General features: G+C 27.3%; 3 protein-coding genes across 7 annotated transcripts; 1 reads left to right on the forward strand and 2 right to left on the reverse strand.

The window, feature by feature from the left end:
• Positions 1 to 12,238: 12,238 nt before the first annotated feature.
• Positions 12,239 to 19,864, forward strand: LOC113558617 (protein ERGIC-53). The gene is made up of 11 exons (XM_026964112.2): positions 12,239 to 12,827; positions 13,540 to 13,596; positions 14,880 to 14,977; positions 15,049 to 15,221; positions 15,282 to 15,381; positions 16,342 to 16,465; positions 16,554 to 16,710; positions 16,889 to 17,139; positions 17,203 to 17,299; positions 17,692 to 17,958; positions 19,376 to 19,864. The coding sequence occupies exons 1-11, from the start codon at positions 12,650 to 12,652 to the stop codon at positions 19,410 to 19,412; spliced, it is 1,539 nt and encodes a 512-aa protein (XP_026819913.1). The 5' UTR covers positions 12,239 to 12,649; the 3' UTR covers positions 19,413 to 19,864.
• Positions 19,865 to 19,989: 125 nt separating this feature from the next.
• On the reverse strand, positions 19,990 to 30,556 carry LOC113556662. 2 transcript variants are annotated; one of them, XM_026961749.2, is made up of 4 exons: positions 30,235 to 30,556; positions 27,825 to 27,992; positions 26,306 to 26,542; positions 19,990 to 20,464 (listed from the first exon to the last, which is right to left on the reverse strand). In XM_026961749.2, the coding sequence occupies exons 2-4, from the start codon at positions 27,969 to 27,971 to the stop codon at positions 20,339 to 20,341; spliced, it is 510 nt and encodes a 169-aa protein (XP_026817550.1). In that variant the 5' UTR covers positions 27,972 to 27,992; positions 30,235 to 30,556; the 3' UTR covers positions 19,990 to 20,338. The 2 variants fall into 2 exon arrangements, with proteins under 2 accessions (XP_026817550.1, XP_026817549.1); XM_026961748.1 differs by lacking the exon at positions 30,235 to 30,556 and adding an exon at positions 28,102 to 28,291.
• A 15,190-nt stretch (positions 30,557 to 45,746) lies between these two features.
• LOC113556706 (molybdate-anion transporter-like) lies at positions 45,747 to 55,551 on the reverse strand. 4 transcript variants are annotated; one of them, XM_026961815.2, is made up of 2 exons: positions 55,435 to 55,551; positions 45,747 to 47,292 (listed from the first exon to the last, which is right to left on the reverse strand). In XM_026961815.2, exon 2 carries the CDS (start codon positions 47,266 to 47,268, stop codon positions 45,847 to 45,849), a length of 1,422 nt encoding a protein of 473 aa, XP_026817616.1. In that variant the 5' UTR covers positions 47,269 to 47,292; positions 55,435 to 55,551; the 3' UTR covers positions 45,747 to 45,846. The 4 variants fall into 4 exon arrangements, with proteins under 4 accessions (XP_026817616.1, XP_026817614.1, XP_026817615.1 ...); XM_026961813.2 differs by lacking the exon at positions 55,435 to 55,551 and adding an exon at positions 47,564 to 48,053; XM_026961814.2 differs by lacking the exon at positions 55,435 to 55,551 and adding an exon at positions 47,536 to 48,053.
• Positions 55,552 to 60,948: the final 5,397 nt, after the last annotated feature.

Raw genomic sequence — 60,948 nt, forward strand, 5'->3', positions numbered from 1 at the left:
AAAACTTGTATTATTTCAAAACTAATAACTTTAATATATATATTTTTTAATTTTTTAATTTTTTTATAATTTTTGACAAAGATGTAAATCATAAACTATGAATGACGAATACTATAAACTATAATAATTGTTCTATGCTATAATGTAACTAAACTTATTCATTTAAATATTTAATAAATAATAATGTTGTATCATTATTGACAATAACAAAATTGAATTTATTATCATTTATCGTAATCAATATTACCCTGCAACCACTGTCTAACCACCGTGGTAACAATAGATCTCTACGAATACAGAATACTCTGTGTACAAGGTATAGAGATGACATACCATTTCTTTATTATTTATGCACGAAGTACGGACAATAATGATTGCTTCGCTGGTTACTGATTTGGAATGTTTGTATTATAATACATTAATACACAATAGACTAGTATCATAACGGTAAGAGGAAAGTAGATGATGACTTGCAATTTTGAAAATGTCTCTTTACCTTTCATGAAATCGTATACTTGGTGTAATAGGCTACACCACCTGCAAACAACATGATTGCTACTAATTCTCCTAATTGTTTATCCTGATAACATTTTTATCAAAAACAAAATTCATCCTTAACAAATAATTCTTCCGATTTCTCACTAATCGCTTATTAACCTAATATTGTAATATTTATTATTCAAAATCATCATTTTCCCAGAGATATTACTCCCTGCAATTATTATTAAGTTCTTTATTCCCAAACCACAAATATACTAATGAATAGGATAATATAAAAAAAAAATTATATTAAATTTATTAAGTATACAGAGTCATTCTTTTAACATTATACACTCATTATTTCGTCAAGTATTGACTTTTTTTCATTTTTTTTTTTCAGAATATTTTGTGTCATGCTTTTCTCAAACTGTATGAAATTGTTATTTTTTTCACCCTTTTATATAGTAAAACCACTAACAAATTTTGATTTTCAAAAGGTAACCTTTTTTAAAAATGTCATAAGATAATATAGGCTTTTTTTTATGAATTTTAACGTTAAAATTATTATTTTTCATTTAATCGTTAATGATTTATAGCTGTTCAAAGTTGGGCGATTTGATTGTTTTAGGTATTCATCCTACAGATTATTACAGCTGTGAGGTGTTATAACTACAGGTACAAAGTTCATCACTGCGTCAATAGTCGATAACGAGTTTATTATATATGAAAATATTTCCTTTTATTATATATCACCCATGTGACTACAGGTCTTCAGAAACAAGAAGTATTATAAAAACCAAAAAGCGCCCAACATTAAAAAGCTATATCTCGCTAGCTAAAAAAAAAACCGAAAAATAATAATTTGAAAGATAAAATTTATACAAAAACAGCCCTATTAATTTAGTACATTTAAATGTAGGTTACCATTTGAAAACCAAAAGTTGATAGTGGTTTCATTATTAAATAAAAGGGTGAAAAAAATAAAAATTTCATACAATTGAGAAAAGCATGATACAAAATATTTTGAAATAAAAAAATAAAATAAATTCAATACTTGACGAAATAATGAGTTTATAATGATAAAAGAATCACTGTATATTACATGTATATAATTTTTTATATACAGGGTGATTCTTTTCATCATTAAACGATTAAACAGACTTAGTATTTCATTTTTTTTTTAAATTATTAGTTTCATATTTTTCTAAAATTATATAACATTTTTGGTTTTTTTCACCCTTATATTAGTTATATATTACTTATATTTAATAGTGAAAACACTATCAACTTTAGATTTTCAAATGTAACCTATATTTAAAATGTCATAAAGTAGTAAAGCTATTTTTTTATGAATTTTAACATTGAAATTATTATTTTTCATTTAACCGTTAGTGATTTACTCCTCAAAGTTGGGTGGTTTGAGGTTTTCAGGTATTTGTTCTACAGGTTATTACGGCTATGAGGCATTGATTAGAACACAATTATTATTCGCTAATAGATTTGCTAACTAGTTGGACGGAGTCATTATAAGTATAAAGTTCATCGCAATCGCTGCGTCGATAGTCGATAACGAGTTTATTGCATATGATTATATGAAACAAGTAGTTTATTAATGTATTATAAAACTATTATAAAACTTTGAAAAGCTATATCGCACACCCAAAAGAAGAACGGCACAGCTCAAAATTTGAACAATTTGAGTTGAGTGCATATTCAAAAATTCGTATTTTACTGATCGAATTGCTAAAACGACCGAAGTCAAATTCGTAATAGTTTTTTTTTGAGACGTAGTTATAACATTTTACACTTTTATATGCAATAAATTATTTTTAGTTAAGGCCGGCTTAACTCAGATAAGCCGTTTTATCTATTGCACTTTGAAACCAATTATATATAGTTGGGTCGTTCTACGACATAAAATAATATTGTAGATTATTACATTATAAGCTTAGTCCACTCACAAGAATATTATTATTAGATTTAAAGTTGAAATTTGTTAAGTAAGTAGGAATACTATATTATTCTCAGTGATCGTCGTTCTGTCGAGCTATCCAATCGTTATTACGCGTGTTATACGTATCTGGCTGTTTATATTATAAGAGTTTTTTTTTAAATATAATGGAAAGTGCAAGTTCTGATGATTGTTTGGAGGATAGTGGCAGTGACTGGACCCCGTTAAATGAGATTGAATATAATTCAATATTAGATTTTGATAATGATGAAGAAAATGTACCACCAATTGAAAAAAAAATCAAGAATCGGATGTTAATATTGTTCCGGCCACTTCTTCAACATATTATCTCGTAAAAAAAAAAAAAAACGGAAAATAATAATTTGAAAGATAAAATTGATAAAAAATATAGCACTATACATTTAGTACATTTTAAATAAAGGTTGCTATTTAAAAATCAAAAGTTAAAAGTTAATAGTGGTTTCACTAGTAAAATGGTGAAAAAAATAAAAATTTCATACAGTTAAAGAAAAGCATGAAACAAAATATTTTGAAAAAAAGTCAATACATGACGAAATAATGACCTTAAATAAGTAAATAAATACCTTTTGTACAACTTGCACTCCGGAATTATTTTCTAGGATGTCGAATTAGTTGATTTTTTTAGGAGTAAATAAAATATAAGAGAATATATTGAAATAATATTTTAATATTCAAGATTTACTTGAATTTTTAAAGTGTACAATAATTGAGCTGAAACTGAGTGAGCGCCTGAGGGCGTTTTTGTGTGTCTTGTGGATTTTTATAGATTATTTATATTACGAGATGTACGTAATCAAGGCATAGGTTGTGCCACATCTTAAAGCATCTGAATGACTTTTCGGTTATTTTACTGTGATATAGTATTTAATTTATTTTCAAAAGTCTAAATATCATCTATTATCTAATATAATTGTATAATTAAATGTGATTTATAATATATTTTATGATATACACGATAATTCAAAATGTATACATTATGTCATTATATATGTATCATATATGTCATTACAGTATATTTAAAATATTTCTTTATTTTTGGACAAATTATTATTGAAAATTATTAAAAATATTACTCCCCCCAGTCAAAGAACTAAAGCCGCTCCTAGTTGGCAGTGTGACAAGTTAATGGCGCTATAGACCTATAAATTAGCTATAATAACACTAAATACTATGATATATATATATAGCGTAGTACCTATATAGTAGTAGTGGGAAATCAGAAATTTAACTATATAAAAAATGTAATGTGTATGATATTATAACCACCAAATAGATGGAATCTATGAACCTTATATTTAATAAGGTGTATTTATTATTATTTATTATTAAATACGCCTTGATTATATTGTTACTGACCCAGTAAATATAACCATTACCTATATATATATATATATATGTATATACACTTATAACCTAGGTACATAACGAAAAGTATTCAGTTAATCGTGTAATTACTAATTAATAATACAAATACTAAAGGCAGTGTAAAGAATATTGCTTATTGTATCATTTTAATAAATTATTATCCCTTACGTACCTACTTAATGATAGGAAAAACTGGACTTAGTAACCACAAAAAATAAGAATGAAAAACAGGAATTAATTTTTACGCAGCCAGTTTTCGACAAAATAAATTTTGTTTTTTTTCAGTGCAACTCCAAAACGAATAACCATAAGCACTTTTATTTCAATTTATATATTAAAAGAATATATTTTTGTCATCCCGGTAAAAATAGCAAAAGTGAAAAAATTATTTTAAATTTATATTTTCTATGACTAATATTATAGACTATAGAGTATTAATATAATTTGAAACATGAAATATTATTTCATTGAACATTTTGTTTTACTTTTATTTTAATAATACTTGGTGTAATATAAAGTAAAATGAGTTTTTATTGCTAAAAGTTCTTTTTATAGAGCTTTTCATTATTTTTCTTAATATGTTATGTGCTGTTATTTGACTATTTGAGTGAACAAAATGAACATTATATCTATATGAAATAATAGTTGAATAGTAAAGGTGCATAAAAAAATAAAAAACAAAATGAACATATTGTTTTTTTTTTTTTATTACCATAGCTAGTGGTAGTAGGTACCGTAAAATATAAATACCCATATAGGAACCTACTACCATTAAACGATTAAACATATTACAGACATTTCAAGTTAGGTTGAGCCGTATACATTTGAGAAAATTTCAAAAAACCAGTCAAATTTTCTGTTGTAAGGAGAAAAAAAAATATTAATTTCATTTGATGGATTATACCCTATTGGCTATTTCGTCAACAAATGTAATAATATTTCGATATGAGCCGGTAGAATAGTATTTGGTTACATCCGAAAATCACATAGGTACTTCTGACTTTCAACTCCAAAGCGGTCGATAGACAAAACCACATAATATATTTTTAATCTATATAGACCAGTTGAATTATGAACGTTAAACATTTATATTAAAAAGTTTGGTAGAAGCAATAAATTTGATTTAAATTATAATATTCTTGATACCAAAAGATTAAAATAATAACTTGTTTATAAAATGAACTTATTATTGTAACGTAAAAAAAAATCGTTAAATTCTTAAATTATTATTATTATGCGTAAACATTAGGGTTGGAATTTCAATGCACTTTTCATTTTTTTTCAGAGGTTGCTGTACTATGCTCACCTGGTCACAAATCCGTAACGTGTATTTTCGAATGAGAATAAGAAAATTTATTTTGCATATTTTTGCATTTTTTGACAATTTTTGATTTTAACATAATTTTCTTCATTTTTTTAGGGCATTATTGGAGTTTTTGGGTTCAAAGTTCTAACTTGAAATTTTGTTTTAAGATTTTTACATGCTAACGCGAGTTGTATATAAATTTATATATTTTTTCTTGTATAACAAACTCGTATCTCTATTGTAAAAAAACTTAGATAACGATTTTGCGATTGCCGGCATGGCAAAGTATAATTAGAATTACTATAATATATTAATCTGTTTAATAATTTGTTAGAGCAATAAAATCTATACTGATGTCTGACGATATATCGTTCATTACAAGTTATTTTTATTAATTAATTTATTCAAATATTATTTATAATTTATACTAAATTTATTTAAATATTTAAAAAAATTTACCTGCATTTTTTAGAGTTTTATAAAGCATTACATTCCCAGCTATAGACCCCTCGTAATCACCTACTTTACGGTGGTTTCTTTAATATTTTTTTATTTAAATAAATAAATAAATAATTGATGATATAATCTCAATTGTTTTTATTTTAATTTTATAAGAGCCACAGATTTTGTTTAGAATTTATCCATTTTTGAGTCCAACTAATTTATGAAAAGGCATAAGGACCAAATCAAAATAATATTGGATTTTCAATAAGGTAATATACACTTTGTGTGATCTATAAATGACGCTATTGTAAATAATATATTTTACATTTAAAAAAATATATCTCGAAGAAGTGGTGTATTTTGAATGATTTTCGGGGAGGGGGGTGTCTAAAATATGTCTTTCTGGTTATTAAAAGAGGTCTAGGTTTTTTTATGATTTTTAAATACTTAAAATATTATCTAATTATTATTTTAGAATAATTTATTAACTACCCATATAAAAAAGACCATAGTCCATAATAATTATTATATTATATAATATAATATGTATACATAGGATTCTATGAATGACATTCAAACTTGGTACCTACAAAAACCCTTAGGTAATAGGTATATGATATACCGTATATCTTTATCCCGTGAAACCATACAATTTTGATCGCGAATAATGTGATAATCTTATAAAAATATAAATAATATAATTGTTAATTTATATTAGAATTTCTATTTCGTATGCACGAGAACGTATGTCTAATTTTTAAAAAATGGTTTTGAATGTTTTTATAATTTATTTTATGAAATGCAAATTTTAAGCATCATAGATTCATAGATAATATTTTATAATCAATAAAGGCATTACCTATATCGAGTTTATTGAGCGAATATCACAATCCACAGTGTACAACGAAATATTTTATTGCATTTTCTATGCAAACATTTAACGTTATTAGTTACCACACATTTTTAACTTTTATCTATTATTAAAGTTATGATTGCCCATTTTAGTATACTGTATGAATCACGCTTTTGTAATTATTTTGATTACTACTTGGCCTATTGGGAATATTATAATAACGTTTTTAAAATAGTCAATTTTATTTTATTAATAGTGTAGTTATTATTCTAGAAAACTACGGGTTATCGTAATGGTAAATCCGGATAACACAATATTTTCTATGTAATGTTGTCTGCTAAATAATCTTCGAGTGCTTTGACTCGACTTTTTTCTCATTACCAATCTGTATTCTGTATAATAATGTGAAATTGTGAATATATTATTGTGAATTTTTTGCATATTCACTAGGCTTTTTATAATTTTATAAGTAGCATTTATAAAGTTATTAATTACATTTGTAGTCGAAGTATGTTTAGTTTGATTTGAAAAAATTGAAGAAAAAAATGGTAAGTAATTTAAGTTATTTTTTGTAGAATTTAAATTACCTACCTACCAATTAAGTATAACGTACGAAATCGTAAGAGTGAAAAAGGTATATATACGATTTTTTCTGAGATCGTCCCTGGCAGATGGCAGTGAACCAAAATTTGGCCATCGTTTTCCCAACAAGGAAAATTCACCAAAAAGGTTTAGTGCTTGGTTGGATTTTTGTAAAAGAAAATCATTTATACCTGGTCAAAACGCGAGAATCTGTAGTAAACATTTTTTATACATAGATTTTGACGAATCGTGTGTTTAAAGAAAAAAACGTAACCTAGTTCACGAGAACCTGTATATCGTGTGGGAGTAAGTTCTTCATAGTGTGTAGACCAGCGGTTCTCAAACTTTTTTTTTACATACCACCTAGGTATATTAACAATTAGTCGCGTACCTCTAATGACTAAAATTAGAACGGTCCAAAATCCAAATTGTACAGTTAAATACATTTTTTTTAAATAAAAAGGCAGTGAAATACTACAAGAATAATAATTTTTTTTTTATTAGTTTTTTAAAATAAGATATGAATTAAATAATTGAATGGGTTTATTATCAAAAAACGGACCTCCGCATACTACCACAGTACCACGTAGTCTTTCGCATACCACTAATAGTACGCGTACCACAGTTTGAGCCGCTGGTGTAGACGATATTTTGATACACTACGCGTGTAGTTCAATACCGTAAAAACAGAAATCAAACATTATGAAGAAAAAACTCCCAAGGTGGACGATTCTTCGAGAACATATTATAGATGATCACTGCTCACAAAGCATATCACCTACGTTATTATGAATGAATGTAAACAATTTTGTTGATAACTAGAAATGGAAATATGCAAACAGTTGAATTTAAAATGTAATAATAATAATAATCTGTAATCTCGATAATTTATTGAACTTTAAAATGTTTAAAACCGATATTGTCGTCAAAATTACAGCATCTTAACCATATCGTTGAATGAGCGTCATCTCGTGTTAGCTATTAAAGGGGTATTTAAATTGTTGCTTTGAATTTCTCATAACAGTTATAACTAAAACTTTATAAAAAGCAAAATTTTTAGTATTTTCATTTTTTTCACGTGCCATTGAAATTTCAAATTTAATTAACGTTTCACCTTTGACACTTGTGACGTATGTTCGTCACCCCTGACCTATACCTAGTATATACTGCTCATACCAGTCATGCCCAATCTCGTGTATTTAAACTGTTTTAAAGTCACAACGATTTTTGCATTAAACATTATTTTGTTCGTGAAATTCATATAATTTATGTGTAATGAAACCTTAAGTCACATATGTATTTGTATTTAGTTTGTTGCTAATGTATTGCTTTCACCGAATTTTGTTCAACTTCAGCCCTAAAACACGTAAATCGATTTAATATAAGGGTCAATCTGTGAGATTTTTTTTATGCACTAAGTATAGGATACAAAGATATAATTTTACGAGCAGAATGTTCAATATGTAAACAAACAGGCTCATGAACGGCTTTTAAACGACACTATCAACGCACATACTAATAATGAATAAAACGCGGAAATAAAAAAGTAGGAATAAAATAAAAATTCAATCAAAAATTGAAAAATCGAAAGATTACGATAAAAATATTGATAACCGGTCGCAACGGAACGTTAATTGAATGAAATTTTCCGATTGGATAGGCTTATGATACATCCATAGACATTATACAAATAGACTAGCCTTGTATAAAGTCTATGAATACATCTAAAGAAGATTTAAAACGGACTTTCTCCACCGGGAATTCTAGGACCTCTTTTGTTTTTATATTGTTATGGTATATGTATGTATTCAACTTGCCTATTTACATTTTTACGTGTTTATAATTTTATTAAATTCTACCTATTATTTATTTTTAATATTTTAATTATTTATAAATATAAGCATATTTAAATTTAAATTAATTTAAATTATTTTTAACTATTAATAACTTTTTCAAAAATTAAAATAATAAATGTAATATGGGTACTGATCTAAAATATAAAATGTTGGTATTATCATGATTTTAAAATTTTTTTACATAATTTATTACGAACACTACCCAGTTTTCCACATGAAGCTTTCATTGTGTACCTATATTGTCCGAGAGTTTTTCCCTACCTAATGTTTGGGTGATATTTGATATAATATGTGTGTTGATAACCATAAAATATAAATCACAATACACATTATATTATAATGCACGAATAAACATTACTTACATTATATCACATATTAATCAGTGGTATTACTAGTACCAAATTATATAACATTTTATTAGATAGTTGGATCTAAAATCTATTTTCAAGATAATTGCAATATTCATTTATTATTTTTACTTTTGTAGTTAATAACATGTAGCTGTTATAATCGTAATAAGTTTTACCACGCAAATTTAAAATATTTTACTTTGTATTATTTTTTTTATCCCGAAACATAATTTCTTCAACCTAACCTAACGCCTATGGTTGTGTTAAATAATAAAATAAAATGTAACAAATAGTAATATATAATTAAAGCAATCAAACTGTTTGTGTCAGTTACAAATACTAAGTACAATATTAGTACTATAGTAATAATATGTTTAACTCGAGTTTAAGTAGGCATGTGTATTGATTTTTTTTCTTTTTATATTGTTTAATGTTTATAATTGTATGAACATTTGTTAAATTATCATATATTATATAATATTATAATACATTTAATATAATTTTTAAAACACAGAAATAAAACATACAGTATAAAAGTATAATATATATTTGATTATTAGAGATAATCCGTTAAAGTGCTATACCAACATTTGTATTCTCTGTCTATCTCCTACACGATATAGGAACAAAGATACTCCGTATTTCCACGATTACGACTCTCTGGTTCAGTTTAGGGCATAAGCACCTATTATATATTTTATAAAGGAGGGTATTTCCTGTGCATTGACCGGATAGATTTTTAATATTAACATTTTTATAAATATGAGCACGTTTTAATTTAAAATAATTTCAATTATTTTAACCATTAATAATTTATTCAAAATTGTGAATATTAAAAATCTATCTGGCCAATGCACAGAAAATACTCTTATTTATAAAATACATAATAGATGCTTTTGCCTTAAACTGAACCAGAGAGTCGTAATCGTAGAAATACGGAATATCTTCCTATATTAGGTATGTGGGAGATAGACAGAGAAAACAAATGCTGGTGTAGCGGCCCTTTAATATAGTATTTGAAATACTGAGTACTTAAACGTATGTCATCATACACTATGTTGTCTCCATTTTGGGTTAATTAACACCTAACAGTCTAAACATGCCTATATTAACTTAATTAATAATTAATATAATAATTATTTGTCCAGCAATTCCAGTTTTGTGTTGTTAGCTTAACACATTCGTGATCAGTTACTGCTAGAACAGTAATTTCAATTTTTTTCAATTCTGATGTAATAGGTCACTACTAATATAACAGTAATTTACAAAACCAACAAATCGGACATTACTTAATAGTATTAGACGAGACTAGAGATGACTGACCCATTACGTATACGCCGGCCAAACGGTCGACCGCAAACGATTTCAAAGTCGATCGTGTTAGAATTTATTTTTAGGCTACGCACAAAGTTTGTTTCTTAATAATTATATATACTTAATAATAAAAAAAAAACCTTTTTTATGGAAACCGATCCTCAAAGGTGAAGTATATTTTTAGTAGATCGCGAACAAAAAGAGTTTGGCCGCCCCTGACGTATACTCATAAGTTTGGGCACGTAATAATATCACACAAATATTGTGTTTTTTTATTCCAAAAAAGTGATTTTCTGAGGTAGATACACGAATAACATAAAAAAGTAAGGTGTCCGTGAACGTGTTAATATTAGAGTAAATTAAAATTAAAGGTAGAAACATATTGTCTGTGCATAAAATATCAAGAATGGTCAACTCTTAAACACAGATAATGTGTTTGACTTTAAGTTTGACTTACAGGTCAATTCATTTTAATACTTGAGCTAACAACACAAAATTGGAACTCTCGAACCAGTTAATAATTAACTAAACCAATAATAAGGCAATAAATATTTAGTAATTCAAAAGAATTTGTTTTCTTTATTAAAAAACTTTATTTTATATTCTAAGCGAGTTGATTAATGTATTGATTTTGTAATGACGCGTGTATATGTTATTTTTGATTATTACACAATTGGTATGTTTGTACTATTATATGGTTGGCCTTGGCTTTCATGTCGATAACTTTAGATAGGTATTAAATGATCACAGGAAATTATAGAGTAACAACTAACAGCGATACAATGTAATAGTAAATTATTATTATTTATTTATCAGTAAAATATAAACCGCATCAACGTATTATAGTGTGTTAGTGTATAACAATGGCTTGTATGCCAAATACATCCATATACAATACACATAGGTGGGTTTACGGGTCTTGCCTGTCCTGCACATATTCTCGAATAGCAATCTCTAAAGCTTGAAAATATTCTCTAATATTACAACCCAAATACAGCGGAAAATGCAATATGCTAAAATAATCTTTTACATACCTACTATAAGCTAAAATACTGAAAGTGTTTCAAAAGCCAAAATATGCAAAAATGTTTTTATTTACGTATGATATTAATATATCTATATTGTTATAAATGCGTATTATATTCGCATAAGTATATAAAGATATTTATAAGCTATGCCATTATGGGCATTTTTATGGATATTTTGATAAAAAATATATCATGTACGTGTAGGTACCTATGCATATATATGACGTATAAAGCGATCTGAACGGAAATTTCTCGTTATATAACTTTTATGATATTTTGGACTGGACTCGCTCCCCCTCCCACCCATCAGGTTGGGATTTCGATTTTACGACAACGTCATATACATATTAGTTCGCACTTAAACTGTAATAAAAGTGTATTTCGTAATCGAATACGAAACATCCAAACATGAGACACAAGTAATGTAAGACCATAACATTTTGAACGTCTCGACGCATTGGCGCGCGCGAGCCGGACAGCAGACGTCGCCGCTCGACTGAGAGGATGGTGCCTCGTTGGAGGCGTCCGTGAATTCGGATCGAACACGTATTTCAAGTTATTATCAGCCAGCCATCGGTAAGGTGCGCGGAGCGCGACGACGACGACGACGTGCCGATGTGGCAGAAGCGGTCGTCGTTGTGATAACTTGTGTTTGATATCACGGGTACGTAGTACGTTTCCGCGACCGGCGCCGACCACTGGTCCCATTAATCGTTTACGTATTATCCGGTATTTAATAATATCGTAGCCGTTTTGAGATTATTCTCCACATTATTATGTCGTAATAATAATAATAATAATAGTAATAATAATAGTATCGTGAAACCGCCAACGTGTAACCGTTAGACCGCCGAAACCGGTAATAATAACAATAACAACGACGACGACGACGACGACGACGTTATTATGCCAACGACACAGTTTTTCCGATGACACCGTCGTTGTGATCGATCCGCGCGAACAAGAATTTCGAATCGCAAGTGTGAGCGGCACGCGTACAGATAATCATCAACAGCCGTCCGTAGTCCGGTCGTGAGCGCGTACCACAGGCTTGTCGTCCAGCCAGCTGTTCGAGAACATGTCGCAGTTTCGTCTGCCGTTGGTGGTGGTGTCCGCCGTATTGGTTTTGTTGTCGGGCCATGCCGACGTCGGCAGCTGCAACCAGGTCGTGTCCCGGTTCGAGTACAAGTACAGCTTCAAACCACCGTATTTGGCACAAAAGGACGGATCCGTGCCGTTCTGGGAGTACGGCGGAAGTAAGTGAAAACGTTTTACTATGTTTCCTTCCTCGTTTATGTTTAATATTTTTCTTTATCTGTACATATTATAGGTTTCTATATCGATTAATTGATTATTTCCCTCACTGAACGATTCACATAGGTACGTCCGATCACGCTATGTTTGGTAACGAATCCTAGAAACAGCTTTGTAAACTTTATGCCCTACCGATAGCCGGTAATAACTGTACAGTATGCTTGCACTCGAGGAACTATTGAAATTTGCTCGAAAATTAACGATTTGCACTTAAAATTTTTGCAGCGAAAAACATACCAAATAAAAAGCTTTTAAAGCTTACTCATTTTGAAGTGATTGTAAAAAATAACAATAATTTTAAAACACCATTTTTTTTTACAAAAAAGTACACTTAGTTCATACTTACTAATACATATTATTAATATGAGGTATCCTTTTAATAAATCTGATACACATTCAAACACTTATTAAAGGAAACATTCATAAATATAAAAATTATTGTCTCAACAAAAATATTATAAGTATCAAAAAGAGTGCTTTATTTCTAAACGCTTTATTTAAGATGAGAAAAGTTTGAATCGGTCTTAAATCACTCATAAATAGTCTATCCTTATGCATATTTGATGTAATATTTGTTAATAACTTATTATGAGTTAGAACGTTGCCTTACACTAAAAGTATTGTTAATTTTTTTGTTTTTGTTTTATATTATAGATGCTATTGCCAGTGCAGATAATGTCCGAATTGCTCCATCTTTAAAAAGTCAAAAAGGTTTGTTCTTATTTAATTTATTATGTTATTATATATTTTTATTTTCACAGTATAAAAGCACTTTCATACTCCAAAAAACCTTAAAATATGCATGCATTTATGCATCTAAAAGTTATCATAATATGATATATATATTTTTTTTTCTATTAGCTGTTAGTATAACTATTATAGCTCAACAATTATTCAAGATATATAAATATGATATATTATATGCTTTTAAAAATATTTTATTTTTCATTAAAAAACAAAATTTCAAATTTATTTATAATTAAATAAGACATTTTTAATTTAGTTTTCACAAAATAAAAACTGTATCTAGTGTAGAATATTATATAAACTGTATTAACAGAAGACAAAAACACATACAATACCCCAACAGAAGAATTGAAATCAACTAACCGTAGTATTCAGTGTATTTCTTGTCAACTGATTTTATATTTTTTTATAATACACAATTAATTAGAAAAACACTGTAGATAGATTATTTATTAATTTATATTAAATTATTTCTATTTTTTTTTAAATTTCATTATTGTATAAAATATTACTCTCTCTATTACAATTTTTTTTCTAAATAAAATATATATATATATTACTTAAAATATAAAACAAAATATGCTCTTATAAGGAAAACATAGCTGAATATGCAATTAAAAATTATAACTTTAAACTTATAGAACTATGAAACAAATTTCTGTATTACTTAGCTAGGTTTTGAACGATTATTGAAAAACATGTAAATTCCTATAAGTCCCTACGATATAATAATTATGATATACATTTTATTTGGTTCCATTAAATGTATAATATTATAATATTATTGTTTATAAAATATGCAATAGTATTTAATAAGTATTCATAACAGTAAGACAGTTTTATAGTATTTTTCATTAATAAATTATATTCAAGTCATAAACTAGGTATTATATTCCTAAGAAAACATTTTACATTTTATTATATTTATATAGTTTATCCTTGACAACAATGATGTTTTAAACAGTAATAAAGTTGTATAAACTATTTAAATGCATTTTATGATAAATAAGTAAGTTAAAAGTTATAGCAATCAGTTCTTTTTTTAATTAAAGTTTAATTTAATTTAATTTAATGTTTTCATCCTATAATTAATGACTAAAGCTGCTTTTTGAAGATATATTTTTTTTTATCTGAATACATAAATTATAAAATATTATAGATTTCTACAATTAAGTCTCTGACACACTTGTTTCATTAGTATCGCTTTGTATTACCTAGTAGATTTAAAAATGAAATTTTTTTTGTAGGTGCAATTTGGACAAAAAGTCAAACAAAATTTGATTGGTGGACAGTCGAAATTAATTTTAGAGTCAGTGGAAGAGGACGAATTGGTGCTGATGGCCTGGTACATATATTACTATATATTATTTTTACCGTAGCTTTTATTTTAATATTAAAACATGACATTTTAAACAGGCATTTTGGTACACAACTTCTAAAGGTGACTATAATGGTCCAGTATTTGGTAGCTCCGACAAATGGGTTGGATTAGGAGTATTTTTTGATTCTTTTGACAATGATGGAAAACACAACAATCCATATATTATGGGTGTAGTAAATGATGGAACACAAGTTTTTGATCATGCAAAGTAAATTAACCGATTAATTTACTAAATAAATTATTTATTTACTATGTTTTGTCTTTTCAGGGATGGTTCTACTCAACAATTATCTGGATGTTTGAGAGATTTTAGAAATAAACCTTTTGCAACAAGAGCCAAAATTGAATATTATATGAACACATTAACGGTATGTATTATTTGTCAAATACTTAAGAGAGCTTTGTCCCCATGTGTATTGACTGAGTCATTCTAACACATAAAGTCATAATGTGGCAAATTTTATGTTACAAAAAGACCATTGTAATCAATTATTTTTAATATTAGAGTGAATTGACTTTTTAAATACTTTAATAGCGAATATTCTTATCTTTAAATTTTAATAATAAATTTATTCATTATAATATTAGAAATAAAAGAATAAAATGGATTCTTCTGAATGTAAAATTAGCTATGCTACACATTAGAAAGATGGAGATAATACAAGTATGGAAAATGTCTTATTATTTTTAAGATGGAAAAATTTAAAAAAAAATTTTTCTATGCTTTGCCAAAATTTGTAAAAGGAAAAAGTCATTAAGAGGACGTCATACTCGCATGTGTTGTCTCCATTTTCACACATACGATATAGACAAAATGTGTTTACGCAGTCTGAGTAGAACTCTCTCAATTTTGGTACTAGAGTAAATATACCTATTATAAAATTAAAAGAAAACAATATTTTAGAGTGCAAGACACTGAGTTTTTTCCATTATTCCCCGTATAACGTTCACTATAATCGTTTATAAATAGCAAAAATTTCAAAATTTTAATTTTTTATCCCTTAAACACACGTTTCATAGTCAAAAAGAATTTTAGTTTTAGAATTTTGTTCATTACTTAAAAATACGAAATATTAATCTAACCCAATCTAGGTACCTTCTAATTAGAATAAAATACACAAATAAAAAATAAAATGAAAACAATACTTGAACTCAAATTTATATAACTGACTATAGTGTTATTATTACATAATACATATATATGTATATAAACTCAATATTAAATTAATTTACTAGTTTTCAGTTTATAAATAATTAATATGTTATATATTAATTTATATCTAAACATTAAAATAATTAATAATAAATGATTGTTTTTATTTGTTTAGATATTTTTCCATAGTGGCAATACTAATAATGAAAAGGACTTTGAAATTTGCTTTAGAAGTGAAAATGTTTTTCTACCTAAGAATGGTCATTTTGGTGTATCTGCTGCTACTGGTGGTCTTGCAGGTTGTGTAGTGATCTTTTTAGAGAAAATATTCTTTAATGTATTTAAATAAGCTAAAACATTGTTATTAAAAACAATTTTATATTTCAGATGATCACGATGTTCATCATTTTTTGACATATAGTATTTACCCACCGGGAACAACATTCAAATCAGCTGGTACATCTCAGCAGACATCAGATGAAGAAAATAAACTAACTAAAGAATATGCAGATTACCAACGGAAATTAGACCAAGAAAAAGAAGAGTAAGATAATTAATAAATCAAACCTTGATATCTTAATCATAGAAATTATCTATAAATAGTTATGTTTATAACATATTTTTCATCAAGTTGAAATTTTTATTTTAAACTACCTTGTGAAGACTGTATTTACATTAATAGTATGTTTTATTTTTATTTATTACTTTGTTGTATTATGTAGTTACCATAAGCAACATCCAGAAACTAAAACAAGAGAAGATAACGAGTTTGAAGATTGGTATGAAACAGATAGTCAAAGAGAATTAAATCAGATATTCTCTGGTCAAAGTCAGATTGTAGATTCTGTAAAAGTATTAAGCCAAAAACTTGATGAAGTAGTTGGTCGTCAGGAACGGACACTCAGTTTGCTATCTAATGTTCAATCTACTATGGCGGTTCTTGGATCATTGGGTGGTGCACAGGGACAACCTGGTAATAATTTTTTATAGCTATTTATAAAAATATATTGATATTTTCTATATACTTATAATATAGTACAAATTCCACAAGCAAATGCAGGAATGGGAAGACAAGAGGTTGATGTATTGATAAACAACCAAAATGGTATTATCAACTCTGTGAGAGAAGTCAGGTATTATTTTCAACTATTTGACAAATTTATATATTAGTTAAAACTATAATTACTTATTAAAACTTATTTTTTTTAATTATCAAGAAAAAAGAAAAAATGTTATTTTCTGATAATTTTAAGGTAGTTGGTGAATTGTTTTATCAGCTGCACGAGTTAGTTTAATAAACTGTGATAACAAATTTATTTATTTTAGCTAATACTCTCAGGACACACTTTAATCATACCTCAAAAATTAATTTTGTATTCTATATTGTGTGTATTTAATAGATCTATACTTTTTTTATGAATGTATTTTACAGTATTTTGATTATAAATTAGTGATATTTCAATATTTTCCATTCAAATTATTTTAGTTTTACATGCATAAAATACTTAATTTATACTTTTTATAGGAACTTAGTGACAGAAGTACATTTAAAGACTGAAAACATAATTAAAAACCAAGCTCACCAACCAACAGCTCAAGTTCAACCATTAGGTTATGACCAGGCATCAATTATACATGAAATCAGGGACTCATTGAATACAATCAAACGAGAATCTTCACAGAAGGCTGGGTATTCACAACAATTATCATGTCCTACATGTGCAACCAATACAATTGTTTTAGTTGCTGCAGTGGGTCAAACATTGTTATTTATTCTTTACGCTGTCTATAAGTAAGTTAAGACTATGTTAATAGATATTTTAAATCGGTGGTATGTCCCTTAGGAGATTTGAGGGATTAATCGTCATTTGAATTAATTAGTAACAGTTGTTCTCAAACTATGAGACATGCCTCCCTTAGGAGACACAAGCACTTAACTGGAGAAGTGCATGGTAAATATTGATAATGTATACACTATAACTATATTATAATTATAGTACTATACATTTATGAAAAAAGGTGGTTTCATTTATTTAAGGGAAGCGCAATTATAATTGTTGGTATTTGAAGATACATGATGAAGCAAGAGACTTAGGGAAAATTACCCATTTTATAAATATAACACTATATATTCTCAGTCCTATAACACTATAACAGACTTATGATTTTAGCGGAACTTGTACAAATGTACAATGTATTTCCTAAGGTCTTGTTAAATATTATATCACAAATTCACAAATAACATAAATCTTAATAAAGATTAAACACTATTTTATAGTAAAAAATATACAGTTTTGATAAATGATAAAATAAACAAGTTGATTACTTGATTTACTGCCAAAACTATTTGGTTTGGTGATGACAAATTACTTATAAATATATAAAATTGTAATATATATAAAAAAAAGATACGTAATAAATACATTGTTTTCTCGTTCCCTCATGGCAATTTTTGTTTACACTTGATGAATTGTTGATGACTCATTCTAATTTGTAACTCTAAATTAGTTTTTACCTTAGAAATGCAACATATTTTATAGCTTTAGCTTTTTTTATACCAAAAATGTTTGTCTCGGGTTAACACTGTCTGCAGCATGGGTTGAACTGAGCGATTCCCCTGTGCAGAAAATCTTTTGTATAATAGTATTAAGTAAAATAAAAATATAAAAATTCCCGGAATCTCAAACCACCGCGAATTAAACAATTACAACCGTTTATCTGTTTGGAAGCGCAATCACAAATAGCTTATATGCTGGTATTATCGGGAGAGATCAGAAAGTAATACGATTTGACGACGTCAGCAGTCAAAGTATTAAGTAAATAAAATATTGCATTCCTAATTTAAAGTTATAACTCAAAATTTAGAAAGAGATTAAAATTACTTTATACAAATTACAAATATCATTTGCTTTTAATTAAGTTTCTTGGTCTCTAAAATGTAAAAGTAGCCTCAGCTAAATGTCTGATTTTACAAATTCTTACACATTTTGCTGTTTTAATTGTGTCTAGAATTTTGATATATGACTACACAAATCCGAATTTGAACCATATAGTTGCACGAAAACATTTCTTTATATCATAAAATTGAACTATATTACCTTTTCTGAATACTGTTCATGTAGTTTTAGTGTTAATATAAAGAATTCAATATCTTGTGCAGTTGTGTATGTATTAGCTGGATAATTGTTTTTTTTTTTTTTTTGTTACAGGAACAGTAAAGAATCACAAGCTAAGAAATTCTATTGAACCTTGGAAATAAGAGCAGAACTAAATAAATTATACTATGTATATAATTAGGAGATTTCATTAATTATTACAATTGTGTTAAAATATAATTGATACCTCTTATGAATAAGATAATAGTATAAATGTATTTTTTTGGTACGGGTGATAAATCTGCACTATAAATCTACCAAAATAATTTTTTTTTACTGTGTAATTAATGACTTATTATTAAATTAAGATAATTTTTTTTAAGATTGTTTTATTTTTCTTTACAATAAAAAAGTGTTGTGATTTATAAAATTAAAATTATGAAATAAATTTAATTAATTATCCAATTCAAAATAATGTAACCAAAATTTGAATCCATGTTGATTTGTTACTTACCACAACATTAAATTTATTATGTTAATTTTGATATGTTTTTTTTTAAATAATTTTAAATGGAAAATAAAAATCAATAAACAAAATAATAATCGTTAATAATTTTTATTTTAATGCATTGTCAATTATTATTATGTTGTAGAATTGATTTATAGTTTATAGATAATAACCGTTTAGATTTAATTAGTAACTTATGATATTATATAAATACATAGGTAAATTGGTATTATTATAAAATAAAATGTTTTTAGTAAAAGTAAAAAAATTAAGAACACATGTAAGAAGGTCAACTTTAAAAATAAGACAGGCTTTAAAGGTTTGTTTTTTTTTTGGCGGCAAAATGTTCATAGCCTGGTTTAAAATGTTTATTAATACAATATAATAATAGTAGGCCCTGGGCAATGTAATCAAACATGTGTCATTACGCAAAACAATATAAATATATATATAATAATATTATGTATGGTATTATCATTGGGCTGTCATTAGTAGGTACACATAATAATTGCCATGACGACGAGGTATTTCATAAAAAAATAACAAATCTATTGTGTGAAAAATATGCATTAAATTAACGTGCAAGTGGACCCGTGCATGACTTCTGACAAGAACATTGGCGTGCCGGCCCCGAGACCACCGTCCGTCTTCTCCTGTTCGTTCTCTTGATCGTACTCACAATCGAAGTACCGACTCTGCAAACGACAAAAAAATACGGCTGTAATGAATAGGTAGTAATAGTTAAAAAAAAAAAAAAAAACACCCGAACAAGAGGCAAACACTATTGTTTTTGCAACAATACTACTGTCGTGTCAAGACGATTCAGCAGAGCACTGATTGATCGGTTCGTCTGAGGCGGACAGAGTTAATTTTTTAACAATATAACATGATACCCCATCATATTCTTCAAAAACGATTTATTTAAATTTGAGAGTTATGAATCTGAATTTTATATTTATTATTGTCGGCCGTCGCGGTTGATATTACTCGGTTGTCGTAACACTAGCCCTGGGCCCGTCGTTCTAATCACGACATAGATAAGATTAAAAAAAACTCTGCGTCGTATAGTCATAGACCTTAAGTACGGGTACCTTAGGTCTATGCGTATAGTAAAGTTCTATTGTGGAATTATGTAAACGATATGACCGGTAGGCGGCAGCACTATTTGGATTTAATTTCATCCATATCGTGAACGGGGTGACCTATAGATGTCGCTAACGATTTATTTATTTTATTGTCGGGCGCCGGGAACGTCATCGAAGTTCGTATTACGATTCCCGGCAAGTCGTGTCCAATTTATTAGTTAAGTAATGACTGTAATATATGTCGACGAGTCGACGTATTTATCGCCAACCAGTTAACAGTTTTCCGCACATCGGATCTTTATTTTCGTGTTCAATTTGTATAATTAAACAATTTTTAATATAGAAAATAGTTTATAGGTACCATAAAAATATTAATCGACGTTAATAAATAAGTAATAATTTACGTACGTGCTATTTTGGGACTTAGCCCCCCCCCCCAAAAAAAAACCACTCAAGACCCCCTCAAGAAATAATAATATAATATAAGTAAATAATACTTGAGCCCCTCTAAACATTTTTTCTACTTGCATCACTGATACAGCTATCATGACATTACGGTACCGTCCATATTTTTACATGATTAATTATTTATTAATTAATACATTGACACATTATAGAGTTAAATATAATAATTACACTAAGTTAGGTACAAATAAAATTAATAATCAGAACTTGTCAATCGGTTACAACGGCGCAGATAGAAATGTATAATATTATATAATACCAAAGTCAAATAAAATCGGTCATATTACTCATATTATTTAGTTTGAAAAAGTTTTTAACTTTAAGTTGCGTTTTCTAAACATTTTAGTACAGTTACATATTGACTATATAGTTCATTGATTTATTATCTATACAACTAGGGTGATTCTTTTGTCATAAAACACTCATTGTTTCAAAAAGTATTCATGTTTTTGAAAACATTTTTTTGCATAGTTACATGTTGTTAAAAAGACTACGTTTTCATTAAAAAATTATATTTTTTATCCTTATATTTTTTCCTTTTTTGAATGACAACATAGTTTTAATTTCATATTCCAAAGCAGAATAATTTTCTGAGTATTTTGATAGATAAAAATCGAATTTAGGGCGAGTAGTTTATGAGTTATACGTATTTAAAGTTTAGACAAGCGGAGTGGAGTGGTATGGGGTGACCTAGCAAAATGTTTCTCCGCTACTTCACTTGTCTAAACCTTAAATACGTATAACTCATAAACTACTCGCCCTTAATTCTTATGTATCAAAATACTCAAAAAATTATTCTGCTTTGGAATATGAAATTAAAACTATGTTGTCACTCAAAAAAAGAAAAATATATAAGGATAAAAAATATTTAAAAATATAATTTTTTAATGAAAACGTAGTCTTTTTAACAACATGAAACTATGTAAAAAAATGTTTTCAAAAACATGAATACTTTTTGAAATAATGAGTGTTTCATGATGAAAGAATCACCTCGTATATTTATACATATATATATACTTTTTTATAGGTAATGACTAGCACAGATAAAAAAAAAATATATTTGTATAACGTGCACGTGGTGATATGAAAACAATATGAAAATGGTGTTTTTGATCAATTAAATATAAATAAATACATCAAGACGTTCGCCAATTGTTGGAAACTTGAAAGTAGTAGTTTTCTGGAGTGACGAGACGGTTCCTCGGTCGGCCCCGTCGGTTACAATAAAGGTGTTATCGATGTGATCCACTGTGAGCGACGAGCTTGTTCGTCGAGCGTCGAGGCTGTAAACCGTCTCCACCGGCCTAACACGAGTGTGCTACATTTAATTTTGCAGGGCACACATCATGTTACGCCGAAAGAGATGGTTCGCTACATCTTTCGTCGATATAATATTGTATTTAGCAAGCACCAATATTGCAGCACTTTTATAGAAATTCTTACAATTATGTGTTGGGTAATCCGCATAAGCTTGGAGAAAGTTCAATTAATGATTTTCTTTTATTGAGTTATACTATAATAAATTCATAAATCTATTTAATGGACTTATATATACAAATTAAAATATATTTGTAACGGATAATGAATACAATATCAGAAAACAGTTTATAATAAATAAACACATTTAGTAATATTATAGGACCTGTAATATAGGTAGTCAAGTTTAACTTATTTTATTGTATATATAAACGAGCGAAAACGCTTTAGAACAATAATAGCTCAATAACTGATAATAATTGTAAGACAAAATATTTTGTAAATACTATTTGTACTATGAATAACTACTCATAAATTTAATAATAAATAACAAAATGTGATAGTATAATAATAAAAAATGTCATGAATAATTGACACAAACACTATTAAAGCAACATAAGCATTAAGTATGTTTGAAAATATGGCATGACATCGACACGATATTTGCGGGCTAATGCTCTACTGATTATGTGTAACTACATAGTTGTTATTATTATCTGATGACAATAAAAATAATATTTATTAGTTCTACCTACTACTTAGCTCATATTATGATGATAGATGTATACTTATTTTAATTAACATGTGTCTTACGGGGTACGAAGATATTAAATTAAATTTCTTGAAAAGCAATTTAAGTCGTTTCCCCCTTTAGCTATTTCTGTGTGTGTTCAGTTTAGGATTGGTAAAATATTTGCGTGCAAATAGTAATTTGAGATAACCGACCTTATATACTTAGTATTATATGCGAAATATTTATATATATTGTTTCACTGACACTCAGTTGTATAATATGCGAACAAAAATACAGAAAAGTCCGTGAGTATATAAATACGTTATTTATACAATAAACTCGGATCGGTTTTTTCCGGTAATTCGTCCGGTCCTAAACCTATTTTAAAGGGGATCATAAACACAAAATTTAAAAAATCCCGACGGATACTACCGAATATAGCTTAAGTAAGCGGGCCACAACAACTATTTAAAACTTGTTTATTTATTCATTTATTTTTTTTTCTTTTGAAAATCAGGCCTAACCCCTTAGGAAAATAAGCGAACCAAGAAGATTTAGTTTGCCTGGCGCTCCTCGCCAAAGCTGAGTACGGCCCAAACAATTAGTAATAACAATCACGCGCGACATTCGATAAGTAAAATTTTACAATACATGCGTATTATACAACAATGAATTGAGTAGAATATTATATCTTAGAGGATGCTTGGCCACTTGCCCACTCGCGTAAAGACCATTTTACGAATTGTTGTGATATACGAGTATGCAATATTGCATGAAAGCATTGATAATAGCTAGGTACTATAGCAAGTAGTTTATGCAATTTCCATTTTATTTTTATGTGATAGCGATATTACCGATATATTATCCATTTATCTCGAAGACTATTTTGCATGTATAAACAACAATGACGTACTGCAAAAATAAAATATACTGTTGTAAAATAAGAAAGCTAATAAAAAATGCATAAACCAATAAGTTTTTTCAAAGTTTTCAACTAAATAATCGGCTACGTTGCTCGCTCGAAGTACAGTCATGGTAATACCGATTGGTATAATATATATTTAATAATATATTAAAATAAAATATATAGATAGGTCGATAGGTCTACGTCCATATGTATTATATGTATATTCCGTTCTATATATATACATAAATATTCGAATTACTACTATTTTAAATAATTTCCGAAAAAAATATACAGATTACGTATTTGAATACTTTTGATGTATTTTTATTTTCAATGTATTAAAAAATTCAAAACCATAAAAATATGGTTTAAAATTTATGACAAAATAATTATTTCTAATCAATGTATGAATTATACATTAAACCAATTCTAATAAAATTCATAAAAAGACGCATTATTGGGAGGGGGACGGAATACTAATTGAATATTTATTAAATTCATAATATTATTATAAAAATGTTTTCAAAAGTTCCGTTTTATTACCTACTTGGTTTCAGTTTATTATAGTATGTTATAACTTGTAAATTGTAATATATATACCTGTTAATGTTGTGATATTAAACATTTTCCGTATCGCAATAGGATATAACGAAAAATTATATTATACAGTTAAACTATAAAAAAAATTGATGATGTGTTAACATATTAAAATCATGGCAAAGGTAAGAACAATATATAGAACCGTTTAATCGTTCCAAGCCCGGAAATATCAAAGCACTCAGAAAAATACTTAAATAAAACAATTTTAAACAATTTTACTAGCTAATAATTTTAGGCTGGATGAATTTGACTGGTGTTGGACGAAATAGGTTTTATCATTATTTATTTTTTTTTTAATTGGCAGGGTGACACTTAAAAACAATGCAATTCCCTTATTTATGACCAAAACAAATGATATCAAGTAAGTGGTTCAATGTAGGATGAAATTAACTGTATATATATTATGTTATACAGTATGATGGTTTATCAAAACTGTCAATAATAATAATAATAATAATATAACAAGAACAACAATCCTTTAATGGACTTTTATGTATACATTGCGTGTTCACACTTTGCAAAACCACACGTATATATCATAAAAATATTTTATATAGTTATAGCATTTTACCATTGAGTACCCATAGGAATTAAATTTTCCAAGTAAACCGTATCCACACAAGTTTCGGCACGGGTCGTAAAAATCCACGCGAATCGCATGTTAAATATTTGCATAAAAACATACTCAAAACTTGAAATTAATGGGGCTAGACTGTCCAGGGAAATGTACATAATATATAAGTATATGTGAGTATATATTCACTATAATATTATTTTTAGAAATAAAGTCAGATCATACATTTAATTCAGCGTTATATATTGTTCTAAGCTTTTGCTAACGGCTAGCTTTGTCTTAAAAATTATCCGAGAGGCTGGAAAATCAAGGAAAATTTTCCAAAAAATGTACGATATGGCCGCCAAAACTATTCTTTGCACCTCCAAATCTAATTATGTAAGTTTAGTTTACTGTGGAAAAATAAACAAGTCCATTTAAATTTAATTGTTATCCAAATAATAAATGATGAATATCGCTGATCATGATTATCTATTTGTATTAAAATAGTTCTAAACTTATAAAATCATAATTTTATAGGTATTAAAGAACAAGTTTTATGTTAAATATTTTTAGAAAGTTATTTTTTTTTTTTTTTAAATGACTTTAAGGCTATAGTATATTTTTATACATTGTATAAATAAAAAAATTTAGAATTAAGATGAATTTTTTTGTTAGTGCATGATCCACGAATATTTTTTTTAAATAAGTAGGTACCTAGCTTTATAAGGCATTTTTTCTAATACAATGTTTTTATATAACAAATTACTAAGGACTAGCCCAATATTTGACATAATTTAGCCTTCTATGTGTTTACCTACGTAGATATAAATATAATATATCTACGTTTGAAATTTCAACAAATCCAAACAAAATATATTACTTATTCAGTACTCATATTTATATTTTAATATTTTTCTGGAAATAGCATTTTACCTGGCATTCCAGACACCTGCAGTGGTCGCTCATCTTGCACGTTATTCCTAATTGGGCAGCAACTGCCTTATAAAACTCTTTGCTGCTCTTGTGAAATATTTCTTGTCTTACGGGCGAACCATTACTCTGACATTCTATCTCAGAGTTATATGTTTGCAAACCACTTCCTCCGGCGCAAATGTCGTCGTCCGCGATCATCTGCTGCAAATGGCCACCGTGATCGGAAGATTGTCCTGGCTAATACAATTAAATACAAATCCGATACGTGAGTTTATATAACTTACAAGTAGAACATTAGTGCATAACTGCTATATGTAAATTATAGGCGATATATTATGTAGGTACCTACTACCTATGTATATTTTTTATAAGTAGGTAGTTTTAATATTTTGTATAAATACGACACCGATGTAAGGATATAAAAATATTAAAAAAACACGTAATAGTTAAGTCTTTTTTAAATTTAAAAGTGTTCCTGACGATTATAATGATTACAATTTTATATTATAGGTAATTAAAGTGTTAAACAGTATATTATAAAATTATATTTTCATAACCGTAAATTCTTAAGTAATTTAGAACTCTGCCTGAAATTTTTTATCTAAATTAATACTTAATTTTGATTAGTTTTTATTATTTTATAAATTTATTATGTATCATTAAAAAAATAAAATACATTAATTTTTATCTATTTTATTGCTTTATATTGTGATTTGTGATATTGATAGTTGATACAATTATAGTAATATGTAAGTACAGAAAGAGAAGCCTGGTGGCGAAGTGTCAAAGTAAATAATATTATACACTACCTACCTTTAATAAATATAATCAATACTGGGTTCTATGAATCTATTTGTAAAATAATAACCAAATTTATAAGGCATTTTTTCATACATGCTATTTTATGATTTTATCATTTATGTATGTAAATATTAATTATTAAATCGTATACAAGAGCATGTTAATTCATAAATCAAAATTATATCAGATATGATTACATTCAAATCAAGTTAAAGTTTTACTAATTATCAAAAAACTCTAAAACAATTTATATTTTGAAAAATAGACCTGTAAGAAATATTTATATTAATACCACGTTTTATACCATTTATTTATATATGTTATTATGTCGTACCTAGGCACCTTATAGCTATATCACGTTTCGTAAAATAATTTAAAAAATGAAATAGAAATCGACAATTTGTTATTAATTATAATGGACAAATTATCTGATTAACATAACAACAATTTAATTCATATTTGTTATTTATTATGTTGGTATGAAATTTCAAACAAAATTAATCCAGCAACAAAAATATAAACGATCTGCAAGATGATAATTAATTAATAATGATTCATCAGGCTTTGTAGGACTAATCTAATTAAAATGTATGTTTTTGATATTTAATCTGTTTTTGTTATTCTAAACTTATTATTATTAAACTTGAAAAAAAAATGGATTTTTCGTTTTGAATATTAAGCGTAGGTACACAAACAACAAAATAATAATAGTTTTTACCTCCTGTAAACTGTGCTCGTAACTCGGCGGCGGCGACGAGGGAATTTGCTGTAGGCCCATACAATCCATACTGCTGCAGCCAGGCGAACACGAATCTGAGGGCGGTTTCTTGTTTTTGTCTTTATGTTTTTTCCTCTCTTTTTTCATTATCAACGCTGCTGCAGTACGCTTTACATAAAGGGAAAAACGTAAATTATTATTTCACGTGCACAATGTGATGTAAAACATTTAAAACGTTAAAATCATATATATATATACACATCATACATAGGTATACCTGCTTATTTTTTATGATAATGTCTAACATTCTAGCGTACACCTAATATAATTTTAAATAGATATAGGAATGAATTATGCGATAAACTCGATAAAAGTTTGAACGCAAAAATCGATCAAATCGATTAACAAAAATTGTAACTGTAATGATAGTTTTGCGAAAACGATATGTCATCCATCGTTTTCGGCACGACTGACGAGGGAAAGTGGCAGCAAACAACTACACTGGCGTCGCTTCAATTAATACGACATAGGTCGTACTATATTATTATTATTAGTAGTAGCGTTGCGATGGTGATACCTAACTAGTATTTTATACGATTTATTATTTTTATCGATTGGTTCGTTGGTTATTTATTAGGATCAGGTATTACGTGTGAAAAAGATGCAACAGTTGTATCCTTGTATATTATATCATATTTATATATACATAAATATAAAATTGTGTATTCGAGATATTTTACACTAGGAATAATTGACTTAAAAACAAATCTAAATATAGCATATATACATTATACAGACACGTAATTAGTGACGGTTAACAGGAGGAGGGCAGGAACATTTTTTTTGGAAATATTTGCGTTAATTTATTATATTAATTATTAATCACCATTATTATACGAGTTTATCGCATTAAAAATGTAATTTTTAATATATCGAACATTGATTTATTTAAATACTCACTATTTAGGCATACTATATATTATATTCTTAAAATTCAAATAATTTCAAATCATTATTTATGCTTATTAAAATTTGGCAAAAGAGAGCAGAAACGACTTAATTTAATTTGAAAATTACTAATACGAGAATATTGCAAAATGTATAGCTCCTATCTATAAAACTGTCGCTTCCGTTACCATCACATTATACGTACTTATTACTTATATAATAATTATTGACTCAGACACGTACACTACACAGAGAGTTGTTTTGGGTATTAAAACACCCACCGAAATATTTGGGTTTTTGTATGGTTATTTACTTATTCAATTTTAATAATGTTAATTTTGTTATGTCAATGTTTATATTTAAAAAAAGTATTGTAAGTATACCTAATTTTCATAAAAAATTCTTGTATATTTATTAAAAAAAGTTCTACTTTTCAATAACTGATTTTAAAAAACACCTCTCAAAAATTCTTTCTGCATACGTCCCTGATTATTGTTTATTGCAATGTTTTCTTATTTGTATACAATTATATTGCCTGATTACCTGAACATAAATATTAAGTACAATACAATCGTTGTACATCATATTATCATATTATATACTCATAGTACAATATATAACATAAATAAAGTATTAAAATCAATCACAACAGACAAAAATTAGTACGGGGGCGCGAAAATTCCGAATAAAATTGTATGTACTTCGCGACAGCCGAGAGCATCATGCTGCAGTTTGCAATAGATTATATCACCTATAACAGGGGCCGCCAACCAGTCGATCTTTCTAGGAATACCTAAGATAAAGGCCGATCGCGATAGTCAGAATAGTTAAATATTGTTAGTTATAATTGAACTTGACAGTCATAAACGTTCCGAATTTATCTAGAATTTTTAATAAGGAACAGGAGCTTTTTTTCTATTTACATAAAATAAGGAAAGTGCGTGTGTTTATTACGCCGAGATATACTCTTCGATTTTCTTACGAGGAAACTCAGAAAGGCGTTATCGAAATGAATATCGTGCGCTCGTTGAAAAGAGGTCTAACAGATTTCTCACGTACTGAAATTAACTTTGAAGTAAAATAAGTATAAGTCGTATAAACGAATATTTGTCCAATAAATGTTTTGCCCACCCACCCCGAAGGACTCCGCAGGCCTATGTGATAGACGTGTGAATATGAATATTAGATTATGTGCGATAACCGTATACATGTATAGTTCACTCTTGTCGTCGAAAAGGCGGTTGGCGACCCATTATGATATAATAATACGACGCGTCCATCCGCAGTCGTGATGTTATTATTATTATTATTATTATTATTGTATACGTCGATATTATAATGAATATTATTTTCATAGCCGCGTGCACCTCCTGCTTTGCATATTTATTATAAATTATAACGTTAAACGAGTTACACTCGGCGGCGACTCGGTATACCCATAAATTATTATTAATATACTTACGCGAGATCGATGGAAAAAGATTGCATTAATCGTTCGGCACGAACAACGCTCGCCGTCTACAACTTCGTGTGTCGGACTTCATGCGAGCAGCACGCAAACACACTCGCACACTCGCACACACACACGCTCACACTCTCACTCGCTCACACACACTCACACTATTCGCTCGCTCACAGAATCGCGACCGTCACGCGAGCCGGTCGCACGACGTATGTACGCCGGCGGTGTTTACGCGGTCGTAATAAGACTCCCGTAAACGCGAGTGTGTGCGCGTGTGTGCGCGTGTCGGCGCGAGAGGGTCTGCGTGTCGTCCGTGTGCGATGTGTAGACGCCTCCGAAACGATGTTACACCGTTATTGATCTATGTCGTAGCGCGGGATCCGTCTTAGGGCGCACACTCGCCCGCGACGTGAGCGCCCACACACACACACACACACGCGCGCGCGCACGAACGATGTGTATATATATGTATATATATATGTGTACACGCGTATAAGCGCGCGCAGACACTGTGTAACATAATGTATCGGCCGTGTGCAGGGGGTAGTCGTAAATATATAATATAAGCGTCCCGATGTATGTATATGTCTATGTATTCGTCGTGTTATTCTTTTCCGACAACAGCCGTATTCCGCGGGGGCTGGGAGGGGTAACGTATTTTCGACCGCCGATTCGCCGAGACATCAACATCGGAGAAAAAAATAACTTTTTATATCATATATGATATATATATCAGTAGTGCGGTAGCGAGAAAAATTTTTTTTCTATACTCACTTGACTCATTTTGAATGCATAAACTATACAATTTTCGTATAATCCCGTTCACGACAAAAAGAGGATCTGAAATCCGTGCTTATACACTTACTATTTGCAGATACATTTATGAATACATATTATAAATTTATAAACAGTTAATAACCTCGAATCATATAAATACATATATGCGTATTAATGATATAAATAATTTATAAAAAATGTCTGTTATATGTACTACGGACTACTGAAAAAAATATATCTGATTGTTATACATATTATATTCGTTTCATGTCATTCTGATTCCAAATAAACCAATTTTTTTTAGCAAGTGTTTTTTTTTTTACCGCTTTTGACATTATTCCAACTGTGATATTCTAATTTGTTTGTTGTGCTGTAATTATAAAACAATACGACAGTAGGAACAATTCTCAATCTATCAGAACCTATGTCGAACGAGGAATAGGTATATGGTCTTTGGATTATTATAATTTATTTCATTTATTGGTTAGATAATTAAATAGATTAAACGTAATGTTATCGTCGATCAGGCTGGAAACAATTACAAGACATTAAGTCATTAACAACATAATGTGTGCAATTGTTTTATGTTTCATCAAGTATTGATTATCGTGAGTTTAAACGAAACAGCTAGTATGAAGTATGTACCGATTATTTTAGTAATAAAGTAAGTTATGTGGATGAGCGATCTTTTATGTATTAAAACATTTTTTCTGATAATAAAATCAGTTATACAACTAAAAATCTAGCTAAATACAAAGTCATTGATTCATTTATTTAAATTTAATTTTATACCTACTCTAAGTTCGCTTTTAATCATGCTTTTTTTGCTTTAATAATACAATAATAAAACAATTTTAAGGGTTTCTTTTGTTATTTATTATGCTTTAAAATCCTAACTCTACTTATGTATCAAACGAAAACAATTCTGAGCGGAGACCGTCTAACAGCCTATATTATTAAGTTTATATTTCGAGATATATTTTTTGAAATAACTGTTAGTTATTTATTTTTCTTTTAGAATTACCTTCTAAAATAAATAAATTGATAAAATGTTTTCCCAATATTACATTTATTATATTATTATAGTATTTTATTACTAAAATAATATTTATTTATACCATCATATATAAATATTATATTTACTTATGCAATTCAAAATTTAATAAAATCTTTTTGTAAATAACGTAAAACAGTAAAAATAGAGTCGTTATATAAATAGATAATAATATATTAAAATATAAATCAAATACGTCATTGCGTAGGTATATAGTAAAATTCATAGTTATATTATGTACTTACGTAAAAGTTTTAAATTCATACGAATAATATTTTTAAATTATAACAAGATAATTAACATTGTTATTTATTGTTTAAATAAGTAATTTCAAATTTTAAATTTAAACTTAAAATGTCTATAAAAAATAATTGCCTTTAAATATTTGTTAGATTTAATTTTAACAGTTTCAATGAATTTTTTATAAATTTCTTATTTCTATGTATATGTAAATATTTTCAATTATTTGCGATTTTGGTGAATTTAAAATGCATAAAATAAAAAATTGAATTTATATATATTTTTAATATTTTTATACAGATATAAAAATAAATTTTGTGTACACATTTTCAAAAATTTTAACCCATACATTTTATTTATATTTTAAAAATTAAAAAATTTATTATACTTATAAATAACTTAAAAAGAAATTAAAAATTTGAAAATTTGATCGTATAATGACTATATTAAAAACGATATAATATACAATTTTAGTTAAAATTTCAAGTATCTATTGTTCTCTTTTTTGAAATACAATAAAATATCGAAAACTGTATAAGTAGAAATAATTATTTTACGAGTGATTATTGAAAATCGTAAGCATTTTAAGTTGAAATATTCCTAAAAAACTAATTTGGCTTTCGAATAGAATTTTTTTCATTTATAGGTTAAAAAACTAATACAAAAAACCATGTTTTTAAATTTTATTTAGGTATAAAAACAAAATTGTTTGAATTTTTAACTATACAAAACAATTAATTTTCATGATTTCTATGAATTTTGTCAAAGTTTGAACTTTAAAAGCTTATAAAAATATTTTCGACTATAAATTTTCAATATTTTTAATTGAAATAATCAACAACTTATTGAGCTTTGTGTTAAGTTTTCAGCATTTTTATCCAGCAAATAATTTTTTATCAACATATATTATATATATATATAATTTTTAAGTTTGATCTCTCTAGAGTATAAACTTGATCTAATTTAAAATCCAAAATTACCTCCATTTATGAAAGTCAAAGTATTTTATGGACAGCTTATCGCGTACTCATCCACCAAAAATAAAATGTAACATTATGAAATCAATACATAATTCATTGCTCCGTTTAGAATTAGAATTTTTAATATTACATTTATCTGCAAATTGTGACATAATCTTTTGAAGTCGAACGAGAATATTTTTTCTTTATTGTATACGAGTATTTTAAGATTATAATATTTGTACCCAATTTTATTCTATAACTCAAGCGAATTATAGAAGACAACCTTTAAAAAATGTTCTAAAACAGTAAAACTGTAAAACATACAACTATTACTATAATATATAATACAATAATACATAGCCATATAGGTACAGGTCCTGATTTATGCAAGTGCAGATGGAGCACTTGCAGTTGGCCCCCAACTTCCGGGGGGCCCTCGGGCCCTGTAAGTTGTAGAAAATTATTATTTTTAAATTAATTCCACAAAAATGTATTTTCTAAAATGTAATACCAACTGTCAATGTTCAGACTTTAGTATATTCTTATCATTAAATTGTCAGTTGAATTTTAGTTATTTTTTGGCATTCCATATCCCAGTGCTAATAAGTTACCATCACGAAATATTAAAATAATAATAATAGAAAATTGTTTGAACATCAGAAATATTTGATACCAAATAATTAATTTAAACTCTTTTATGATAAAATGTTATAAAAATAGAAATTATAGAAATTGGTCATTTTTTATTTAATTTTAATTATATAAAATAAATTGTTAAATTAATAAGCTATTTTTCATTTTTATAATTTTATGGAAGACTGAAAATTAATTATTTAAATTTAAATTTATATAATAAAATTTTTAATATTTTAATATAGCATAATTTTGTTATGTTATTTAATTAGTATTGTCTTTTCATCGTCCTTAATTTACTAGACCAAGTAACTAAAGTGAGTAATTAAATTGTATTTATAGTACCTACATGCAGTAATGTACAAATATTTTATGAGTTTTGAGATTGGTATTTAACACTTTTAACATATAAATATTTTTTTATTATTAACATCCCCCTCCTCTCTATGTAGAGTTTTTCTAGAACATTTTTTTGACTTGAAGGCCCCAAAAAAATTTGTGCACTTAGCCCTAATTTTATTAAATCAGGCCCTGCATAGGTATAGTATTCGGTGTAGTCGAATGATGTACTGCAAAAACACACATTTATATAATATAAATAAATTCGTCAAACAATAATATAACGCATCACTATACGCCTAAGCGTAAAAAAACAGGTGGGTACATAAAAGTATGCAAAAGAGCTGTTATTCAAAAAATCTATGATCCGGTAGATATAAACGCATATACCTATATACGTTGGTATATTAAATTATGTTATTTTTATGTTCATCATCATTGTTGTGTATATGTATATAGTATATTATGCACTTGAACGATTTTGAAAATAATTATTATTGGTATATTTTATATTATATTCAACACCGCAGTCTACGTTATAAATCGTGTAAATAGAAGTTTGGATTCGCGACAAAATGTCCACCCTGTACTTGTGTACCCTGTACTTGTTATACTGCTGCAGATGTACACACGATATATGTATACGACCCACTCGCTGCCACCCCTAAATCTATACCTTTCCCGGCGGGCTGTAGAGATTCGTCTCGTGCCACTGTTTCTTTTTGAGCTGCACAGCGCCAGAGCACTTCTACGGCGTGTTTAGACCTTTGCCTAACCTTTACACGCGGTGCGCTAGATGCGCTTTTGACGGACGTTTCGTCCGCAAGACAGTAGACGCCTGCGCGATGCCACTCTTCTTATATATATATATAGTGTATTAATACGTGCCATCTTTTATGTTATATATAAACGTTTCGGCTGAAATGAAAAAAAAATAAAAACGATTTATCGGTTCGACCGAAAAAAAATAATACCCTAAATAATGACACGAAATTGCTCTGATCAGAATTAAAATTACTATACGTATTATTATAGTAAATCACTTTAATCTTCAATGCAATGATTATAGTTCGACAACAAGTCACAAACAACGCAATGGTGGATTAGGAAAAAAACTCGAAATACCAAAAAAGTTTTTGAAATACTTAACTTACATAGTCCTGGCTGGAAACGGAACCTCAATATAATATAATATAATTAGTGATTTTTTTTTTTAGATTATAAATACATCATATTTATTTATAAGTTTTATAGAACACCTTTTCCTCAAATCAATAATATAATAGTACAAACTAATATTACTAAACAAAATAAATGGGTGCGTTACGAATTTACGATTACGTATGATATGACTGCACGAAGGACCTTTTTCACTATTATCTACGATTGTATACGTTCTATACTCATCCAAACTCGATGCAACATTGCCGTTGTTAACAATAATGAAAACTTGTTTAGGAAATTTTTGTTTTTACTTGATATTTGATAAAGTTTCAAAAATGTTACTATGACTATATTTTCCCAAGTGCCAAATTTTTCGGAGACTTATTAACAATACCAAGGTTTTAATATATATTATAATTTGAACTTTTATTGCATTATCTATACTCTATACACTATGCTGGATCCAGGATATTTGACGCCCGGAGCTAATAAAAACGTAGCACCCTTACAGAGTATTAGCAACGAGGGTCAGTATTTTTCATTATACTTAACAGCGCCCTTATACCAATAGCGCCCGGGGCAAGAATACCCACTCCCATCCCTTAGATCCAGCACTGCCTATACATAATAATAATATATATTGTACATAATAGTCTATATAGTTTCAAAGTATACAATCTCCAATTTTTAAGAATAATAAGATAGATACCGTTTCATATAACGCGCTGAATTCGAATAACTCACTATTAGCGAGCAAAATGCCAAAATGGTTAAGCTACAGTGTGTTTTTAAGCATAAAAATTACATTAAGTTTAAAAAAGGCATATTTTCTCCTGTGTCTTTATAAATGGAGAAAACATTTAAAAAATTAAGGAAAAACGGGAATTTTTTATCCAAATCCAATTTTCAACAAAATCGGTTATGTTTTTTTGATGTAACTCGAAAGTAGATAACTGTAAAATTGAAATTTTTACCGAATATTTAAATTATTGTTTTTAATTTACAATACAATTTTCATATATTTTTAGTTTTTTTTTTTCATAAATGTTGATAAAAAATTATTTACTTCGTAGAAATGTTTAAAAATATTATATAAAGCTCCTCATAAGTTGTTAATTTCTCAATTAAAAATGTCTAAAATCTATAATTACAATCATTTGTTATAAGCATTTAAAGCTAGAATGTTGACAAAATTCATAAAAATTATCTTTTTATATCTAAGTTTTGAAAATTTAATATAAGATTCTTTAAAGTACTTATTTCATACTGAAACCATAACATTTTAAAAATGAATATAGATAATTATTTTTTTTAGACGTTTTAAGTTCCAATTTGGACGAAATTACTTATTTCAATGATAAATAATAATATAATATACTGTTAGTTATTTTGTTATTGGTAACTTAAACTTTTATGTGTTTTATATTATTATATAAACTTTACTATACGCAATAACATTTTTGGTTTATTTTAAATTATAAATTTATTTAGGTAATTACTATGAAACTATTTTTACTGTTTTACGATATTTAATATTTACAAAAAGAAGTTATTATATTTTGGGTTATATACACAACTTGTTATAAGTTAATATAATATGGTATAAATATTAAAGTATAATATATTATTATAATCAAAAAATACTTTTAGTATAATAAATGCAATGTTTTCAGAAAAAAATTATATTATCCTACTATGATTCTTAAAATAAAATATATGACTAATTACTATATTAAATAAAAAATCACTTGGTGATATATGCTGATAGACCGTTTCCGCTCATAATTGTTTTTCATATACAATTATGAAATATCATTGAATTCTAATTTAACAGACTTAAAGGTTATAATAGTGACCCATTCAGCACCCAATATATAGCAAAGCGATACCCAATAATACTCGTAGGTACACTTTATTTTAAATTGGCTATACTATTAGTTTTATTTCAATAATTTTAATTATTATTATTTTATTTTTGAAATCTTATTGAGTAATACCTATAATAATTATAATTATTAATAGAAACACTCACTTTTTACTTCTTTAAACGTATAAACATCTAAACAGTTAATCTGCTATATTTATTTGCAAATATTAAAACATTACTATTTATTAATACTCAATACTATAAGTAGCATATATTGGACATTTTGCACTAATTTTCGTACACAAATGTTTATCACCAAAATAAATATTAAATTAAATTAAAAATACATTCATCACTCCGTTCAAAATCTAAAAGTGCACATAGTTTTTTTTTTTTTTTAAATATTTTTTCATCTAATAAATCACTTTTATTTTTAACAATGTCAATATTATTATCAATGTATTTTTCTCTGCGGCCATAAATAGAAATGCCTCTAATTATTATTTATAAGAACAGACCGCTGTCCACTATACCAGCCGAGCCATGGCTTACTCGGAAAAGTCCAGATGCCCCGCAGACATTGTCCGCCACTGGCGCCACTATAAACAATCGCCATCTTGATTGAATTGATTGAAACACCGGTGCCACTGGCGCCACTAAACAACCGTCATCTTGATTGAAACGCGCCGGTGGTGCCCCTTGCTATACCCTTTATTTAGTACTATAATGTGTCTCTTACTCGTACCTAATAATTTTGAAATTATTAGTTACTTCCCGCGTGGATGGTGATTACAACTGATTACACGCCATACAAAAGATGGCTAACTTATGTTACGCGCAAACAGAGTTTGATGAAATTGATTTTGTTTTTTATAATTTTCCTTATTCGTTTTTCAATGAAATATTCATTTGCAGCGATTTACGGAGACGAAGGCGATGGAGTTTTTTTTCAATTATTAATTCAATTTAGTGACACGATGACAAAGAAAATCGATCACGAAGTTTTAGATTCTCAGCGAGCTGATGAATGTACTATATTGGTTTTACATATATATGTTGTTTTTTTTTTTTAGTGTGTGTGTCAGATGTCACTTTCAGGATCTGTAAAAAAGTAAAACTTCTGACTGGTTCTGAGTACTTTTTAAAAGAAATTTAAAAAACCGCAGGAAAATAATTGGTTTAATATTTGCACGCGACAATGGATTACGATAAAATCTATTTTCTTTTTTTGTACGTATCTACTGTATATAGGTACCTATTTCAAAAAGAAATAACCTTAAGGACTTGAAATGTTCATAACATTTTTATTAGTGACTTACGCATACTAAAGTACATGATATAACTTAAATAAATTATGTCCCTTTTTCTATACACATTTTAAATTTTCTATTTTTAACTTTTTTCATTATAAAAATGATTGAAAATGTAATTCAAGGACTTTCATAATAAGTTATTCTGAGAGCAGTTAATAATGTCAAAAACAAATATTCACATTTATGTTTATAAGCGTTTGAAGTTCAAATGTTGACGAAATTAGATACTTATATATTCAAATGTATAAATTAACAATTTTTTCAAATGATTTGTGATTTTATTCTATCTACATCAAAATAATATAAATCATAGACACTTGAAATAATTTATTGTTACCTAAAGGCTAAATAATATCATTTTCTATACACAATTAATGTATTATTTATTTTTTAAACTAACCTAATTTTAAGCTATTTAACAAAAAACAGGTATAGGTATATTATACTATACGAATATATCACATCATTCCACGGTATTTAATTTATTATTATTTGCATGAAATTATATGTCAGCAATAATTAGTTAACCCTATCATATGATTATATAAAATATTATATGATAGAAAATTAAATTACTTACTATAGTATATAGCAATATAAATAAATTATAAAATATCCTTAGAAATAGAAATCCGACATACAGCCACCACTCGTATTCATTAGTCGGATATATATGGAATTATTTAAGGTCTATAATATACATTATTAATACATACGTATCAATCACAGTGACCTATTCAACGAAGAAGTACACTCGAAATCTTTTATACACAGCAGAGCTAGTTTTCAATTTGACAAACAGCTATACAAAGTACGTAAGTATATAGTATTAGTATAATATATAATAGTAGGTATCAAATTGGCCATTCCAGAATTACAATATACATATAATTTTAGTTCTCTTTGATATTTTGGTAGAAACATAATAACAAGACAGATTCATTAGTATTATTATTATTATTTTTTTTTTTTACCGAAGTTCGTGCAATTTTATTCAGTAATTTATGTTAAACAGAGAGTACACTATATACACTATAATTTGCCGCAGTTATATTTTAACGTTACTCACTAGTCAAATCAACGTAGGTATACAAGATATCTCCCAATTAATATATTTTTTTTATTTTATTTGTATTTATATTTTGCTGTTCAAGTACTCTAATATTACTATTAACACATCATACTCACTGCAAACTAACATTTGAGAATATGTTTTCGATAAATGTATTAATCGCTATATTATGTGATGCGATATGCCTGTATTTATACGAAACAAATAATGTTCTCATCTTTCAGCTTGTTATATATAATACATGCATCAAATAACTCTAATATTGACTTAAATGAGATAGTGTTTGTATAGTGTTAAACTTATGAGAAGTGTATTAACCACGAATTTGCACCAATCTGTAAGGGCTACAACAAGTTGCATGGCAACTGTACCATCTCATAGATATAAGGCGAATGAATTTATACTTCAAAGCACTGATACATTTTAAAATTCATTTTGACTTGAATTTATCATGTTTCTAATTTAAAATTTTACAAATTAGAAAATATTTTTTTTCTCATTTATTTAGTGTAGATTGTAGGTAGTAGGTACACTGTACGACTGAGTACTTACAAAGTGAGAAGTGACCAGCGCCAGATAAACAAAGCATATCGAGCTAAGCGAGTGTTTTAGAATTTTTATAGTTTGATTACAGCTACAGCAAGGTATTGTACAGCTTAATCATTTTATTCCATTATATTTTCTTCTAATGTTAGTACTAATTTATCATTATTATAAAAAATAAAATGACGACCAAACACTCATAATAATCGACCTATATTTTGAACGGCCAATCGAAATTTTCTTGGTAACCCGCTGTCTTAATTTGAAACTGCAAGTGTCAGTTATATATAATATTATATAGATAACAGATACAGCTTCGGTGTTTTAAATTTGAAAACGACATAAAAATGTTGCTTACAATATTTTATATTTTTAAACTATTCACAAATATCTAGTTACGACAATAATATATCCTAAAAATAGTGAAAATGTAATTATATCTAGGTATATACGCGGTACTATAATTTTCATTAGATATATCATACATCATACATTCATACATGTATAGGTATTAGGTAATAAAGATAAGATTAAGAGAAATTTGAAATAAGGGTTTATGCCTATAGTTAACCAATTTACTGATATTCAATTTTTTCACAAAAAAACCCTTTTTGAATGGTTTTTAAAAAATTTCCATTTTTCCAACACTATGGCGTAGTAATATAATATATAATATTATATGAGCATTGAATGATATACATAATTTTTCTGTTTACCTGTTGTGATCTAAACGACTTGTCGATTTTTAAAAGTTATATCAATAGATTCTTTGAGATTTGACGAGTGAGAATTCACATAATCACAAAGTCCCTTGTAAGTAATTCATACTGAAACTTCAATTTTCACGTTTTTTTATATATATATATATATATTTAAATGTTAATAAAAAAGTTATTTGCTTGGTAAAAATGCTTGATAATTTTATATACGATATTTTAATTTACCAATTAAAAATATCAAAAATAAATTATAGTCGCTTTTATAAGCGTTTAAATTTGGAATTTCGACAACAATTGTGAAATCTCGAGTTTAAAAATTATTTTATAGTTAAACATTATTTTTCTATTTATTTCTAAAAATTAATTTAACACAAGGTTTTTTTATTAGTTTTTAAATATATATGTAAACAATTCCTATCAGAAAGTCAAATTAATTTTCTATGAGCGTTTAAATTGTTTAAAGTACAATTTTTGATATTTTATTGTAATTAAATAATTAGAATAAAATGATACGAAAAACAGCAGATACTTGAAATTTTCACCAAATTTTTAAATGATAATAAAAAATAAAAATTTTAATCTATTTTGATTTTTTTCGATATATTTATAGATATTTAAAATTAAAATTTTTTATTTTCATTTTCATATAAATGTCGATAAATAATTTTATCACCTGTTAAAATGCTTGAAAATTCAATACAAGATTTTTTATAAGTAGTTTATATCAAAACTAAAAAAATATAAAAAGCATAAAAGCATAATTTTTCTATAGATATTTTAAATTTAAATTTGGACGAAATTTTCGAAATTACATATTCAAATTGTTTCAATAACAAGTTTATTATTTTGTTATATAAGTACCTAGTTCAAAAACAATATTCGTGTGAACTTATAACTTTTACGTATATTATTATATTTTATAAGTGTATAAAATCATTGTGTAATAATATTTTTGAAAAATTTTTAACGGTATTATAAAATAAATTACCCTACTAAATACTTTTAGCATTTGTCTTAAAAAAAACATAACATGAAAACATACTTTGTAGTTTGTGGTGTAGGTAAGTTGATACTTTGATTGTCTGTCTCCGTTCAGAATCGTTTTTCATATATAATGATGTATCATTGAATATTTTAATTCAAATTTAACACGCATATCATACTTGCCCGTCTTTTTTTAACCACATAAAGGTTGTTTATCTATTTGTGCAAATTTATTTTACTTTCACGTTATGCATAATAATAAAAAATAAAATACAATTTTAATTTATTTTCGGTTTTTATATTATAAAAACCTGTTGGGATATTTCAGTTGTGACTCTGTGTGTGTGTATATTTATTGAGTATAGGTACCTACCATAAAAAGTAAATATGTTGTTCTAATGGCTGACAAAATATATATGTAGTGAACTTTAGTGACGGACGATGGTAAACATATTTTCTAAATAAAACAAACATTCACGCTTGTAAATTTTTAAGTTATGAACCTATGACTATTAACTCGTAAGTAGGTAAGTTATCCCGACTTCAAAGTCATTTCTGTTCGATTAAGTTCGCAAGATCACCGAGATCATATTAAGAGCCAAGAGGACGCCCCACCCGCATGTGATGTTTTCGTCTAGTTCGTCTTGCCTATTATATATTATATACAACATGGCAAATTTGTATTTAGAATCGATTTTATGTTGATAGCTTTAATATTAGAGTTAATTTACCTATTGGCTATTATCACACTTAAATGTAAGAATAAACGTCTTAGGCTTTTATTGCTATTATAATTTTAAAATGAATTAAAATAAAACGTAAAATATGTAAAATATGTCAATTTACATACAATGCTTATGACTAGATTTAGGATATTGATAAATTGAAAAACAGAAAAAAATGCCCTAAAAACTACAAAAAATGATCTAAAATATCTAATTAAATAAGTGAAAACATTTTTTTTATAAATAATAATTTTTATTAGAGATATGGATGTGATAATAAGATTAGGTTATTTAAAACATGAATTATAATATAAATAAATAATATATTAATAATAATATACATTTATTTCATACAATTTATGAATATAATACTCCATAAGTGTGTATGATCGGACGAATGGATCTGTGTATGTCTGAAAGAGCACTTGTTTTATCAATGTACTCGTATAAAAGTATCTATAACACTCAAACAGTAAATCTTATTGGTACGCGATAAATTTAATTTTAATCACAACAAAAACCCTAAAATATTAATATTAAAATTATTTTTTTTTGAATATTATACAAATTTTCTTTAATATCTAAAATTTGAGAAAAATGATGCCACATTGTACAAAAACTACAAAATATGAAAAAACGACTTAAAAATGTTTAAAAATTACGTTAAACACAAAAAAAAGCATTTATAGCTAAAAATGCAAAAAAATGCAAGTCATCAACATTCTAACTCTACTTATAACTCACTTAAAAATTATAATGTTAATAAAAAGCCTATGTGAATATGTGATGCCCTAGAATCTAAATAATATTCTTACCTTTAAGTTCGATAAAAGGTAAATTTACTCTAATATTAAAGCTAATAAAAATAAAATGGTTTCTGCTGAACGAAAATTTGTTTTATTATACCTATTACAGTATTACCTATGTGGTTATGTATATGTAAGACGGAGACAACATACGTGGGTGTTGCATTTTAACATTATATACTATAGCAGTATAGCTAAACGCTAAAGTCGTCTAATTTTAGATTATTTTTTCGGAGGATGTGACGCTTTATACTATTAACCTATAAAATATAACCAAAGAAAAGGTTGTAACTATGTATATTACATACATTTATTAATTTATTACTTTATTACTATTCAATGTTCAGAACAAAAAAGTTACTCTTCGTGACTTACTTTGAAAAATGTGTGTTACACTTGATATAAATTAACTATAATAATATTCAATAAGTACCCAATAATAGGTATTTATCTGTATAATAATTAATAAACAAACTTTTTATAGGTACCTATCTTCATTCTCTATCCACCAAAAAACTATCAATATTGAGAGCGATCAGTGAGAACAGGAAAAACGGCTTCGATCACTTTTTATTAGATATTTTTTTAATTTGTATAAATAATCAATTTCCTCATTTCAAGGTTAAAAAAGAAGCAGATTCAAAGGTCGAGATTAGAAATTAAAATACGCATAATAAGCCATCGATTGGCGACTGCTGCTATAGCCATCACATAAAACAATTTTATGACACACTGTTTCAAAAAATCATATCCCAAGTCCGCCCATACCACCCATTCAATAATATAAGAAACCGATAATTTAATAACATTTATAGTTCATAAATTAGTCACCTAATTTATACAACCATACTCATTACAACACGTATATTGTTAATTATATTTGAAAAAATAGAGCTCAAAAACAAATTTAATGTTAATTTCTAAAAGTACCTATTGCTATTGCTATAACCATACAATTTAAAAATATTTAATAATCATACAAAAATGTTTTAATACTATACATAAAAAAATAGTAGTCTTGATAGTCTTAATACTCAATAGTCCTGAGTATTCTCCTATCAAAATGTTAAAGATTTTGATTTAAACTAAACAACATAACAGTATTTAAATTAATGGTTCATTGCTATGCTTTATTACAGTTATTGCTGTGTGTCATACACATCATACATTAAATTAAATTAATTATTATTTATTATAATATGATAACGATCACCAACAAATTTATGTTTTGTACTTTTGTTTAAATGTTTGATAATATAGATGCAAAATTTAAAAATCTATAGTGGCAATATTTTATTTCTTTTTGTTATCATAAAATATCAAGGTCCACGGAACATAAATTGTACCTAGACAAACTAACAATAAAATGTATAAAAATACTCATAATCTTAGTACATAACTAGAATTTTGTAATTTTTAAACACGGGTCTCCGGAGAAACTATTTTCTTTATCTTTCGATCAAATATATATTTATTTTAAAACTAATAAATAATAGTAAGCAAAAACAATTTTGGAAAACATTTTTTTAAATATTTATTTCGTATAAATTTGTATCAAGTATATGTTGTAGTATTGTGAATAAAAATAAAAATTAATAGTAATAAATAATAATAAAAAAAAAAATTTTACAATTGTTTCAATGATTGTAATTCACAGAAGCATAACACAGAATTAAATTAATAAATAACAAAAAAGCCAGGTTGACATAATGATAGTAACTATTAAATTATTGCGAAAGCGACTGTTAAACATGATAGTGCAAGAGTCGCTATCATGAGAAACTGTGTGTACCTGGCTTAAACAGATGTAGATTTATTGGAACAAAAAAAAAAATAAATATTTTAACGTTTTATAAGTTGTAACAAGATTAATAATTACACAATAATTATTATTTATAACACACACACATAAATACATTTAAAACTACATTAAAGCTTTAATAAGAATAGTATACAAAATATTTAGATTGAGAAAATAGTATTTAATTAAAAGTAAAATATGTCTTTAATATCAAATAATATTATAACAAATTAGTTGAGCTGAAAAATTAAAAAACATAAATTCATAGACAATTGATTTTTCCATTTTAGATTATTAAGTCAATGATTATAACTGGTAACCAATTTTAAATTTACTTCAACAGATACTAATACATAAATAATGCTTTTTTTGTTAATCGCTGTCTTAACTTAAAATTATAAAATGTTTAAATTAATACATATTTATAAATCAGATATGAATCAAAATATGATACTTTAATTTTGTGTTAATATAAAAGACAAAAATCTAAAATATTAAACACTTTATATAAATTAAAAACTTATATTAAATTAATTCACTGTAAAATTAATAATCTGTACCTAGTAAGGTATACATGGCATATATTATATGAATAATTTTATCATGAACACATTTACACTTCAATTTCATGACGTTTAATTATGTCTTTATAAGTTTCACTGTGGAACTTGGAAAATATTTTAGAAAATATAAATGTAACGAGTGTAGCGATAAAACATACCACAAAAATTGTTAAAATGAAATCAACATTAGGTTCTTGATCTTCTTGGATTTTTATCAAATTTTTTTCATTTGGTTCTTTAAAATATATCCATAATAGTGCCAAACAGATGAAAACATTACTAGGTATTTTAATTACATTTGATATGGTAACTCTAATCTTTTCCGGTATTACTTGACTCTTTAAATACGTCATGGATGGAAAGTAAATACCAATAGAAATTTCAAACAATAAGAAAAAAAAGTAACAAGTCATTACTTTATAATATTTTTGTTGGCCACTGTAATCAAAAAATATGTTTGATATGGCCAAGGAACACATTAAAAACGAAAAGGTTGCTACAAATGTAGCCAGTTGCAATTGTTTTTTTGAATCTAGAAAACTATTTCCCAATAGTATTGAATAAATTTTTGAACCTATCATAAGAGCTAACATAAAACTTGAAAATACTAGCCCCAATGGGGGTTTTGAGTCTTTTAACACATCAAACGTAGGGGTCCAAATAAATATGAATAAGTACATGACACCTTCGTATAAGGACTGAACAACGCTGAGGGTAAAGATATTTTTATTTGTCATCCACAGAATAATAGCTTTCTTTACTGACGCTGAAGCTGATTTTGTGTTGCGAACATAGTGTTCATTTATCACAGACATAACATATATGCTAGAAGTCATGAGAAATGGAATAGCCGTTACAAAAGGCGCAACAGGTCCAAATTCTAACACGCTAACCAAGAATAATGACAACAATCCAGCTAGTATGGCAAGTGTAGCATTAAAAAAAGTTGCTTTGGCAAACGTATTATTCAACCACTCTTCTGGCAATTTGTAATAATTGACATGCTCGTTGATGTACCATGAGTCAAACGCCGAATACAGAATAGACGTGCTTATACCTCCCAACATACGTCCAACCAGCAATAATTGAAAGTTGCCAAACATTTTTGTCACACAACACCCTGAATACAATATACCGTAAGAAATGCAAAGTATTTTACGGCCGTAAATATCAGCCAACGCTCCTGTAATTGTGCCAAATAAACTGTTGGATATTGTGCCGGTAATGAAAAGGACGGCTATTTCTCCTTCATTGTAACCGTACTGCTTGTACAATTTATAGACGTATGGGCCTTGAAGCCAATCGGCAAAACACGCCAAACAGTACACGATCAAGTAACGCCTCTGGAGCTTCTGGAAGTCCGTGTTTGTTTCTTGTTTCAGCTTCTCCACCACATACTTTTTGGAAACGGCAAACAGTATCACTGCGACCGTCAACAATACGATTATGACGATGAGGAACATGACGTCCATTTGTCATTACAGCAAACGGCAAATCTGAAATAGAAAAACGAAAATCAATACCTACACGCACGCGACGGTAATATCACTTTCTCGCACACGGAGAGTGGACGATTTAAAACGAGTAACGTTCGCTATTATTATTATTATAATGTTTCGACTTGCCGACATCGTTTGGAACGGTTGGGGAGGTATTTTTTTCTCTACGCGGCAAGTGACCATATAATAATATTAATAACAATAATAATAATTAAAATAACAATATCACAATATTATTACAAAGTATACTACGCGGTTCGAGACGTACTACGGATGTCACATGACGATATACCATATTGCATTGCGCGTACCGAACGTACGTTAATACGACGACGTTGATCGCGATAAAATATTATTCAGTGCCGGCCGTCGCCGTCGAATTTTCTAGGAACGATTCGAGCACGATCGTGTCGCATGCGGCGTTTTCGGTTCGGGCCGGACGACGACGGGCCGTATCGCGAGACTAAATGTGCCTAATCGATTTTCACATGATTGCTCCCGAGAAAAAATTACAGTAAGAAAAAAAAATTAAAATAATAAAACAACCGCGCGCACGCCGTGTACAGTCTGATGGCGTGCGCAGTGTGCGGTATAAACGAGGCGGCGGTGACGACGACGACCACGTCGTGTTTATGTGAAGTTTCGACGATAGAATTTCACGGAACGCATTATTTTATACTTTACGGTCGTCGTGGATTCGAGCAACGTCTAAACTCTAAAATAATGATTTTGTACTCGGTATCAGTGTTTGTGGAGTTTTTATTATTCGTTATCAGCCACACTATCGGCGGTCCGTTATCAACCGCTGGTGAACTCTGCTCTTTCGTTTCGGCGTCTATACAAACTACACAACTACTCACTGCTCGTACAACCCGTGGCACTACACTATTAATTATTATTTATTATAATTATCATTACTATTACACGCATATTGTAGTGCATTACACAATACCCGCGGACCGTTCCGGCCTTCGGGTAACTTTTTTTTAACGTTACATATTTTTATAAGTTTAATAGCCATAGTCGTAATAGTAGTAGTAGTAGTTAGTAATGGGCATGTGCTTACGACTTATCATACAGCTATCGTACGTAGATAGCTATACTGCCGGCTTCGGTTTACCTCCGATTTCCCAACGACCATATTATTATTATTAATATTATATTATAATAAATAGTAATATACACGCCTAATTGCCATCCAACGACCAACAGTAGTAAAATAAATTAATAATAATAATTGAGATGCACATAAAATACGTACCAAAATATGTTTTGAAAATCGTATAATATGTATTATATGTTATGTAATAAGCTAATATGTATATTATATTATAAATATTATTACAATAAGCACCTTCGATGTATTTTTACTCCAACGTTTTTATTGACTAAATTATATAATAGTTGAATTATATTAAATATACGTAATTAATTAATTAATATAAATTAATTACAATAAGTAATAACATATATCATTAGTAATCATTATATTATTTATTAGGTAGCTGCTAAGTATTAATAATTATATAATATGTACCTATAGTTTGTATAAAAAAAAATTCCAAGTAAAAACGAGTTTCAATAGTTTTTGATGTATAAATTTAAAAAATATTTCAATATTATTTTTTCTTTTGAAAATGTAATAAATTGCACGAGTGTGTAGAAATCAGTATACCTATATACGTCCTACACTACATAAACCTACTAAAAATCGTTAAACTTATGTTTATAGTTTAATTACCTACCGAAACCTTAATGATAAATAATGTTAATTACTTTAATGATATATCGTTATTATTAATGTATTTTTAATTAATTGGCGTTTATACGATTATACTTATAGGCGCCATATGTTCTTATACAAATATTGAAATATATATTTATTATATAGATGGCTATAAAGGTATTAGGTATATTGTAAATTGTAATTATTTAAATAGTATAAATAATTCCTATAGTTATTTTTTGATTTTGGCTAATATTTTGTAGATATTTTCCTTTGAATCGACGACATTATGATAGTAATAATTGTTTATTATTATTATATCTGATACTAAGGTAATTGTTAGAGCACAGATGCTGTAGTACTAAAAAACTAGTAAAATTGATTGGAGTATTACACTAAAAAATACCAAAAATTGCATTTAAAATATTAAAAATTGCACTAAAAAATAACAGCGTTTTATTATATATGTTTTAAATTTACTGTTATAATCTAAAATCCTACTAAAAATATAAATATAAATAATTCAGTTTTCTATTCGAACTTCGAAGTAGTTGAAGAACAAATCATAACAATATAACGCATAATTGTCAAATAGTCAATATTACTCATATTTCAAAAATTATTTTTAAACAAATACTTAAATAACCTTAAGTACCCATCAATTTGAAATTATGTTTATTTAATGAGATAATATTGATGTTACGACGGTTGACTGTCGACAATATTATAACTAAAATAGTTGTATAAATGAGTAAATTAGATAAAATTGTAATAAAAATCCAAAAATTGCAAACAATTATACTTAAAACTTTTAGATTTTAGTTCGTACTTACATGACACGCATTAAAAACGTACTTAGCAATATATTGAAAAAGTAGAAAAAAAGTGGCAAATAATGCAACAACATCCGTGCCCTAGTAATTATTATAAAAATGTGAAGTCATGCATACGGCAATAAATGATGTTAAAATTTTTGGTAATAATTATTCTATTTCTATCCTATATAGACTACTTATATTTCTTTGTATCCTATACAAATCCTAATACTTTGCAAACTATACATATTGACGCTGGATCTCTAGAGAAGTAACCCGGATTTAAATAATTAAATAATAAGATGTGTTAATCGTTATAATTTATAAGCATTTATTAATTCAACTGCAGTGTATACTGATACTATGCTTTGGAATAAAATGCTAATGCTGAATTGTGCGAAATATTTTGTTTTTAAATTTTTCAGGTATATGTGCTATACCTATACGCTATACGATTAATTTGGTAAATGTCTTATTCAATTTAATTGTATTTATGTACATAGTAAGTAATATCTCTAACTTTTATCAACAAGTACGTCGCGGTATTCGATAGTAAATTAACAGATTTTTGATAAGACAATCAAACTAATAACTGGCTAAAATAAAATATTAATCATGCCAATATGCGCAGATTGCAGAATTGATGATTGAAAAAAAATTATTGTTTCATTTCCATATCAACTTATACTAATATTTAACACAAACCTATTTTTTTAGGACAAGCGTGAAGCATGTTTTAAATTTAAATATACCAACTGGCAATTACTATCAAAAACTACAATGATTTATTAATATTATTTTCATTTAATTTTAGCACTTGAGTTACTAGACTATAGCCAATAAAATTATTATTATTTTATATAGTTACAAATAACAGTATGGAGATACATTTTAAAATATAAAATACAATTTTAAATGACACTGTAATATGTGTTATTATTTATGAAATAGAGAAAGAGAGAGAAAAATATAAAAAATACGATTTGTAAATTTACATTTACCAAAACATAAACATATTAAATTTGATACCAGAAATTACTCTCCAAAACATCTCAAATGTTTACAAATAAGTCAAAAATAGTCAAAGTGTTTAGAAAATTATACCATGTGTAATATAAAATAATAATATAAACATTCGGTGAAAATTTTAAGTATTTACGGTTATTTGCTTTAATGTTACAAAAAAAAAAAAAAGAATCGATTGTACGAAAATTGTTATTTTACTTGTGAGAATCCCCTATTTAACCAAAATTTAAACTTCAAACACTTATAAAAAATATTTACAGATAAACGCTTAATTTCTTTTTTTTTTTTTATTCCAATAATAAATTATTATTACAATTATAATAAATAATTTATTACCGTCAAGAAATCAAAATTTTAACTTTAAACGCAAATAAAAAAATAATGTGACAAAGCTTTTAAATATATTTTAATGTGTTAATGAACAATTTATGAAGAATATTTTATTAATTATTCTAAATTTTTGACCCAGAAAAGTTGGGGAAAGTTTGGGGAAAAGGTCTTAGTTAAAAAACATTGGAAAAAAAGTAACTAGAAAAATTCTTGTAATCAATTAATTTTGTGTATTGTAATATCGATACGCTGATAAAAAATTCTTTACGTTTTAACACAAATAGGTCAAAATATAAGAAAAATATCTATTTAATTTAGCTCGTTATCATTATTCATTAGATACAATATTATGTTGTACTATGTTGTATTATGTTTACGTCTAAGAATTTGTATAATAATATTATTTTTTAGTTTATTAATATAACAATATAATAATACACATTGATTATCAATAATTAATATTTTATTGCTTATATATATAGCCATATAGGTAATGATAAAATTAATTTAGTGTATTTTAATATTCATACGCTAAAAATTATTATTACTACTTTTATTTTTATCAGATTTTTTAGCGTTTGAAATGTTTGAATATAACAACATACTAAATTAATTATTAATAGTAATTTATTAAGTGTTTTTTTTTCCAGAAGTCTTTTTAATTAGTCGACATTCTACAGTAATATACTATAGGAATTGGTAAGTTTGTAAGATTGAGACAATACATGCGGGCATCATGTCATCCTGTATTTTGTAAAATATCAGAACATAAATTATTTTATAAAGATAAATATACATTATAGGTATATTATACATGTTACTATGTCAGTAATAGTCGTTTCAGGTTTTAAATGTTTCCTTTAATCTCGACCGGGACACATATTTTTGAAATTATCTGAATAAAACTTATATTTTACGTTTTTATAATGATGTTCCTGACATGAGCAAGTATTCTTTAACGATTTCTCGATAATATAAGCCACACAAGAATATTTTTACCCTATGAACACATATTTTACTGACCATATGGTCATGTGGCATGTAGTTCACGATCACGAGTCACACCCGGCATATTATATTTATGTTCACATCGACTATATGCTCGTATACTCACGTAGTCACGTCTACTCTCCCGTGTATACAGTATACAGGGTGTCTAATATAAATTTAGTATACAATTTTGGTTTTAAGTGCATTTTAAAATAATATGTAATTTTAAAGAGACATATAGAAGCTATCAAAACTGCTCCAAACTACGGCCTTTGAAGTTATTACTAGTATTACCTCACTATAGTTATGGTAATAAATAATAATAATAAAATAAAACTAGCATTCGTAATATCCTTCAATAACCTTACAGGTTTACGACAAAAATAATAGTCATGTTTAAAAATGTAAAAAAGTTTGTAATATCTGACCGTTGACAAATTGACGTCTTATATTATTACTTAAAAAAAAGTATTACTTAACAATATAAATTGCATTTTAAAAGTGGTCAAATTCTTAGTACGATATTGATATAGTATTATGATCCCGGATTAGTATTAAAGTCGTTTTTTATAAAATTTTTACCATCAATCGATATTTATGTTTTCTCTACAATCACTAGGCCGTGGTAACCGAAAATCTACTCGGTATCCACTGTGGTTATATCTACAACGGGAGTATTGATTACCTATTATCAATTATCTTAATTAAAACAAAATTTAAACACACATCGTTGTGAAGTCAATATCCAATCTTCGTATAAAATTCAAGTAGAGGCATTTCGTATGCATGACTTACAAGTTACAATTTAAAGTTTAACCTGTTTTCTTTTTGAAATTTAATGTCGTTTTTAATCTTTGCACGAACGAAATATTTGACTGTACGATTTTTTTCCCGATAAAAGTTTCGAAAATATTTTATAAATGCTTTTTGCATACGATTGGATATAGTTCTTTTATTCTTTAACAATAATAAAACACCCCGAAATTATAGATTTTCTCACTCTATACAGATATATTTTTTTCTGCGTGTATATTAAACGTAATGTAAGTACCTATTATTAATATCTATACAGAATGAAATGTTCTCAGTGATTTATACAGCTATATACTCATACTAACGGACAGAGCGATGTATACATATATGAGTATAACATAATCGGTAATTGTGACATAACGTTTTCATTTTGGATTTAGGTATTATATTGATACACAATGGGGACATGGGGTGTTGATATTGAGTCATTGAGCAAGCCAGCGAAGTGTGACAGAAAAATATATTTTATTGTACCACACCCATAGATTTTTGGGAAAGAGATCTTTTGTATATGTATATAAAAACTACGCAGTAGAAAACTACTCTCTTCACTTAACTCCGGAGTGGCCAACTGTATATGATAATAAATTATAGTGACTGAACTAAACCTACTGAAGTCCCCATACTCGGCCAAAAATCATCAAAATATTACAATACACGATTATACCAATAAAGACTGCTTATATGTAATTACAACACATATTTTTTTGAAAAATATGGTCATTTATTTACATTAAAAATAATATTAATGAATATTAATTTTATTTGCATAAAACCTATATTATATAAGTTAATTTACTCGTGATTGTAATACTATATTTTACCCGCCTGTATACATCTATATTCATTATTTATACATACGCTATAATACGGTCCCCTACATGTTATTTTTATTTATACAAATATATACATTTACAATACATATATATTGCACGTAGGTATATGAATATCACGGATCGTTACAACTATTATGCAGTATTAAGAAAAACGAAGTGTAGAATTTATCAAATTGAATTTGAGTACTTGCAATTTGAGTTTCAGTACAACAGTATGAAATAAAAATTACAAAAGTAATGTAGGTAGGTACCCATAATATAGTATATAAATAAATAAATAATATTAGTATATTAATAACATTTATGTTAAAAAATATTCTCTTATGTTATTATTATTATATTTATTTATTAATATTATATATACTGTATATGTCTATATATATGTTTCTGTCCGTATACTGCAGGTATAAATCAGCGGTTCCCAACCCATGGGCCACAGGCGGTGTGGAACTGGGCTGTGGACCGTATAATATTAACATCACAACGTATTTATTTAAAATAATATTATTATATATTATATATACATACGTATATAGGTGTGGCAGGTGTGCCACACAGTGCACACAGTTATAAGTGTGCCTCAAAGATTTTTTTTTACAAAATTGGTGGTCCGCACAACTAAAAAGGTTGGGAACCGCTGGTATAATCTATTAAACTATAAGGTAAATGTCATTGTCTTTATGCTTCTTATACATGATTTAATCATTACTCTAATGGTATTACACACACACACACACACACACACACACACACATATATTTATCAATTAGTATAAAGTACAATAATTATTGACAATGTTTAATGATTTGTAACTTAAAAAACCTCGTGCATGCGTATAAAATAAGTTATAAGATACAATACAGAAATACACAATATTGTATTATATACGTATATAGACATTAAACATGTGGCATCATCATACATTTAAAGATAACTTCGTCCAAATGTTTGTATAATATTATTATACACGTACACCGGAATCTTGTGACACGAGAAATATAACGCGAAAAAATACTTTGGTCGGCCCGAATCGGAATATCTTGGATATTACAAGAATTTTATGCACAATCAGATAACCGAAAAATTAGCGATCTAACTAATTAAAATAAAATATTATCGATTGTTGGACATTGGTTGTACACAATAAAGTAATGATAATCCTACAACGGCTATAACATATAGCTGCTATCTGTTTGTAGTAGTATGATATTAAAATACGATATGATGTGATCTGTATGATATATATACAATATATATTATACAAGGACTAAAGTACCTACTTAGTCAATATTTGCGTACCAACATATTAAATTAGGTACCGTAATAATCGTTTATCGATACGATATTGCATCGGTTTTAATTAATTATATATATTACATATTGAACCCGGAGCAATATATTATTATTATATTCTATATAAAATAAGCTATGCAGTTGTAAAGACTATTATATAGCATTATACACTGCTACGTTATATGCGTATACGTGTAGTTAAACAATTGATAACTGCAGATAATGAATAATAATAATAATAATAATAATAACGTAAATTAATTTAAACTAGAATATATGTATATTATATGTATAGAAGCTATGTACTCACTTGTGTATGATATGGTAGGCGGCAGGCGCACGCGTTTCTAGTAGGTAGGTACTTTCTACTGCGTTGAAAATACTACTGACAGCGTTGTATTGCACCGTAGGGATAGGCAGGTATAGCAATATATATTGTTGTGTTATTATATCACTACTGCAACGGAAAAATATGTTACTCGATCATTAACGACCGATAGGTGGCGATGAGATCGTCTGTTCGTGAACGGAATGTATTTATTTATTTCCAGTGGCCGCCGGCCGGCACGACCACCGTGCATTCGACATAAGTACCTTACTGCACGGGAGGGTTGAAAAAAAACAGGTTTCGTCGTCCTTGAACCATACCGAACAGCAGATGCTGTGCGCAGTCCTATGCAACAACAACAAAATTAATATAATATTCTGTACATACACGTTTACAATACATATTTGTGGTAAAGTTAGGTACTTAAATCACAAACAAAAATCCAAAAACGTTTTTTTTTTTCACCGAGAATAAGATTTCTAGCGATCAAGTATAAACCTATAAATACTGAATTCTGATGTTATAGGCGATACTTTAAAAAAAGAACATCATAACATTTATTAATTTCTAAAACTCATAACTACTTAGTACCTACTCCATCATGGGCGTCACTAGAGTTTAATAGTTACAAGGGCTAGAGTCCTAGAAAACCAAAGTTAAAAATAATTTGAAGGCTAATTGAGGCTAAAAAGTAAGATCTTATAGGGGGCCAGATACAAATACAGGGGGTCTAAGCCCCCACAGACCCTCCTAGTTACGCCGATAACTTACTGATTTGACGAATTAGTATTTTTAATTAACTAATTTATTTATCTGTTAATTAATAAACATGAATATGATACCCAATGTAATACAAATAATTACAAACAATTTATCAAATCTATAGTAATTTATCTATGTAGATACAAAAAGATACGCATGTACCTATAAATAGCAAAAATAAACGCGTAAAATACAATTATTCTAAAAAATCATCTGTTTTAATCTAAATTACCTAAGATACTCATTGGTCAAACGCATAATCCGATAAACTGAATAACTCATACCATGATTAGCTAGTATTATATGGAAAAGAATAGTAAAAGGAAGAGTGAAATCTTGAGGAACGAAGAAGAACTCTAAAGTTAATTTGAGAAAGGAGTCTAGCTATCATTTTTGCGAGAACAACAAATTATTAATTATAATAATTATTAACTGTTACATATTTGTCTATACTTATAAATTATTGGTAAGTCTACAATGATTTTTTACAGGAATGTATGCTAGAGGCGTAGATTAATTTTTAAAATGAAAGCAGCTGGTGATAAAAAACGACTCTGTAGTCTGTACTCGATCTAAAAACAAGGAGTCTATTGCCGTAAACAGATCCCAAGGAATAGATGCATACTCGTGTATGCATGGGATATTTGGATCCAATGCGTGGACCGAACATGAGAGTAGTATACAGTTTTAAGCAAGAACGACTGTTTAAAGCTCTTCGAGATAGGATGAATTACAAAACAAAACCAAATGCATTATGTATACTATAGGCTTTAAAGCGTAAACATACTAGACCAGGTATTCAACCTGTTTTATGTCTCCAACTTTTACAAGGGCGTCGCTTGTATTGGTCATGGAAGCACAATGTCCTCTGTTGCAGTGGTAAGAGAAGAAAAAATAATATACTTGATTTTGACGATGATGGTGCGACTATTATATGGCGTTACGATAAATAAAAACTAATGTTTATCATATTACATGATTAAATAAACACACTTATGAACAAATTATAAATATTATTTTATTTTGTCATCAATAATTTAGGAACTATCAAAATGTCGTGAAAACTGACGAAGAGACGTATGAGCTGTGGAAAAAAAGTTTGATTACCTCTGTCATACACTCATACTTTAATCACTCTGTGTCTATTATAGGTTATATATGGTGCTGATAAATCGTTATTAAAATTGTACGTTTAAACGAATTAAAATTAAAAAAAGACGTAAAAATGCATACATGGTTAAAAATACAAAATACAATTTGATGTATCTGTTTCGTATAATATAAATCAAATTATTGCTGATATTGTATATATATTATAATAGAAACGTACCTCTGTATAAATGTGAACAAAATAATTTAGATACTTGTACAACTACTATAGGTACACTATAGGTCAGGCGCGTAGCCAGGGATATCATGGAGGGGGGATGTTATTTAAAATTAATTTATAAAATTATACACATAAAATTGATAATTTTAAGTATACTTTATTGTACAAACGCATTACAAGTGAATAGATAATGGCTTATAAGAAAAAAATATTGTTAGTAAAATAAAAAAAAATGTAAATATACGAGTATACCACGGCTGAGGGGGGTGTTACTACATATGTAACACCCCCCCCCCATGGCTGGTTGGGTTAAACTTATGGTAAGAATAAAAATATAGCCAAATCGAAACGAGATTATTGTTTAAAATATAGAATATAATAATATGTTATATTATATGAATAACTTAAGTTCTACAAAATGATTTCTACATAATAATGATATATGTTTGTAATGTTTTGTATGTGTTTAATTAATTGGAACTGATGGAGAATAAATAACTATTTAACAACATATTCTGTTATGCGGGAGCGGATCTGCCGGAATATCGAGTTGTTGGTTTATCCTCATAATATTATAATAAATTTCTCATCAAATTGTACGTACAGTTAGTACTAAATACTCGAAAATAACAATTAACAATTATTAATAATTTACTGTAGTTGTAGTAATAACTAATTACTATTTTTCGATGTGACCGGAGAGATAACTTTCCATCACCGCGTACACTAAATCAGTATTATAGTTTTCAATGCTAAGCCGTTTGTTCATTTATATTCATATAAGAAACGTAAATAAAGCCACATGCAACGGACGAGGATACGACTCCCGTTATTTCTATTAGATTACTCCATTACAGATTTAGATATTTACATAATTATCAAGAGATTCAGAGGCGCATTGCTGCATAAATTATTTATTACGATACCTGTGTAAAAATAAATAGAATTATAGGGTCGTCGAAAAACATACCAGAAACCAAATTAATGTGTTTCTGAAGACATAATATATCATAAAATAACGACTGGATGGTACCACCTGATGTAAAATGTTAAAACATAAATGTTTTTTTAAAAAAAAAAGAAAGATATATATTAAACTATACGAGTACATGTAGTATATATCTTTTACCACTATAACAATGAATTCTAGCGTTGTTTATATCTTACTTATATGAAGTAATAAAAACGTAATATATGCAGAGTTTCACTTAGAGGATTCACTTTACATATTATAATGTAGGACTTGATAAATTGTAAACCTTTTTTTTATATCATAAATAATGAATTGTATATATTTTTTAAGGAGTAACGTTCGATTTCATCACGATTACGTTCGTGGGGATATTGTGTACATTGACCATTGTGTGCTCATTCGAATTCTAAAGATTGGATAAAAAAAAAAGGTAAATAATTTATGCTCGCACCTAATTTAACATCGTGAAGTTGAGTGTTTCTTGACTATTTTGTGTCCATAACATAATTTATAGATTAGGTATCTGGTATGTGGTTACTGGTTGCACACAGATTTTGGGCCTTGGACACTATTACATTATAATTATATAATTAACGTATTTTACATTTTATTTATTTTATTATACAGTTAAGCTAAAAGAGCGGACAAGTAATAGGCACCTAATTGCTGATGTACAGTAAGTTTCAAATGAAACTCGTCATTTTATATAAGTAAGTGTAACTATATAATGGATGTGTTAAATTAAAGTTAAATGATAAATAATTGCAATTTGCAAACAAAAAATGATTCTTAGCGTAGACATGCAGTAGGTCTGTCTATATTACCAGTACTTTATTACATATTTATATTGTTATCTATTACAGTAATTTAAATATTTTATTTTATTATCTTAAAATTATTAATACAGTAGTAGACTGAATCAATTTTAAACTAAAATATCGTATTTGCTATTATTAGAGAACATATTTGTATTGTATATTAGTATATTACCTATAATTTATAGTTATTTATTTTTAAACTAATGCTGTTTTACCGTATAGGTGTAACGGAGTGAGTAGGTTTGTAGTAAAAATAGGGAATAACTTAGAATTAATTGAAATAATCTAAACATTTTAAAATAAAATATAAATATATAATAATAATAATATAATATTTTATTTTTAATAAATTATAAAAAAATATGTCCTTATACGTAAGTATTTTAAATATTTTTATATTGCTATGAGAACTCATATTTTTATCAGATTTTGTATTACATTTTCAAGTTTTTTATAAGTCTACAAAAATATTATCAACATTTAAAAAAAACTTTAAAAAAATTCCTAAATTTCAAAAATATAATTTTTCTAAATATTGTGAAAATTGTATCGAGTATGTATGGAAAATGGTAATTAAATAGTGACAGTGGAATGTTTAACATTTCTATGATCAATATATTTTGGAAAATAATAAAAATCTATTTAGGATAAATCTTTAAGACGTATTATTTATATAACTACGTTTGAATATATCCAATGTCGTTAAAATTTGAACTTCAATCAATCACAACATTTTCGTTTTCTTGATTGTTTTGAAAAGTACAGAGAACATTCGACTTCCCAGATTAATAATTAGATAAAATTTACTAACAGAAACTACACCAAAGTTAAAGAATTCGAAGTTTTTTCTTCTATAAAATATGTACATAAATAAAAAAACACATACCATTGTAAAATACTAAAATCAAAATATTGTTTACTCAGCTATAAGAATTTAAAATGTCAATAACTATTATATGTTTTTTCTATGTTTTTTTGGATTACCCGCCTTGAAAAAAGTACAAACATTGATAATCTACATTATTTTAACACATATTTACTATAAATTGTAATAGAAAGCAAACAAGCATATAAAGACTATACAATATTTGTCTTTCCGTTATTTGTAGGTAAATTATAGTCGTTATAACTTATATGCAGGAAAGATATAAGGGGAGGATAAGGGCATTCATAATGTACGCAACACAAATATTTATCTTGTACATTTTTGAATATTATAAAATAAAGAATTAAGTCTTTCACTTAAGCAGTTTTGCTTATCGGTAAATTATTATTTAGTGATAACACGGGTCACTGATAATTATACATATACACGAAAAACAAATACAGTATACATAATTTATATATTTATACACAATAAACAAACAAACAAAAAGAGGGAGAGGATACTAAGTAACTATTATGTAATCATTACATTATTTACATAATATGAAAAAGAAAAACGATTCTGATCGGAGACAGTCTATCAGCATTTTATATTACTATACTATAAGTACTTATATTTTACAATATATTTTTTGATATTGCTATTGAAATATTTATAGTAATTTATTTTTATATGAGTATTAAGTAATACACAAATACAGTAAAATTTTTGGTAGGTCGAACAAATT

This window comes from Rhopalosiphum maidis, chromosome 3 (genome assembly GCF_003676215.2).
Source record: "Rhopalosiphum maidis isolate BTI-1 chromosome 3, ASM367621v3, whole genome shotgun sequence".
NCBI lineage: Eukaryota > Metazoa > Arthropoda > Insecta > Hemiptera > Aphididae > Rhopalosiphum > Rhopalosiphum maidis.

Coding starts and splice junctions, on each gene's coding strand:
- LOC113558617 (XM_026964112.2), top strand. CDS start 12,650: ATGTCGCAGTTTCGTCTGCCGTTGGTGGTGGTGTCCGCCGTATTGGTT. Junction 14,978..15,048: donor GAATTGGTGCTGATGGCCTG/GTACATATATTA, acceptor CATTTTAAACAG/GCATTTTGGTACACAACTTC. Junction 16,466..16,553: donor TGCTACTGGTGGTCTTGCAG/GTTGTGTAGTGA, acceptor TTTATATTTCAG/ATGATCACGATGTTCATCAT.
- LOC113556706 (XM_026961815.2), bottom strand. CDS start 47,268: ATGGACGTCATGTTCCTCATCGTCATAATCGTATTGTTGACGGTCGCA.
- LOC113556662 (XM_026961748.1), bottom strand. CDS start 28,131: ATGTTAGACATTATCATAAAAAATAAGCAG. Junction 27,993..28,101: donor TTATCATAAAAAATAAGCAG/GTATACCTATGT, acceptor CTTTATGTAAAG/CGTACTGCAGCAGCGTTGAT. Junction 20,465..26,305: donor GCAGGTGTCTGGAATGCCAG/GTAAAATGCTAT, acceptor TGTCGTTTGCAG/AGTCGGTACTTCGATTGTGA.